Consider the following 72,089-nt stretch of genomic DNA (forward strand, 5'->3'; position numbering starts at 1 on the left):
ATTTGTCATAATTGTGTCTCTGCTGTCGAGGCAAGCATCATGGACACAGAGTTTCAGAGCAGGTTTGGAGCAATCTCAGACTCACCCTTTCAAGGTAGCCCAGGTTTTACCTCGCTGCAGCTTTTTGGTTTGTGACTTTCTGACTTTCAAAAGTTCAAGCAGAGTCTGTCTAAAGTTTGACATCTTTTGTTGTGGATTATTCAGGTGTTATTTGTGTTTGCATTCCCTTTTCTGAGCACATTTTGTTTTTCCATAGTATAATCATCATGGTCGTTCTCAGATTTCCCCCTTTGGTATGCTTGTCAGTCGGTTGTCCTTCATCCCAAGGTATCAATTTTCTATTGCTTTAACCACCCTATGTTCTATAGGCCTACATGTGAGTGCTTTTCATTGTTGGGTGTTGTCTTTGAATTTACATGGTCCCGTGTAGCCATCTTTGCCATGCTAGCCTTGGTGAAGATGAGCACTGAGAACACGTGTTCATCTTGGTTGGTCTGACATTCTGAGATCTTAAACTCCAAACTATAGGTAGGCATGGCAACCTCCTTCATGAACATAATGTATCCGAAACAAATTCGGCAAATCTGCTGAATTCCGCTCCAAATAAGATACTTTTCTGTCTCATTTCTGGATTTGGGAAGTTTCAATCTTGACCCCCATCCTTGAACATTCCTCTAGATTATGTCTAGATACTGGCTTACTTTATTTCTATAGGGTGTGTTATTTGTTTGATTTACATCCTCAGCTCTGGCAACTTTATTTTTCTATAAAGATAATTGTAATGTTCTAATTTTCAGCCAACCTATTTACATATGGTGTCAATTACACGTCATCAATAATCATTCTACTCCAAGAGATACAGGGATAGAACTTCATTGGAGCCAAACTGAGCACACTACCCTGTTACGGTGGCCCTCACAAAGCAACGAAGCCATCTGGAAAAGGGTGCTTCTCAGCACATTTCTGTAGCCCTGCCAAACAATGAGACATACGCAAAGCACGACGGGGGTCCATTCCTTCAAGGGTTCAAAGAGATGTCTTGTGACACATTAGCCTGTACCCTTTGGAGCTCCGGAATGCCAGAGCTATGGAAAGTGATACTTCTCTTCAATGAATGCAAGTGGCATAGGAAAGGAAGCATCAATCATTCTCTACAATGTCCTCAGGAGATCACTCTTGATTTTGGATGATGATTAACGCAGAAGGAAAATGTAGGCCTGATAAGACCCAAGTCCAGCCTCTGGTTTCAAATCAAGTTTCAAGCTTGAATCTCCATGGCCTCCCCCTATGCTTGAGTAGATCACAGTGGTCTCCACTCAGTGATTGTCCCTCTATTATTGTATCTTCACAATGACTTCTTTCTTATCCATTTAATCAGCGTGTATTCTATCTCTTCAAGTTTCAGTGCCTGGTTTCTGTTTTTAAATTCTCTTCTGGGTATCTCTCCCTTGAGTATCAGTAGCCTAAGACAATCCTCGGACTATTAACATGAGGCCATCTTGGGTGACATGTTCACTGTGATGTCATAAACACCCTCAAACTTCTCAGTTGTCCCGGCATCTTCCATGCACACAGCATTTCAGAGCGATCTCATACCAGTCTGACTACTCACGCTTTCCAGCTAGAATACTTTTCCATTTCCTAGATTTCTTGTCAGTTTCTAACTTTATCCTTGAACTTTTAAACGTCTAGTACATTCTCTCTAGACACTAGTTTCTTTACTTTAAGTTTATCCTGGGTTTTAGCTGTTACATTTTGTAGATATGGCCAAATGTGTAGACTTTCCCCAGAGAAAGTCCTGGAGTCCCTCCCAAGTTGAAGTTGCCCAGCCAATCCTCTGATATGCAATGATCATGTCATCTCATGCAGTCCGACAATTCCACCTATGCAGGTCACATCACTTCCTTCATTTTGTATTTAGAGAAGTGTACCAGATGTGTCACAGACTGCAATATTTTCATGTTTATTTCCTTGTGCGTATCTATAAGGTATGCTCACAATTTCCATTTATTTTTGATCTCTGTCTGCACCATACCATGGTGATAGATTCAGAAATCTATCTTTCCTAATGTTACTAATCTGATCAGCACCCATCATTGAATCCATGAATCCCAGGTCGTCCACTAGGAACGTGGGCACTTACACACCAGAACACATGGCTGGACCTGAATTTTACTTTTGGACCAATCTGTTGCCTGAACTTGGGAAGAAGCTGCCCTGCTGTGATTATTCGTGAAGGTAATTAGTAGTAACCTCACTCATGGTAACATTTTCCCTTGCTTCATGAGCTTAGCACGGAACACGTTCTCTTTGTTGTATTCCTCTTAATCTATATGCTATTGTCTACCTTTGTGTATCATCATTAAGCATTTGGAGGAGATTCACAATCCTTGGAAGTTCATCTTCTCTAACGTCTTTCAGCCTCAAACGCTTCATAGTGCAAATCTGCATGCCTTTTTGGAAGAGTATTGATTATGTGTTTTGAAACATATGTGAGGAAGTTGGCTGAAAATTGAAACATTACACTTATATTTAAAGAAAAATAAACATGCCAGAGCTGAGGATGTAAATCAAACAACTAACAATCCCTACAGAATTAAAGTAAAGCAGTCCTTAGACGTAATCTACTCTAACGATCAAGTTCGAGCCTTCCCAAATTCAGAAAAGAGACATGAAAATATCTTACCTGGAGAGAAGAATTCCTCAGGTTTGTCTAATTTGTCTCAAAAACATTATGTCCATAAGTTGGTTGCCTGGACAACCTAGCATTTGGAGTTTCTGATCTCAGAATGTCAAACCAACCAAGATGACGATGTGTTCTCAGTGCTCAGTTGAGTCTAGGCAAAGATTCATTCTAGTGAACAATGGGAATTCAAAGACAATACATTACAATCACAAAAGCATTCATGCATCGGCCTACAGAACATATGGTGATTAAAGAAATACAAAATTAATAACTTGGAATGAAGGAGAATGGACTGATAAGCATACCTATGAGAGATAGCTGAGAAAGAAAAAGACGATTGATGTGGATTAAGGTTTGAAAATAGTCTTTTTGTCAGAGTTGTTGGTATTTGCATAGCATGCAGGCATTCAGCCTGGGTTTTCTAGTCATATAAGTTCACGTTGTCTGTTAAATTTGTCAACAAAATAATAGCTTTAAATGATGACCAGTTTTGTCTAATGCCTCATGAGGTTTCTGTAGGTAATCTGAACATAATTGTTGGAAACAAATGGTTTAAATACATAAAACTCATAAAAATGAGTATCAATAACTTTTATGGTCAGTATATTTGTTGAAAAAAAAACAGCTTCAAAATTCTTTTTGGTAACAATCTTGAGTTATGCCAAGTTAAGTTAAATGATAAAAATCTGAATATCTGGGTTGTTTTCGGATTGGATGTAACACCGAAACATTATTAATAAACATATCTAAGTTATCTACTTTTGGCTTCTTATTGAAGAGGCTAAAAGCGTTTGGGTGTAGCAAAAAGCATGCCTTGTGTTTTATTGTAAAGTGGCGTGTTTCTAAAGTTATGAAGTGTTTAGAATGCTGATATAAAAGTCGATTCATAACTGTTTGCCTTTTTAGTGTTTACTACGTCTGTTAAGGGTTAAAAGTTCTAATTAACCTATGGAATTAAAGCTACTGGAAATTACTAAGGAAAAGAGCTCATATTCAAGGAAGTTAAAGTCTACGCTTTCAGTAAAAAAGGTATAAAGAATGGAAATATTTTTGTTTGATGGGTTAAGAAAGATAAATGTGTCCTAATGTACTAGAAAGGAAAAAAGACAGAGTTTGGGACAAAATCTGAAACCAAAAAAGAAAGTTTTAGAAGGTTTGTGAAGGAGAAATTCTGAAAGGAGTTTTATGCCTGGTCACGTAGACTAAAGTAACTTCAATTAAGTGAATGAGTTTGAATGTTAAAAATAAGTAGGTGCAGAAATTCAAATTTGGTTTTCTTTAAAAGGATAAATGTTCTTGAACCTTTGATCTGCTCTTGATAAGGAGGTAATGAAAGCTGTTCCTTTGAGTAAGTCTACCCAAGAGACAAATCTGTTTTGTGAAAATAATGACTGAGGTCAGTCTTAATATTTTTGACTCTTTCTGTTATCGCTTTGAATAGATACCTGAGCATTGTTTCACAGTGAGTATTGTTTCCTATTTGAAGAAGCATTTTAAAAACTTTTGATATGGTTTAACAAGCTTCTCCCTCAAAAATATTCAAATCCTAAATGAAGGCTATCTTTTCACATGGCAGACAGAAGAATGATTACTCTGAGGATTTTCAGAGGGCCCCTGAGACTTCTCAAAGAAATTTGCTCTCTCTACCTATAAGGAAGAAAATACTAAACTAATTAGGCTTATTTGGTCTATTAAATTACATGGGAAACATTGGGAAATAAGTGATGATAGATCTTCTTAGGTGGTATTAGATGGGTAAATGTTATTAATATAGATGTCTTAAAATTATATAGCGTTCCTAGAATTCTGATCTGTCCTGGTTATCAGTCATAAGTCCAATTATTATCTGGAAGTGTTATATGTCACAGGAGTAGCCAAGTTTCTTTGTCAATTGCCCTTTTGATTCCTTTGCAAATTTTCAGTTAGTTCTTGTTTTACTCTGCTGCTTTTTCCTTTAGCAAATATGTTTCAACTTCCGAGAAATTTCTGGAAAGGATTCTGACACAGAGGATCTAATCTACAGATTTCTGATAAACTTTCAGATTGTAAAACTAAACTGAGTAAGAAACTACAGAATTCTAACAGAAACTAAGCTCCTCGATCTGCTCACAGAAGATTCAGCTCAAGACTTGATTATACAGGACTGTCTGAACTGATGAGGATGATTATAAATTTTTAGGACTTCTGTTTGAAATATTGTTGAGTTTTGATGTGTTGTTTTGTTTTCTCATAATGAGGGAAATCTTTTTCTCTTTTCTTGTATGCTAACTATGACTTACAGCAATTTGGTGAAATTATACCTTTATGAGCAAAACTGAAACTTTTATCTTTTTCTCCCTATCTTATCCCTCCGGAATTGGAAACACTTTGTGACTGAGTATAGTTATTTGGTGGCAATATTTGTATAAGTTCCATAAGAATCTGTTCTCCTTATAACAGGACACATTGTTTATACTACCAAGGCTTTGACTGGAATGTCATATTTAAAACATACAGGGTCAGATATGACAAGACAGAATTTCAGGAACAAAGATTGGACTTTCTGGAATACAGCCACTTGGAAACATGGGCCTGGTACCTTGTTTACAGAGATTCTGGCAATCTCACCCGGTAAGTAAGGAAGCTTGCTTATCTGCCAGGTGTAAGGAACCTCCGAATATTTTGGGGGAACTCAAGGAGAACTCCACTCAAATCTGTAAGTACTGCAGGCAAAATCTGATAAGTCCTTGGCTTGGCTTTTCTGGCCTCGAGAGGCCTTCACAGTTCAATCTGAGATTCGTCAGAAAAAATTCTAGCAAAGCAGATTTTAAAAAGCCTGTATGAGCAATTACTATTCTTGCTGCTATGTAAATAATTGGAGAAAGTTGTATTGAAACTGCACTTTATTTGAAAACCAGTTCATCCTAATTTGGCTATCTTTTGTAAAAATGAGGGTGATCTAAGAGACAAAAATTATGTTTCTGTAGAAGCCATAATAGGCATTCCTGGATACTAGATTCTAGCTGTTTTCTTTGGCAAGATTCATCTGTTACTAATCATAATGTCTACCTGTTGCCATCTATGTCTGACACCTGGGAGTTCCCTGGCCATCATCAAACATTTTCCTTCAATACTACTGCCCAAATACTAACTAGATTTGCCTTGTCATAGGTGGATCCTAAACAACAAGTTCCAAATGTAAAGTCCCCAACTTATTGATACGCATAGGATGGACAATATCAAATTTGGGATGAATATATTTGGTTCACTCCTACTCGTGGTCAACTCAGTCAAAGGTCACTCTCTGTTGGGAACAAACCAATCACGCTTGTGATACATCGCCTATTAACACCTGACCGATGGGAAAAATTCGCTGTTATATGTGTTCTCATATCATAGGCTTAAAAAAATACTGATGGGTTTGGGACTGACTGGGATAGATGTCCCCGTACACATTGGTTAGCCCCTAATTGTGCTCAGTGGCTATGTGGCTCCAATTTACAGCCTTGGCTGCCACCTGGATGGATTGGATGATGCACCCTAGGCTTTGTCTGGATGCAAGGTACAACGAGATCTACTATATCTCCTCCTGCTAACCTACCCAACTTGCAGCAACACTGAACAAGCTGTGTCTTCCACTGGTGTGACCATCTTTCCTCAATTTTCCTTCCCTCATTAGGAATCCAAAATGTCGTCTTGCACATGGAAGTCCTAAACAAATTTATTATGAAGGCATTGCATGACACTCAATATAGCACTTCACTGCTCAATTTAGAAGTATCCCAAATGTGAAAGGCAGTCCTCCAAATCCAAATGGCACTGGATGTCTTGACAGCAGCACAAGAGCAGCACTGTGCCATTATAAAAACTGAATGTTGTGTCCATATTCTTGACTACCATCAAAATATTTCTGGCTTCCTATCCCCACCACCAAATTAAATCCATGTCTTAACCCTAACTCTAAACGATTCGTTGAACTCCTAGTCCGGATCAGTTTTCTGTACTACTTCAAAACCTTATTCATTGGGTTAAACATACTGCTTGTATTTCTTGTGATAACTTATCTGTTTCGTTGTTTGTCTTCTGCATGTCAAAAATGTTTCACCTCGTGGACCACCTCTCGTCAAATGATTCTCTTGTCTCCAGAGGCTCTGTATACCTTGTCAGCCTTGAACACCATGGGTGAAGACTTACGGTCCACTGAACTTCCTACCTGTTCCTATGGTCCCATTTAGGGACAGCTCTATAACCTTGTACAGCCAGAAGTAGTCACAGAAGACAGACCATCGTCCATATCCCCAAAGATTTCCGGTCCAAATGGGTTCAGGGGGGTTTATGATGTGGATTAAGCCGGCCCCAGCTAGAGAAACCCAAGGTGACCTGGCCTACATGCCAAACTATGTGACCAGCTGGATTTCTTTATGGTATGAATTAGGGCTGAGAAGCCAGGGAGAGAAGCCCAGGGCATCATCACGTACATGCTGATCTATATTGCCAGATTCGTATCTAAAGTTATATGACCACACAATAACCAGACCCATTCTGCACTGAAATCATTTAAAGATATTTTACATCATCATTTCTTTTTCCAGTGAAAGTAAGTCATGTACCCATGCCTTATAAAATTCGCCATAACCCTTAACTCAGGGCAACAGCAGGAGCTCTGACTGCCCATGGGTCCTGTCCCCATGTTATCCCGTACTATTCTCTAAATAAAAGAGCACCAATGCCAGACCTTTAGATTCCAAGAAATCTTTCATTCGAGTCTTCAGCTCGCCGAGCCCCTATCAACGATTATATCATGGAAAAGAAAAAACGGTTCAAGAAAATGGAAGGCACACAGAAATCACACCTGAATAATGCACAATGAAAGATATCAATTTTGGACATACTCTGAACGTTCTAAAATAAGAGAAAGTCACAACTCCAAAAACTGCATCGAAGGTCAAACCTAGGTTAACTGGGAAGGGTGAGTTACAAGACTGCTAAAATCGGGCTCTGAAAACCTGTGTTGATGAAGTTTGCTGGAATAGCAGAGACACAATTCTGACAAATCCTCTGACATCACAGTGGAGAAGAAAAACAAACTGGGCTCATCTACACAGCGCCAGAGTTGGGCTCAAGTAGCATATTCAAGTCACATTCCACTCAACTGCAGGTTGCCAATGAAACATGAAAGGCGCCACCAGTGGCACAGGGGTGAGGTCCGCATGTTCTGGGTCGGCAGCCGGGGCCGGACACGTGGTATGCTGGGTGTGAACCTCCTCACTGCTGGTCCAGCCGTTTACCGGCAGGCCTCCAAGGTAGTGTTGAAGCAGCTGGGAAATGATGTCAGACAGCATCACTCTTCCTCAGAAAATACAGCAGCATCGCCTGCAGATGTGAGCACACACATAAACATATGCCAAAACAAAATCAATGAACAGTTGCAAAGAACAGAAAAACTGAACCTCAAAGAAAAAAATGCCAGTAAGAACAAAAAGATTTCTAGTAATAAGCTTAGCCAAACAGCTGCAAGCTATGGAAACCGAAAGCTAGCAAAGCTTTAGGGAAAGAAATTCCAGAAGACACAAGCAAACGGAAGGGTATTCCGTGCTCTAGGAATGTAAGTACTAAAACACTTGATACTTCCATAATGGATCAAGCAATCTCTGGATTCCATGCAATCCCAGTCAAAGTTGCAGAATCTTTCCCACAGAAATAGAAGAGAGAATCCTAAAGTCTCTATCCAGTGAAAAGGGACGCTGAATACCCAAAGGAATCCTGAGGGAAACAAGCAAAGCAGGACGTATCACACTTTGTGATTTCAACATGTAGGACGAAGTGCTAGGTACTGAAACGGCACTGTTTGGTCTCAAAAACAGGCAAACAGACCAATGGAACAGAATCCAGAACCCAGAGTTCAACTCACACATATATGGACAGCACATTTGCAACGAGGAAGGCAAGAGGAGACAGTGGAGAAAGGAGAGACTAACAGAAACAGTGCTGGGAAGACTGGAGAACCACATGTAACAGAATGAGAGTAGACCATGATGTTACACCAGGCACACACACCATCTCGAAATGGATTAAAGCCTTCAATGGAAGTCTTGAGACCGTGAAACTTCTTGGAGGAAACGCAGGCAGCCTGCTCTTTACCATCTGGCTTAGCCACCTATTTGGAAGAAGCATGTGTGACTGGGCAAGGGAAACAAATGAAACAAGAAACAAACGGGATTCCATCCAATGCAGAACCTACTGTCCAGCCAAGGAAACCATCTACTGAATGCAAAGACAGCACAACAACAGGGAGAGGATGTTTCAAACCACACATCGGAGAAGGGCTGAATAACCGAAACATCCAATGACCACACACGTGTCCACAAGAGAAAAATCAACAAGCCCATTAAAACCTGGGCAAAAGATGGAAACAGAAATTTACCCCAAGAAGACAGAAAGATTGGGAAATAGCTATATAAACACATGGTCATCATCGTTAAGTCTAAGGCCAATGGAAATCCAAACGGCAATGAGATAACAGCTCACTGTGGTCAGAATGGCTACAAGGAACAAGAGAGGAAACAACAAGTGTTGGAGAGGAGGTGGAGAGAAGGGAAGAGTCCTGCAGAACTTGTGGGAGTGTAAACCAGTGCGGGCACTACGTAAAGCCATGTGACATTACCACAAAAATTTCAGAATCCATCTACCATATGATCCAGCTATTCCTCTCCAGCGTGTTTATCCAAAGACCTTGGAATCGCTAAAGCATGGAGATCCCTGCACTGCTTTGTTCACCACAGCCTTACTCCCGATATCCAAGACTTGGAATCCTCCCTGGTGCCCATCAAGGGCTCTTGGAGAAGGAAGATGGGCTATATCCACACAATGGCATAGCACTCAGCTGTAAGAAAGGGTGCAGTCCAGCCATTTGTGACACCAGAATGGCTACTGAGTGTACGAAGGTAACAGAAACAATCCCCAGGGAGAAAGTCAAATACCATAGGATCTCACTTACAAGAAGAAGGTTAAAACAAGGAGCAACAAAGAGGTAGCATGTGACAGAGGATTGGTGGTTCCCAGAGGTAACGGGTGGCAGGGGACGGAGGGAGAAACAGTTGATTAGGCACAAGTGTCTGGTGTGGGCCTGTAATTAAGCTTAGAGTGGTCAAGATGACGTAGCATACACAGAAGTCTCAATCTATGAGGATGTAAATCTGAAAGTTATAGGATGTTATAATGCAGGGTTCCGGAAAGCAGTTCACATAAAATCAAAACTCCGTAAAGGCAAGCAGGTTTATGGCATAAAGATTGCATGCTGAAAGAGTTTAGAGAAGATGGGCTTCCATGGATTGATAATCACCATCAAATGCTTAATGATGCTACAGAAAGGTAGACCATTGCAAAGAGATGAAGAGGAGCACTACCAAGAGAACACGTTCCATGCTAAGCTCATGAGAGAACGGAAAATGTAGCTGTCTATGATGTTACTACGAATAACCTTTACGAATAATCAAAGCAGGCCAACATCTTCCAAAGTTCAGTACAAATGTTGGTTCAAAAGTCCTATTCAGGGTCGGCCCAGTGGTGTAGCGGGTAAGTGCCCATGTTCTGCTTGGGTGGCCTGGGCTTTGCTGGCCAGCATCACAGGTCCGGATCAGATTAGGAGCATTTGGAAATATAGATTTAAAGGTATGATGCAGACAGAGATCATGAAGAAGTAGAAATTGTGAGGATACCTTATGAATACACACCAGAAAAAGAACCATGAGAATATCACAATCTATGAACGCATCAGGTACACTTCCCCACATGATGAAGGAAGTAAAACACGTGACCAGCCAAGGTGGAATTGCCAGAGTGCTATGAGATGACATGATCATTGTGCATCAGAGGATTGCTGGGAACATAAAGTTGGCAGGGACTCCAGGACTTTCTGTGGGGAAAGTCCACACATTTGGCCACATCCACAAATGATAAGAGATAAATCCCAGGACGATCTTAAAGGAAAGAAACCAGTGTCTAGAAGGAATGTAGTAGACCTTTCAAGGTTCGAGGATAAAGTTAGAAACCGACAACAAGTCCAGAAAAAGGAAAACTGTCCTACCAGGAAAGGGAGAGTAGTCAGACTGGTATGAGATGGGTCTGAAACACTGTGTGCATGGAGGTTGTCAGGACAACTTAGAATTCTGAGGGTGTTTATGACATCATGGTGACCATGTCACCCAAGTTGGCTGAGGTTTCCAGCCCGAGGATAGGCCTAGGACAGTATATTCAAGTGACAGTTACCCAGAAACAGCTTTTCCAAACAGAATCCTGGCACAGAATCTTGAAGAGATCAAAGAGACGCTGATTCAAGAGTTGAGAAAGGAATCATTGGGAAGAAGTGATACTAGAGGGGCAAGCACTGAGAGGAGAACAGTGTCATCTACTCAAGTTGATGGGCAGACTGTGCTGATTCAAGCTTGAAACTTGTTTAGAATAAAGAGGCCACACCTGGGGCTTATCAGACCTACATTGTCCTTCTGCCTTACTCATAATCCAAAGTCAAGAATGATCACTTGAGGACATTGAAGAGAAGAATCAAGACCTCCTTTTCTAGGCCCCTAGCATCTTGAAGACAAGTCTCTCTTTCCATAGCTCTGGCTTCACAGGGGTCCACTGGGTACATGCCAATGTGTCTCAAGAGATCTCATTGAAGCCTGGAAGGAATGGATCTCTGCCATTGTTGGGTGTGTTTCTTGCTTTGGAAAGGCTCTAGATGTGTGTTAAAAAGCACCCTTTTCCAGAGGGCTTTGTTCCTTGGTGATGGCTGCCCTCCAAGGCTAGAGTGCTCAGTTGGGATCAATGAGATTCTCTCCCCCATCTCTTATCTTAGAAGGAGTATTGATTATGTGTTTCGAACTACATGTAAGGAGGTTGGCTGAAAAAGTAGAACATTTCCATTATATTTAAAGAAAAATAAACATGCCACAGCTGAGGATGTAACTCAAACAAATAAAAAACCCTTGTAGAAATAAAGTAAGAAACGATCTACACGTAATCTAGTGGAGCGTTCAGGGATGAGGGGTGAAGTACAAAACCACCCAAATCCAGAAAAGGGATGGAAGGATCTCCCCCCTGGAGAGAGGAATTCATCAGATTCATCTAATTTGTCTCGAAACCCTTGGGTCCTTGAAGGTGGTTGCCAGGACAACATGGAGTTTCTCATCTCACAATGTCAAACGAACCAAGATGACCACATGTACTCAGTGCTCAGTTGCACCTAGACTAGCGTAGCAAAGATTACTTCAAGTTACCAATAGAAATTCAAAGATAACACCAAACAATCACAAAAGCACTCACACACCAGCCTACAGAACATACAGTGATTAAAGAAATACAAAATTCCTAACTTGGAATGAAGGAGAATGCAATCATAAGCATGTCAAAGGGAGATAGCTCAGAAAGACCATGACAATTAGACTATGGAAAAGAAAACATGGTCCCATAAAATGGAAGGCCAACAGAAATCACACCTCAATAATCCACAGTAAAAAACGTCAGTCTTTAGACAGACTCTGCTTGAATGTTGGAAAGTCTGAGAAAGTGACAACCCCAAAACCTGCAGTGAAGGTCAAACCTGGGCTAACTGAGAAGGGTGAGTTCTCAGGCTGCTCCAAACGGGCTCTGAAACCGTGTGTCCATGAAGCTTCCCGGGACAGCAGAGACAAAATTCTGACAAATCCTGTGAAATCACATTGCACCGGAAAAACAACCTGGCCTAGTCGACACAGGGCCAGAGTTGGGCTCAAGTAGCATATTCAAGTCACATTCCACTCAACTGCAGGTTGGCAATGGAACATGTAAATGGCCGGCCAGTGTTGCAGGGGTGAAGTCCACGTGTTCTTGGTCGGCCGGCCGCGGTCGGGAGCGTGGAATCCGGGGGTGATCCTCCTCATGGTGGTTACAGCCATCTGGGGCAGGCGTCCGAGGTAGTGTAGAGGCAGTTGGGAAACGACGTTAGGCAGTGCCACTCATCCTCAGCAAGTACAGCAGCATTGTCAGCAGATGTGAGCATAGCAATAAACGTTTGCCAAAACAGAACCAATTAAAAGGTGCAAAGAATAGAAATAATGAACCTCAAAAAGGGAAGCATGCCAGTAGGAGAAATAAGATATCTAAGACTATGCTTCACCAAACAGATGCAAGCTATGTAAACCAAAACCTGGCAAAGCTTTGCGGAAAGAAACTCCAGAAGACCTAAGGAAACGGAATGCTATTTCATGCTTTGGACTCTGAAAGAGATGAGAGAAGATAAACTTCCAAGTATTGACAATCACTTCCAAATGCTTAATAGTGCTACAGAAAGGTAGACCATTGCAACAAGATGATGAGGAATACTACCAAGAGAACATGTTCCATGCTAATCTCACGCACCAACGGAAAATGTTCCCGTCCATGATGTTGCTAGTAATGCCATTCACCCATAATCAAAGGAGGATAACATCTTCCCAAGTTCAGGCCAATGATTGGCCCAAAAGTCCAATTCAGGGCCGGCCCTGTGGTGTAGGGGGTAAGTGCCCACATTCCGCTTGGGCAGCCCGGGCTTCAGTGTTTCGCATCAGGTGTGGGGATCAGATTAGTAGAAATCGGAAATGTAGATTTCACGGTATGGTGCAGACAGAGACCATAAAGAAGTAGAAATTGTGAGGATGTGTTAGCAATATGCACCAGAAAAAGAAACATGAGGGTACTACAATGTGTGAACGCAGCTGGTACACTTGCCAAATGAAGAAGGAAGGAAAACTTGTAACCTGCCAAGGTGGACTTGTGAGACTGCTATGAGATGAAACGATCATTGCGCATCAGAGGATTGCCTGGGCAACCTCAACTTGGGAAGTACTCCAGGACTTTCTATGGGGAAGGTCCACCCATTTGGTCATAGCCACAAATTATGAGAGATGACCTAGGATAATCTTAAAGGAAAGAAACCGGTGTCTAGAGAGAATGTAGTACACCTTTCAAAGTTGGAGGATAAAGTTGGAAACCGACAAGAAATCCAGAAAAAGGAAAACTATCCTGCCTGGAAAAGGTGCGTGGTCAGACTTGTATGAGATGGCTCTGAAACATGGTGTGCAGGGAGGTTGTCAGGACAACTTGTAACTTTGAGGGTGTTTATGATATCACGGTGAACATGTCACCCAAGATCGCCGCATATTTCCAGTCGGAGCATTGGACTAGGCTAGGATATTCAAGTGAGAGATACCCAGAGACAGCTGCTACAAACAGAAACCGGGCACAGAATCTTGAAGAGATCAAAGAGACTATGATCCAAGGGATAAGAAAGGAATCATTGGGAAGAAGCTATAATAGAGGGACAAGCACCAAGAGGGGAACATTGTCATCTACTCAAGTAGATGGGGAGACCATGCTGATTCAAGCTTGAAACTTGATTGGAAACAAGAGGGCAGACTTGGGGCTTATCAGACCGACATTGTCCTTCTGACTTAATCTTAATCCACAGTCAAGAATGAAGTCTTCAGGACATCAAAGAGGAGAATCCATGCCTCCTTTCCTGGGCCCCTAGCATTCTTTGAGGAGAAGTCTCCCTTTCCATAGCTCTGGCATCATGGGGGCCCACTGGGTAGATGGTTATGTCTCAAAGAGTACTCTTTGAAGCCCTGAAGGCGTGGGCACCTGTCATGCTTGGGGTATGTCTCCTTGTTTGGAAGGGCTCCAGAAGTGTGCTGAAATGCACCCTTTTCCAGAGGGCTTCGTTCCTTTGTGAAGGCTGCCCTCCCAGGCTAGATTGCTCCATTGGACTCTAATGAAGTTCTCTCCCCCTATCTCTGACCCTAGAAGGAGTATTGATTATGTGTTTTGACACCTTATGTAAGGAGTTGGTGGAAAATTAGAACATTACAGTGACATTTAAAGAAAACTACACATGCCAGATCTGAGGATGTAAATCAAACAAATAAACCCTATAGAAATAAAGCAAGCCAGTATCTGGACGTAAGCTAGTGGAATGTTCAAGGATCAGGGCTCAAGTTAGAAACTTCCCAAATCCAGAAAAGAGACAGAAAAATCTGTTGCCTGGAGAGAGGAGTTCATCAGATTTGTCTAATTTGTCTTGGAAACATCATTTCCGTGAAGGTGGTTGCCAGGACACCCATGAATCTGGAGTTTCTGATCTCAGAATGTCAAGCCATCCAAGAGGACCTGGTGTTCTCAGTGCTCAGTTTGGCCTAGGCTAGGATAGCAGAGATTCCTTCAAGTGACAGATGGAAATTCCAAGACAACACCCAACAATCACGAAAGGACTCACACCTCGGCCTACAGAAAATATGGTGATTAAAAAAATACAAAACTAATAACTTGGCATGAAGGAGAACGGATTGATAAGCATATGTAGGGGAGATAGCTGAGAAAGACCATGATGATTAGACTATGGAAATGAACCCAAGGTCCCCGAAATGGAAGGCAAACTGAAATCACACCTGAATAATCCACTATGAAATATGTCATTCATTAGACAGACTCTGCTGGAATGTTTGAAAGTCCGAGAAATTCACAACCCCAAAAACTGCAGTGAAGGTCAAAGCTGGGCTACCTGGGAAGGGTGAGTTACGAGTTTGCTCCAAGCGGGCTATGAAAGCCGGTGTCCATGAAGCTGGCCGGGACAGCAGAGACACAATTCTGACAGATCCTCTGACATCACACTGGACCAGATAAACAAGCTGGCCTCATCTACACAGGGCCAAAGTTGGGCTCAAGTAGCATACTCGAGTCACCTTCCATTCAACTGCAGGCTGTCAATGGAACATGAAAGGGGCCGGCCAGTGGTGCAGCGGTGAAGTCCACGCGCTCTGGGTCGGCAGCCAGCGGTGGCCACATAGAATCCTGGCGTGAACCTCCTCACGGCTGGTCCAGCCATTCTGGGACAGGCGTCCGAGGTAGTGTAGAGGCAGATGGGAAGAGACGTTAGACAGGGCCCTCTTCATCAGGAAATACAGGAGCATTGCCAACAGGTGTGAGCACAGCGATAAACTTCTGCCTAAACAAAAGCAATTAAAAGTTACAAATGATAGAAAAACTTACCCTCAAAAAAAAAAAAATAAAAGCATGCTTTAGAAGATTAAGGTATCTAGGAATGACCTGAGCCAAACAGGTGAAAGCTATGTAAACCGCGAAATAGCAAAGCTTTGAGGAAAGAAATTCCACAAGACACAAGGAACTGGTAGGGCATTCAGTGCTCTTGGAATGGAAGAATTAACACATTTGAAACGTCCGTACTGGATAAAGCAATCTCTGGATTCCATGCAATCCCAGTCAACGTTGCAGCAATCTTTCCCACAGAAATAGAAGAGGGAATCCTAATGTTTCTCTCCAGCAACAAAAGACCCTGAAGAACCAAAGGAATCCTGAGGAAAACAAAGAAATCATGACGTATCATCACAATGATTCCTTTCTTATCCCTTCAATCAGAGTCTCTTTGGTCTCTTCAAGATTCTGTGTCTGGTTTCTGTTTGTAAAAGCTGTTTCTGGGTATCTCTCACTTGACTATCCTAGCCTAGTCCAATGCTAGGACTGGAAACATGCGGCCATCTTGGGTGACATGTTCACCGTGATGTCATAAACACCCTCAGAATTCTAAGTTGTCCTGAAAACCTCCATGCACGCAGTGGTTCAGACCCATCTCATACCAGTCTGACTATTCCCCCTTTCCAGGTAGGATAGTTTTCCTCGTTCTGGATTTCTTGTCAGTTTCTAACTTTCTCCTCGAACTTTGAAAGGTGTACTATATTCCCTCTAGACACCGGTTTCTTCCCTTAAAGATCATCCCTGGTTTTATCTCTTATCTTTTGTGGATATGGCCAAATGGGTGGACTTTCCTCAGAGAATGTCCTGAAGTCCGTAAGAAGTTGATGCTGTCCAGGCAATCCCCTGATGCACAATGATCGTGTGAACTCCTAGCGGCATGACAATTCCACCTTGGCATCTCACATGTTTTGTTTCCTTCATCATTTGGGCAAGTGTAGTTGATGCGTTCATAGATTGTAATATTCTCATGGTTCTTTTTCTGGTGAGTATTGATAAGGTCATCTCACACTTTCTACTTCTTTATGATCTCTGTGCCCACGAGACCATGAAATCTGGATTTCCTAATGCTAGTAATCTGATCCACACACGTGATGCTAGCCAATGAAGCCCCGGCCACCGACGCGGAATGTGGGCACTTACCTGCTGCAATACAGGGCAGGCCCTGAATTGGACTTTTGGACCAAACGTTGGCCTGAACTTGGGAAGATGTTGGCCTGCTTGGCTCATGCGTGAAGGGAATCAGTAGTAACAACATGGAAGGTAGCATTTTCCATTGGTTCATGAGTTTAGCACGGAACATGTTCTCTTCCTAGTATTCCTCTTCATCTCTTTGCAAAGGTCTACATTTCTGTAGCATCATTAAGCATTTTGAGGTGATTACCAATCCTTGGAAGTTCATCTTCTCTAATCTGTTTCAGCCTCCAAAGCTTTAGGCCGTAAATCTGCACCCCTTTTTGGAGTTTTGATTTTATGTGAATTGGTGGCCGTAACCCTGCATTATAACATCCTATATCTTTCACATTTACATCCTCACAGATTTAAAGTTCTGTGTAGGTTACATCATCTTCACCACCATAAGCCTAATTACAGGCCCTCACCACACACTTGTGCCTATTCAACTATGTCTCCCTCCAGGCCCAGGCTCCCATTCCCTCTGGGAACCACTGGTTCCATCTCACGTGATTCCAGTTTGTTTGTCCTTTTTTCTATATCTCTTTGTAACTTAGATCGCATGGTATTTGACCTTCTCCCTGGGCTTGTTTCAATTCCCCTCATACCCTCAGGAGCCATTCTGGTGGTCACAAATGACTGGACTGCATCCATTCCTACAGCTGAGTGCTATGCCATTGTGTGGATATAGCCCATCTTCCTTCTCCATTCGTCCCTTGATGGGCACCAGGGCGGCTTACAAGTCTTGTATCTCGGGAGTAAGGCTGTGGTGAACACAGTGGTGCACGGATCTCTATGCATTAGTGTTTCCAAGTTCTATGGATAGACAAGCTGCCGAGGAATAGCTGGATCATATGGTAGAAATTTCTGAGGCAATTCCACACTGCTTTTCCTACTGGCTGCACCGGTTTACACTCCCACCAGTGGTGCAGGTGGCTTCCCTTGTCTCCACCTCCTCTCTGACACTTGTTTCCTGTCTTGTTCCTTATAGCCATTCTGACCACAGGGAGCTGTTATCCCATTGCCGTTTGGATTTGCACTGGCCTGAGAATTTATGATGGTGAACATGTTTTCATACAGCTGTTGCCCATCTTTCTCTCTTTGGGAGAAATCTCTGTTTCCATCTTTTGCCCAGGTTTTACTGGGTTTGTTGTTTTTCCTCTTGTGGAGACGTGTGAGGTTATTGGATCGTTTGGCTATTCAGCCCTTCTCTGATGTGTGGTTTGCAAACATCCACTGCCAGTTGCTGTGCAGTCTTTGCATTGACTTATGGTTTCCTTGGCTGGGCAGAACCTTCTGCATTGGATAGAGTCCCGTTTGTTTCTTGTTTCCTTTCTTGCCCTTGCCCAGTCACACATGCTTCTTCCAAATAGGCAGCTAAGCCAGATGGTAAAGAGCACACTGCCTGGGTTTTCTCCTAGAAGTTCCACGGACTCACGTCTTCCATTCAAGGCTTTAATCCATTTCGAGGTGGCATGTGCCTCGTTTAACATCATGTCCTACTCTCATTTTGTTACCTGTGGTTGTGCAGTCTTCCAAGAAACATTTCTTCTCTAGACTTTCCTTTCTCCACTGTCTTCTCTTGTCCCTCTGGTCGAAAATGAGCTGTCCATATTTGTGTGAGTAGACCTCTGTGCTCTTGATCGTGTTCTATTCGTCTGTGTGCCTGTTTTTGGGCCCAGACTGTGCTGTTTCAGTACCTAGTGCTTCGTCCTGTATGGTGAAACCAGAAAGGGGGATACGTCCAGCTTTGTTCATTTTCCTCAGGATTCCGTTGGCTATTCAGTGTCCCTTATGCCTGGATAGAGACTTTAGGATTCTCTCTTCTATTTCTGTGGGAAAAATTACTACAACTTTGACTGGGATTGCATGGAATCCAGAGATTGCTTTATGTGTTACGAACTTTTCAAGTGTGTTAGTTCTTCCATTCCAAGAGTACGGTGTAGCCTTCCGTTTCCTTCTCTCTTCTGGAATTTATTTCCCAAAAGCTTTCTTCCCTTTCGTTTTACATAGCATGCACCCGTTTGGTTAAGGTCATTCATAGATATCTTATTCTTCTTACTGGTATGCTTCTGTTTTTGAGGTTCAGTATTTATGTTCTTTGCACCTTTTAATTGGTTCTGTTTTGGCAAACGTTTATGGCTGTGCTCACATCTGCTGACACTGCAGCTGTATTTGCTGAAGAAGAGTGGCCCTGTCTAACGTTGCTTCCCATCTGCCTCTGCACTACCTCGGACGCCTGCCCCAGAATGGCTGGGCCAACGGTGAGGAGGTTCACCCCCAGGAATCCACGTGGCCTAGCGCGGGCTTCCGACCCAGAATGCACGGACTTCACTGCTACAACACGGGCTGGCCCCTTTCATGTTCCATTGCCAACCTGCTGTTGAGTGAAATGTGAATTAAATATGCTACATAAGCCCAAATCTGGCTCTGTCTAGACTAGGTCTGGTTTTCTTTCTGGTCCACTGTGATGTCAGAGGATTTGTCAGAATTGTGTCCCTGCTGTCCCGGCAAGCTTCATGGACACAGGGTTTCAGAGCCCGCTTGGAGCAGTCTCATAACTCACCCTTCCCAGTTAGCCCAGTTTTGACTTTCATTGCAAGTTTTGGGGTTGTGACCTTCTCGGTCTTTCCAACGTTCAAGCATAGTCTGTCTAAAGACTGACGTATTGCACTGTGGATTATTCAGGTGTGATTTCTGTTGGGCTTCCATTTTCTGGGACCCTGTTTTCTTTTCCATAGTCTAATCGTCATGGTCTTTCTGAGGTATATCCCTTCGAGGTGCTTGTCAGTACATTCTCCTTCATTCCAAGTTAGGAATTTTATATTTCTTTAATCACCATATGTTCTGTAGGCCGATGTGTGAGTGCTTTCGTGATTCCTGGGTGTCGTCTTTGAATTTCCATCGGTCACTTGAGGGAGTCTTTGCTCTCTTAGTCTAGGTGCAACTGAGCACTGAGTACACGTGGTCATCTGGGTTCGTTTGACATTGTGAGATGAGAAACTCCAGGTACGACGTTGTCCTGGCAACCACCTTCAGGAACCCAATGTTTCTGAAACAAATTAGATGAATCTGATGAATTCCTCTGTCCAGGTGAGAGACCTTCTGTCTCTATTCTGGATTTGGGAAGTTTCCAACTTCACCATTGATGCTTGAACTTTCCACTAGATTATGGCTAGATACTGGCTTACTTTGTTTCTACAGGTTTTATGTGTTTGATTTATCTCCTCAGCTGTGGTGAGTTTATTTTTCTTTAAATATAATGGTAATGTTCTAATTTTCAGCAAACCTCCTTACGTGTGGTATCGAAACACGTAATCAATATTCCTTTTATGGCAACAGAGGGTGGAGAGAATCTCATTGATCCCAACTGAACACTCTAGCCTGGGAGGGCAGCCTTCACAAAGGAACAAAGCCCTCTAGTAAAGGTGCTTTTCAGCACACTTCTAGAGACCTTCCAAACCAAGCAACATACCCAAACATGGCAGGGGGCCATTCTTTCCAGGCTTCAATGAGATGTCTTGAGACACATTGGCATGTACCCAGTGGGCCCCCATGACTTGAGAGCTATGGAAAGGGAGACTTGTCTTCAAAGTTTGCTGAGGCCTAAGAAAGGTGGCCACGCTTCTTCTCTTCAATGTCCTCAAGTGATCATTCTTGACTTTGGATTATGAGTAAGGCAGAAGGACAACGTAGGTCTGATAAGCCCCAGGTCCGGCCTCTTTATTCTGAACAAGTTTCAAGCTTGAATCAGCACAGTCTCCCCATCTACTTGAGTAGATGACACTGTTCTCCTCTCAGTGCTTGCCCCTCTAGTATCACTTCTTCCCAATGATTCCTTTCTCAACTCTTGAATCAGCGTCTCTTTGATCTCTTCAAGATTCTGTGCCAGGATTCTGTTTGGAAAAGCTGTTTCTGGGTAACTGTCACTTGAATATACTGTCCTAGGCCTATCCTCGGGCTGGAAACCTCAGCCAACTTGGGTGACATGGTCACCATGATGTCATAAACACCCTCAGAATTCTAAGTTGTCCTGACAACCTCCATGCACACAGTGTCTCAGAGGGATCTCATGCCAGTCTGACTACTCTCCCTTTCCAGGTAGGACAGTTTACCTTTTTCTGGACTTGTTGGTTTCTAACTTTATCCTCGAACCTTGAAAGGTCTACTACATTCCTTCTAGACACTGGTTTCTTTCCTTTAAGATCGTCCTGGGATTTATCTCTTATCATTTGTGGATGTGGCCAAATGTGTGGACTTTCCCCACAGAAAGTCCTGGAGTCCCTGCCAACTTTATGTTCCCAGCAATCCTCTGATGCACAATGATCGTGTCATCTCATAGCACTCTGGCAATTCCACCTTGGCTGGTCACGTGTTTTACTTCCTTCATCATGTGGGAAAGTGTACCTGATGCGTTCATAGATTGTGATATTCTCATGGTTCTTTTTCTGGTGTGTATTCATAAGGTATCCTCACAATTTCTACTTCTTCATGATCTCTGTCTGCATCATACCTTTAAATCTATATTTCCAAATGCTCCTAATCTGATCCGGACCCGTGATGCCGGCCAGCAAAGCCCAGGCCACCCACGCAGAACATGGGCACTTACCCGCTACACCACTGGGCCGACCCTGAATAGGACTTTTGAACCAACAATTGTACTGAACTTTGGAAGATGTTGGCCTGCTTCGATTATTCATAAAGTTTATTAGTTGTAACATCATAGACAGCTACATTTTCCGTTCTCTCATGAGCTTAGCATGGAACGTGTTCTCTTGGTAGTGTTCCTCTTCATCTCTTTCCAATGGTCTACCTTTCTGTAGCATCATTAAGCATTTGAAGATGATTATCAATCCATGGAAGCCCATCTTCTCTAAACTCTTTCAGCCTGCAATCTTTATGCCATAAACCTGCTTGCCTTTATGGAGTTTTGATTTTATGTGAACTGCTTTCCGGAACCCTGCATTATAACATCCTATAACTTTCAGATTTACATCCTCATAGATTGAGACTTCTGTGTATGCTACGTCATCTTGACCACTGTAAGCTTAATTACAGGCCCACACCAGACACTTGTGCCTAATCAACTGTTTCTCCCTCCGTCCCCTGCCACCCGTTACCTCTGGGAACCACGAATCCCCTGTCACATGCTACCTGTTTGTTGCTCATTGTTTTAACCTTCTCCTTGTAAGTGAGATCCTATGGTATTTGACTTTCTCCCTGGGGATTGTTTCAGTTACCTTCGTACACTCAGTAGCCATTCTGGTGTCAGAAATGGTTGGAATGCACCCTTTCTTACAGCTGAGTGCTATGCCATTGTGTGGATATAGCCCACCTTCCTTCTCCATGGGTCCCTTGATGGGCACCAGAGGAACTTCCATGTCTTGCATATCGGGAGGAAGGCTGTGGTGAACACAGCGCTGCACGGATCTCTGTGCAGTAGTGTTCCCAATTTCTTTGCATAAACACGCCGCAGAGGAATAGCTGGACCATATGGTAGATGTATTTTGAAATTTCTGAGGCAATTCCACAAGGCTATGCCTAGTGCCTTCACTGGTTTGCACTCCCACCAGCGGTGCAGAACTCTTCCCATCTCTCCGCCTCCCCTCCGACACTTGTTGTTTCCTGTCTTGTTCTTTATAGCCATTCTGACCACAGTGAGCTGCTATCTCATTGCCATTTGGATTTGCATTGGCCTTAGACTCAATGATGATGAACATGAGTTCATAAAGCTGTTGGCAACCTTTCTGTCTTCTTGGTGTAAATCTCTGTTTCCATCTTTTGCCCAGGTTTTAATGGGCTTGTTGTTTTTTCTCTTGTCGAGACCTGTGAGGTCATTGGATCTTTTGGCTATTCAGCCTTTCTCCGATGTGCGGTTTGAAATATTCTCTTCCTGCTGTTGTGCTGTCCTTGCATTGAGTCGACGGTTTCCTTGGCTGGACAGAACCTACTGCATTGGATGGAGTCCCGTTTGTTTCTTGTTTCCATTGTTGACCTTGACTAGTCACACATGCTTCTTCCAAATAGGCGGCAACGCCAGATGGCAAAGAGCAAGATCCCTGGGTTTTATTCTAGAAGTTTCACGGTTTCAAGTCTTAAGTTGAAGGGTTTAATCCATTTCGAGGTGGGGTGTGTGCCTGGTGTAACATCATGGTCTACTCTCATTGTGTTACATGTGGCTGTGCAGGCTTCCCAGCACCGTTTCTTTTAGAGACTCACTTTTCTCCACTGTCTCCTCTTGCCTTCCTCGTTGCAAATGAGTTGTTCATATATGGGTGAGTTGACCTCTGGGCTCTGGATTCTGTTCCATTGGTCTGTGTGCCTGTTTTTGGGAGCAGGCTATGTTTCGGTACCTAGCTCTTCATCCTACATGTTGGAATCAGAAAGTGTTTTACATCCTGCTTTGTTCCTCCTGCTTTTTTCCTCAGGATTCCTTTGGGTATTCAGGGTTCTTGTTGCTGTATAGAGAGTTTAGGATTCTCTCTTCTATTTCCGTGGGAAAGTTTGCTGCAACTTTGACAGGGATTGCATGGAATCTAGAGATTGATTTACCCTTTACGGCCGTTTCAGTTGTTTTAGTTCTTACATTCCTAGAGCATGGAATACCCTTCCGTTTGCTTGTGTCTTCTGGAATTGCTTTCGCCAAAGCTTTGCTAGGTTTTGGTTTGCATTGCTTGCACCTGTTTGTCTAAGCTAATTCCTAGAAATCCTATTGTTCTTACGTGCATGTTTTTTCTTTCTGAGGTTCAGTTTTTCTATCCTATGCAACTTTTCATTGGTTTTGTTTTGGCAGATGTTCATGGCTGTGCTCACATCTGCTGGCGATGCTGCTGTACTTTCTGAGGAAGATTGACGCTGTCTGACGTTGCTTCCCATCTGCCTCTACACTACCTCAGACGCCTGCCCCAGAATGGCTGGACCAGCTGTGATGAGGTTCACCCCCAGGATTCCGCATGGCCTTCCCGGGGCTGCTGACCACAACATGTAGTGTTCACCACTACACCACTGGCCGGCACCTTTCATGTTCCATTGGAAACCTGCAGTTGAGTGGAATGTGACTTGAATGGGCTACTTGGGCCAAATGTGGCACTGTGTAGATGAGGCCAGTTTATTTTTCTTCTCCACTGTGATGTCAGAAGATTTGTCAGAATTCTGTCTCTGCTGTCCTGGCACACTTCATTGACACAGGTGTTCAGAGCCCGATGTTAGCAGTGTGATAGCTCACCTTTACCAATTAGCCTAAGTTTGACATTTGCTCCAGTTTTTGTGGATGTGACTTTCTCTGACTTTCGAACTTCAGAGTATGACTAAAACTTAATTGTTTCATTGTGGATTATTCAGATGTGATTTCTGTGTGCCTTCCATTTTCTGTGACCATTTTCTCTTTTCCATGGTATAATTGTTGATATGGGCTCGGCGAGCTGAAGACTCAAATATAAGATTTCTTGGACTCTCAAGGTCTGGCATTGGTGCTCTTTTATTTAGAGAATAGTACGGGATGGCATGGGGACAGGACCGATGGGCAGTGAAGAGCTGCTGCTGCTCCCTGGGGAAGGGACCCATGAGCAGTCAGAGCTCCTGCTGCATCTCTCATTTGAGGGTTAGTGATAATTTTATAAGGCATGGGTACATGACTTGTTTTTACTGGAAAAAGAAATGATGATGTTCAATGTCTTTAAATGATTTCAGTGCAGATGTGGTGGGGTTATTGTGCGGTCATATAACTTTAGATACGGATCTGCCCATATATATTACCATGTAGGTTAGTATGCCCTGAGATGCTCTCCATGGGACAGCCCTAATTCATATCAACAAAAACTCCACCGGGTCATATAGATTGGCATGTAGGCCAGGTCACCTTGGGCTTTTCTAGCTGGAGCAGCCTCAATCCACGACATAAACCCCCTCGAACCCATTTGGACCAGAAATATTTGGGGATATGGACGATGCTCACTCTTCTGTAAATACTTCTGGCTGTACAATGTTGTAGAGTTGTCCCTAAATGGGGCCATAGGCACAGGTATAAGTTCAGTGGACCAGAAGTCTTAACCTGTGGAGTCCAAGGCTAAGTTATACAGAGCCCCTGGAGAGGAGAGAATCATTTGACGAGATGTGCTCCAAGAGGTGAAATATTTTGGCATGCAGAAGACAAACAACGAAATAGACAACAAACTACAAGTAGAAATACAATCAGTATGTTTAACCCAATGAATAAGGTTTTGAAGTAGTGCAGAAACCTGGTACTGACTGGGAGTTCAACCAATCGTTTAGAGTTAGGGTTGGTCAGACATGGATTTAATTTGGTGGCTGGGATAGGAAGCCAGAAATATTTTGACGGTAGTCAAGAATATAGGCAAAACATTCAGTTTTTATAATGGCACAGGTGCCCCCTTGTGCTGCTGTCAAGACATCCAGTGCCATTTGGATTTGGAGAACTGCCTTACACATTTGGGATACTTCTAAATTGACCAGCGAAATGCTATATTGTGCGTCATTTAATGCCTTCATACTGAATTTGATTAGGACTTCCATGTGCAAGACAGCATTTTCAATTCCTAATTGGTGAAGGATAATTGAGTAAAGATGGAAATACCAGTGGAAGACACAGCTGGTCCAGCGCTGTTGCAGTTGGGTAGGTTAGCAGGAGGAGATATATTAAATGTAGTTCTACCTTGCATGCAGACAAAGCCTAGGGTGCATCATCCAATCCATCCAGGTGGCAGCCAAGGCCATAAATTGAACCCACATTAACACTGAGCACCATTAGGGGCTAACCAAAACGTGCTGGGCCCTCTATCCCAGTCAGTCCCAGACCAGTCAGTATTTTTTTAAGGCTATGATACGAGAACACAAATAACAGGGAATTTTCCCCATAAGTCGAGTGCTATTAGGCCATGTATCACAGGTGTGATTGGTTTGTTCCCAACAGAGAGTGCTCTTTTACTGGGTTAACCACTAGTAGGAGTGAACCAAATATATTCATTCCAAATTTCATATGGTCCATCCTGTGTCTTGATAAGCTGGGGACTTTAAATTTGGAACATGTTGTTTAGGATCCACATGTGACAAAGCAAATCTATTTAGTATTCGGGCAGTAGTATTGAAGGAAAATGTTTGATGGTGGCCAGGGAACTCCCAGGTGTCAGAGATAGATGGCCACAAGGAGACATTACGATTAGCAATAGATGAATCTTGCAAAAGAAAACAGCTAGAATCTAATATCCAGGAATACCTACTATAGCTTCTACATAAACGTATTTTTTCTCTCTTAAATCACCCTCATTTTTACAAAAGATAGCCAAATTAGGATGAACTGGTTTGCAAATAAAGTGTAGCTTCAATACAACTTGCTCCAATTATTTACATAAGAGGAACAAGAATAGTAATTGCTTATACAGGCTTTTTAAAATCTGCTTTGCTGGACTTTTGTATGAGGAATCTCAGATTCAACTGTGAAGGTCTTGCAAGGCCAGAAAAGCCAAGCCAAGGACTTGCCATCAGATTTTGCCTGCAGTACTTACAGATTTGAGTGGTGTTCTCTTTGAGGTCCCCCAAAATATTCGGAGTTCCTTACACCTGTCAGATAAGCAAGCTTCCTTACTTAATGGGTAAGATTGCCAGAATCTCTGTAAACAAGGTACCAGGCCAGTGTTTCCAAGTGGCTGTATTCCAGAAAGTCCAATCTTTGTTCCTGAAATGCTGTCTTGTCATATCTGAGCCTGTGTGATTCAAATATGACATTCCAGTCAAAGCCTTGGTAGTATAACCAATGTGTCCTGTTATAAGGAGAACAGATTCTTATGGAACTTATGCAAATATTGCCAATACATAACCATACTCGGTCACAAAGGGTTTCCCAATTCCAGAGGGATAAGGTAGGGAGAAAAAGATAAATGTTTCAGTTTTTCTTATAAAGGCATAATTTCACCAAACGGCTATTAGTCAAAGTTAGCATAAGAGAAAAGAAAAAATATTTCCTTCATTACGAGAAAACAAAACAACACATCAAAACTCAACAATATTTCAAACAGATGTCCTAAAAAATTATAATCATCCTCATCAGTTCACACAGTCCTGTATAATAAACTCTTGAGCTGAATCTTCTGTCAGCAGATTGATGAACTTAGTTTCTGTTAGAATTCTGTCATTTCTTACTCAGTTCAGTTTGACAATCTGAAAGTTTGTCAGAAACGTGTAGTTTAGAACCTCTGTGTCAGAATCCTTTCCAGGAATTTCACGGAAGATGAAAGATATTTGCAAAAGAAAAAAGCATCAGAGTAAAACAACAGCTGTCTGCAAATGGACAAAGGACTCCAAAGGGCAATTGCCAAAGAAACTTGGCTACTTCTGTGACATATAACACTTCCAGATAATAATTGGACTTATGACTGATAACCAGGACAGATCAGAATCTTAAGAATGCCGTATAATTTTAAGACATCTATATTAATAACATTTACCCATCTAATACCACCTAAGAAAGTCTATCTTCACTTATTTCCCAATGTTTTCCATGTAATTTAATAGACCAAATAAGCCTAATTAGTTTGGTATTTTCCTCCTTATAGGAAGAGAGAGAAAATTTCTTTGAGAAGACTCAGGGGGCCTCTGAAAATCCTCAGAGTAATTTTTCTTCTGTCTACCAGGTCAAAAGAAAGCCTTCGTTCAGGATTTGAATATTTTTCAGGGAGAAACTTGTCAAAACATATCAAAAGTTTTTAAAGTGCTTCTTCAAATAGGAAACAACACTCACTGTGAAACAATGCTCAGCTATCTATTCAAAGTGATAACAGAAAGAGTGAAAAATCTTAAGAGTGACCTCACTCATTATTTTCACAAAACAGATTTGTCTCTTAGGTAGAATTACTCAAAGGAATAGCTTTTATAACCTCTTTATCAAGAGCAGATCCAAAGTTCAAGAAAAAGTATCCTTTCAGAGAAAACCAAATTTGAATTTCTGCACGTACTTATTTTTAACATTCAAACTCATGCACTTAATTGAACTTACTTTAGTCTACTTGACCAGGCATAAAACTCCTTTAGGAATTTCTCCTTCACAAGCATTCTACAACTTTGTCCCAAAGTCTTTCTTTTTCCTTTCTAGTACATCAGGACAAATTTATGTTTCTTAACCTATCAAACAAAAATATTTCCATTCGTTATACCTTTTTTACTGAAAACATCCATTTTAACTTCCTTGAATACACAGCTCTTTTACTTATTAATTTCCAGTAGCTTTAATTCCATAGGTTAATTAGAACATTTAAACCTTAACAGACCTAGTAAACACTAAAAATGTAAACAATTATGAATTGTCTTTTATATCAGCATTCTAAACACTTCATAAATTTAGAAACGTGGTACTTTACAACAAAACACAAGGCATGCTTCTTAATACGCCCAAACGCTTTTAGCCTCTTCACTCAGAAGCCAAAATCAGATAACTTAGCTATGTTTATTAATAATGTTTCAGTGTTTCATCCTATCCATAAATGACCCAGATATTCAGATTTTTATCATTTAACTTAACTAGGCAAAACTCAAGATTGTTACCAAAAAGAATTTCGAAGCTGTTTTTTTCCCCAAGTATACAGACTGTAAAAGTTATTGTGAGTTTTATGTATTTAAACCATTTTTTCCGACAATTATGTTCAGATTACCTACAGAAACCTCATGAGGCATTTGAAAAAACTGGTCATCGTTTACAGCTATTTTGCTGACAAATTTAACAGACAACGTGAGCTTATGTGACTAGTAAACCCAGGATGAATGCCTGCATACTATGCAAATACCGACAACTCTGACAAGAAGACTATTTTCAATCAAACCAACAAACTTAAACAAGTTTTCATTTACCATAGGTTAATTCACGTCACGTTTACTTTGAAAGGCACTGAGTTAATTTCTACTACATTTAGAATTTCAGTAAGCACTTACTTTAAGCCAACTAAATAGAGATCTTAATTTTGGCCATAACATCCAGGATAAAAGTATCACACCTATAACATACACATAGCCACACATACAGAGAGACTGTACAACCATCGTTTTAAAAACTACTGCTGTGAGTCAGGAACAATAATATTAAGCTCACAAGTTATGAATCCAAACTTTGTTTTGAGCCTTTTTACTAATACTTATGGAGAAGACCTTTGACATGCTAGACTTTTGGCAAAGGCACACTTATGTTCATTTTCCTTTCCCTTCCTTTTTTGTTTTTCAGTCTTAAGAATGAGTGATGGACTGGACAGTAGTTCCTGGAGAGGGAGGATGATAATCTTTTTCATGATAAAGGAACTAGGTGGAATCTGAACTGCCTCTAGAGCTGTCTTTCCAGTCTTGCAAGGATTTTGTAAGGACAGTTGCTCTTTATTTCCCAGAAACTGGACTGTAACTTGAAGGTCCTTTTAGGTTGATCCACCTGTCCAACTGCACCAGAAAGGCACAGAGATACCTCGCAAATTTTCTCCTAGTTGGAGTTTCTGGGGCATCACCATACAATTGAAAGTGTTTCTAATTAGTTAGAAGGATTCTGAGTGGTGAGTCTCTGGGGATGCTTGCGGCATTCCCCATGGCAGTAAAGCCAGTGTCTGACTGACAGTGGACTGGAAAAGGGTGCAGTGCCCACAGAAGCCGGGAACTGGCTGGAGGTCAGGGCTCCCAGCAGCCGGGTTGAGAGATAAGTCCCTTGCAAAATGTTTTCAAGTTTTTCGATTTTACAGAAGGTCCAGGTTCTGGTCAGGTTCAGCCTGAACTTAAGCTCGACTTGGTGACAACAGACTACATGATGAGCAAAACAAAGAAATTAAAAGGAGACACCAGACCTCACCCTCATGGCCACTCCCAGAGGGTTATCAAGATAAGAGTCACACAACAGTTCCCATGCTGGGGCACACTACCCTAGCACGACAGTTCACAGAATAAATCACAGGTCTGCTACCCTCATAGCCAACTCAGTAGGTGACTAAAATCCTCAATCAGTCATCTGCCAAAAAAGGGCACCCTACTTGGTGTTGCCGTGGTGATCAGGGTAGAAAGCCAAAGTTGGGGCTCCCAGGCGTGGAGGCCTTGACTCTTCAAAGATTCTTCTGTTTTCCGGTTGCAAAGCTAAAAAGGAGATGAAAATGGCCCGTGTAACTCTAACAAAGATGAAAGAGACACGTCCATTTCCTTGAAAATCCCCTGTGAACCTAGGGCAGCATCCCACCTGTCGTTCCTAATGTGGGGTTCCTATAGCAATGGGTGATGGGGAAGTCCACCAGCATTGCATCCCTTGTGTACCTTCCCTCGGATGCCTGGCAGTAACAGGTGCCTGGTGAACATCTTTCCTATTCTGCCTGGCAGCAATAGATGCCTGGTGAATGGTCCCTGAGAGAAAAGGAGAAGTTTAAGAGAGAACAGGATAGAGAAAAATAGTGAGGAATTTTCTGCCGCTTTGGGGGACATTCTACCCAATTGCGTGTTGGAGCCATTCTCCGAGAAGGGTTTTCCATACTCAACCAAAGGTTAGACTTTCTTACTTGCCTTGAACTGGAGTCCCAATTGGGACATTCACACAGTTCAGAGCATGGTCAGGTGCCATGGGAGGTATCTCAATACAGCGTGAGGAAAAGAAACCTTCCACAGGAGTCTTGCAGATTCCCAACCATCCTAATGACTTAAGTGGCCAACCCGTGCCCACGTAAAATTTATATATTAGAGATAGAGTCAGGAAGGAACGGATTAATTCATTCTACATCACCCTTAGGCTTAAGGTACTGATTCTCTTCAAGCCGAATGCCATGATTTGCCCCACAGCGTAGCCATGGGCAGCAAACGTGGATTCATACAGCTATCCAAGAAAGTTCCTGATGGAGAAGTGAATTTAGATCCATCCTCGAAAAGGAGAGAGGCACAAGGAAGAAAAGGGCATTTACCAGAAGTCAAGCTCACAAACCGATGAAGCAAAATCCCCGTACGGGCCACAAGATATGATGCGGGGTTGGCGAACTGAAAAGTCAGAAGAAAGATTTGTTGGACTCTCAAGGTCTGGCAGTGATGCTCTTTTATTTAGACAACGGTACAGGATAGCATGGGGACAGGAGCTATGGGCAGTGAAGAGCTTCAGACATGGGGACAGGACCCATGGGCACTAAAGAGTTGCTGCATGGGGACAGGACCCATGGGCAGTCACAGCTCCTGCTGCTGCCCTGAGTACAGGGTAAGTGCTAATTTTATAGGCATAGTTACGTGACTTACTTTTGCTGGAAAAAGAAAATATGATGTAAAATGTCATGAAATGATTCCAGTTCAATTGGGGTCTGGTTATTGTGTGATCGGATAATGTTAGATACGAATCTGTCCATATAGATAGGCATGTAGGTGAGCATGACCTGGGCTTCTCTCACTGGGGCACCTCTAATTCATACCAAAAAATGATTCACCGCGTCATGTAGTTTGGCATGTAGGCCAGGTAACCTTGGGCTTTTCGAGCTGGGGCAACCTTAATCCACATCAATCGTCATGGGCTTTCTCAGCTATCTCCGATAGATATGCTTATCAGTCCGTTCTCCTTCATTCAAGTTATTAATTTTGTATTTCTTTCATCACCATATGTTCTCCAGCCTGATGTATGAGTGATTTCCTGATTGTTGGGTATTGTCTTTGAATTTCAATCGTTCACTTGAAGGAATCTTTGCTAAGCTAGCCTAGGTCCAACCGAGCACTGAGAACACGTGGTCATGTTTGTTGGTTTGACATTCTGAGATCAGAAACTCCAAATTCTAGGTTGTCCTGGCAACCACCTTATCGACATAATGTTTCTGAGACAAATTAGAAAAATTTGATGAATTCCTGTCTCCAGGTAAGATATTTTTATGTCTCTTTTCTGAATTTTGGAAGGCTCGAACTTGAGTCCGGATCCCTGATCGTTCGGGTAGATTATGTCTAGATACTGGTTTACTTTATTTCTGTAGGATTTGTTAGTTGTTTGATTTACATCCTCTGCTCTGGCATGTTTATTTGTCATTAAACATAAGTGTAATGTTGTAATTTTCAGCCAACTTCCTCATTATGGTGTCAAAACACATAATCAATACTCTTCTATGGCAATACATTGGGGGAGAGAATTGCACTGGGGCCACTGAGCATTCTAGCTTTGGATAGCAGCCTTCACTTTGGATGTGAGTTTCCCAGAGGGAAAGAAAAAATCCAAAAAGACATGCAGACTTGTGGCAAAAAGCTTTTGAGGCTGAAAGACATTAGAGAAAATAAATTTCCAAGGATTGTGAATCTCCTCCAAATGCTTAATGATGATACAGAAAGGTAGACCATTTCAAATAGATTAAGAGGACTACTATGAAGAGAACGTGTTCCGTGCTCAACTCATGAACCAAGGGAAAATGTTACCGTCTATGAGGTTACTACTAATTACCTTCATGAATAATCACAGCAGGCCAGCTTCTTCCCAAGTTCAGGCAAAAAATTGGTCCCAAAGTAAAATTCAGGGCCAGCCATGTGTTCTGGTGTGTAAGAGTCCATGTTACTAGTGGGCGGCCTGGGATTCATGGATTCGTATGACACATACGGATCACATTAGTAACATTAGGAAAGATAGGTTTCATGGTATGGTGCAGACAGAGATTATAAATAAGTGGAAATTGTGAGCATACCTTATAGATATGCACCAGGAAAAAAACAAGAAAATACTGGAATCTATGACACATCTGGTACACTTCCCTAAATACAGAGGGAAGAAAGTGATGTGACCTGCATAGGTGGAATTGTCAGCCTGCACGAGATGCCACGATCATTGCACGTCAGAGGATTGCCTGGGCAGCTTCCACTTGGGAGGGACTCCAAGACTTTCACTGGGGAAAGTCTAAACACTCGGCCATATCCACAAAATGTAACAGATAAAACCCAGGACAAACTTAAAATAAAGAAACCAGTGTCTAGAGAGAATGTACTAGACATTTAAAAGTTCAAGGATAAAGTTAGAAACCGACAAGAAATCCAGGAAATGGAAAGGGTGAGTGTCAGAGTGGTATGAGATGGCTCTGAAACACTGTGTGCAAGGAAGACGCCGGGACAACTTAGAAGTTTGAGGGTGTTTATGACACCACAGTGAACCTGTCACCCAAGATGCCCTCATCTTTATAGTCTGAGGATTATCCTGGGATACGAAACTCAAGTGAGAGATACCCAGAAAAGAATTTAAAAACAGAAACCAAGCACTGAAACTTGAAGAGATAGAATAGACGTTGATTAAATGGGTAAGAAAGAAGTCATCGTGATGAAGCAATAATACAGGGACAAACACTGAGTGGAGACCATTGTCATCTACTCAAGTATATGGCGAGGCCATGCTGATTCAAGCTTGAAACTTGATTTGAAACCAGAGGCTGGACTTGGGGCTTATCAGACGTACAAATTCTCCTGCCTTAATCATAATCCAAAATCAAGAATGGTGTCCTGAGGACATTGTAGAGAAGGATTGATGCCTCCTTTCCAATGCCTCTAGCATTAATTGAGGAGAAGTCTCACTTTCCATAGCTCTGGCATTACGGAGGCCAACTGGGTACATGCTAATGTGTCACAATACATCTCTTGGAACCCATGAAGGAATGGAACCCCGTCATGCTTCTAGTATGCCTCATTTTTTGGCAGGGCGCCAGAAGTGCGCTGAGAAACACCCTTTTCCAGATGGCTTCGTTGTTTTGTGAGGGCTACACTGCCAGGCTAGTGTGTTCACTTTGGCTCCAATGAAATACTCTCCCCCATCTCTTGGAGTAGAACGATTATTGATAACGTGTATTGACACCATATGTAAGGAGGTTGGCTCAAAATTAGAACATTACAATTATCTTTATAGAAAAATAAACATGCCAGATCTGAGGATGTACATCAAACAAACAACACACCCTATAGAAATAAAGTAAACCAATATCTACACGTAGTCTAAGGGAACGTTCAACGATCGGTGGTCAAGTTCGAAACTTCCCAAATCCAGGAATGAAACAGAAAAGTACCTTCCCTGAAGCAGATTCATCAGAATCGTCTAATTTGTCTCAGATACATTATGTTCATGAAGGAGGTTGCCATGACTACCTATAGTTTGGAGTTTAAGATCTCAGGAGGTAAGACCAAGCAAGATGACCACGTGATCTCAAGCTCACTTTCACTTAGGCTAGCATGGCAAAGATTGCAACAAGTGACCAATGTCAATTCAAAGACAACACCCAAAATGAAAAGCACTCACACGTAGGCCTATAGAACATAGGGTGATTGTAGAAATAGAAAATTGATACCTTGGGATGAAGGAGAACTGACTGACAAGCATACCATAGGGAGAAATCTGAGAAAGACCATGATGATTATACTATGGAAAGCAAAATGGGCTCAGAAAAGGGAAAGCAAACACAAATCACACCTGAATAATCCACAATGAAAGATGTCAGACTTTAGGCAGACTATGCTTGAACTTTTGAAAGTCAGAGAGTGTCACAAACCAAACAACCGCAGTGAGGTAAAACCTGGGCTACCTGGAAAGGGTGAGAATGAGACTGCTCCAAACGTGCTCAGAAACACTGTGTCTATGAAGCTTGCCGGAACAGCAGAGACACAATTTTGACAAATTGTTTGACTTCGCAGTTGATCAAAAATGCAAACTGGCTACGTCTACTCAGTGCCAGACTTGGGCTGAAGTAGCATATTTAAGTCACATTATACTGAACTGCAGGCTGCCAAAGGAATATGAAAGGGGCCGGCCAGTGGAGAATTGGGGAAGTCTGTGCATTCTGGGTCGGAAGCCTGGAGTTGACAGGGTGGAATACTGGGGGTAAACCTCTTCACCGCTGGCCAAACCATTCTGTGGCAGGCGTGGGAAGGAGTGTAGTGGCAGATGAGAAGTGACGATAGACAGGGCCACTCTTCCTTAGCAAATACAGGAGCACTGTCATCAGATGTGAGAACAGCGATAAACTTCTGTCAAAAGGAAGCAAATTAAAAGTTGCAAAGAATAGGAAAATTGAACCTCAAAAAAAAAATGTCAGTGAGAAGCTTTAGATACCTAGGAATAACCTCGCCCCAACAGGTGAAAGCTCGGTAAATCGAAAACTAGCAAACCTTGTGGAAAGAAATGGGAGAAGACACAAGGAAGTGGAAGGATATTCCATGCTCTTGAAATGGAAGAATTAACACACTGGAAACCTCCACTCCGGATAAAGCAATCTCTAGATTACATGAAGTCCCAGGCAAAGTTGCAGCAATATTTCTCACAGAGATAGAAGCGAGCATCCTAAAGTTCACATCCAGCAACAAAAGACCACGGATGGCCAAAGGAATCCTGAGGAAAACGAACAAAGCTCAATGTATCACACTTTCTCATTTCAACATATAGGATGAAGAAATAGGATTGGAAATGGCGCAGGCTGGGATGAAAACAGACACGCAGAACCATGGAACACAATCGAGAGCCCAGAGGTATGCGCACACATACATGCACAGCCCATTTTCGACCACGGAACCAAGAGGAGACAGTGGAGAAAGGAAAGTCTCTACAATAAACGGTGCTGGGACGACTGCAGAGCCTCATGTAAGACAAGGAGAGTACACCACGATGTTACACCAGGCAAAAACACCAACACAAAATGCATTAAAGTTTTGAATGTAAGACTGCAAACCACGAGACTTCTGTAAGGAAACCTAGGCAGCATGCTATTTGACATCTGTCTTAGCCTCCTATAAGTAAGATGCATGTCTGCTTGGGCAGGGGCAACAACGGAAACAAGAAACAAATGGGACTACATCAAATGCAAAAGCTTCTGCCCAGCCAAGGAAACCATCGGCTCAATGAAAAGACAATACAACCACTGGGAGAGGATGTTTGAAAACCACACATCGGTGAACGGGTGAATAGCCAAAAGATGCAGTGAACTCATATGGGTCCACAAGAGAAAAAAAAATAAGCCCATTAAAACCAGGGCAGTAGGTGGAAACAGAGATTTCACCCAAGAAGAGATAGAGATGGCCAACAGGTGTATGAAAACATGTTAATCATCATCAAGACTCAGGGCAATTGAAATCCAAATGGCAGTGAGATAGCAGCTCACTGTGGTCTGAATGACTATAGGGAAAAAGTCAGGAAACAAGTGTCAGAGAGGAGCTGCAGAGATGGGAAGTCTCCTACAGTGCTGCTGTGAGTGTAAGCTGGTGCAGCCACGACGCAAATCAGTGTGGAATTGCCTCAGACATGTCAGAATCCATCCATGGTAGATGGATTCTACCATATGATCCAGCTATTATTCAGTGGCGGGTTTATCCAAAGACCTTGGAAGAAGTCGTGCACTGATATATGTGCACCCCTGTGTTCACCCTGGCCTTACTCCCGTTATCCAAGACTTGGAAGCCGCCCTGATGCCCATGAAGGCAGAAGGACGAATAGAGAAAGAAGATTGGAGAAGGAAGCTGGGCTTTATGAACACAATGGCATATCTCTGAGCCATAACAAAAGAGAGAATCCAGCCATTAGTGACCAGAAGGATGGTTCTTGAGGGTTTCATTGGAAGTGAAACAGCTCGCAGGGAGAAACTCAAGTACCGTAGGAGCTCACTTAGAAGGAGAAGAGACAAACAAGGACCAACAAACTGGAAAGCTTTGCGGAAAGAAGTTAAAGAACACATAAGGAAACGGAAGTCTATTCACCGCTCTTCAAATGGAAGAACGAACACACTTGAAACGTCCATATTGGATAAAGCAATCCCTGGATTCCACGCAAGCCCCATCGAAGTTTCAGCAATCTTTCCCACAGGAATAGAAGAGAGAATCCTAAAGTTTCTATCCAGCAACAAAGGAGCAGGGAAGGCCAAAGGAATCCTGAGGAAAATGAACAACTCAGCAAGTACCACATTTTCGAATTTCCACATATAGGACGAACCGCTAGGTGCCGAAACGGCAAAGGCTGGCCACAAAAAGAGGCACACAGACACAAGGAACAGAATCGAGAGCCCAGACGTCAACTCCACATATATGGACAGCCCATTTTAGACCAAGGAGCCAAGAGGAGACAGCGGAGAAAGGAGAGTCTCGACAAGAAACGGTGCTGGGAAGACTGCACAGCCACATGTAACACAATGAGAGTAGACCATGATGTTACACCAGCCACACACATAACCTGGAAATGGATTAAGGCCTTGAATGGAAGGCTTGAAACCATGCAACTTCTAGGAGAAAACGCAGGCAGCTTGCTCTTTGCCATCTGGCTTAGCCGATTATTTGGAAGAAGCATGTGTAACTGGGCAAGGGCAACAAAGGAAACAAGAAACAAGCAGGACTCCATCCAACGCAGAAGCTTCTGAACAGCCAACGACTCCATCGACTCAATGCAAAGACAGCACAACAACTGCGAGTGGATGTTTGCAAACCACACATCAGAGAAGGGGTCATTAGTCAAAATATCCAATGAACTCATATGTCTCCACAATAAAAAAACAACGAGCCCCATAAAACGTGGGCAAAAGATGGAAAGAGATATTTCTCCCAGGAAGATAAAAGATGGCCAACAGGCTGTATGAAAACATGTTCATCATCATTAAGTCTTTGGCAATGCAAATACGAACGGCAATGAGATAGCAGCTCACAGTGGTCAGAATGGCTATAGGGATGAAGACAGGGAACAACAAGTCTCGGAGAGGAGGTGGAGAGAAGGGAAGCCTCCTGCACTGCTGGAGGGAGTGTAATCAGGTGCAGCCACTACCCAAAGTGCTGTGGAATTGCCTTAGAATTTTCATAATCCATCTACCATATGATCCAGCTATTCCTCTGTGGCATATATATCCAAAGAACTTGGAAACACTAATGCTCAGAGATCCATGCACCATTGTGTTCACCACAGCCTTACTCCCAATATCCAAGACTTGGAAGCCTACGTGGTGCCCATCAAGTGACGAATGGAGAAGGAAGACGATCTATAGCCACACAATGGCCAAACTTCGGACTGTATAGATGTGGCCATCTTGGGTGACATGTTCATAAACACCCTCAGAATTCTAAGTTGTCCTGACAACCTCCATGCACACAGTGTTTCAGAGCCATCGCATACCAGTCTGACCACTCCCCATTTCCAGGTAGGATAGTTTTCCTTGTTCTGGATTTCTTGTCAGTTTCTAACTTTCTCCTCGAACTTTGAAAGGTCTACTACATTCCCTCTACACACCAGTCTTTTTCCGTTAAGATTATCAAAGATTTTATCTCTTATGTTTTGTGGATATGGTGAAATGGGTGGACTTTCCCCAGAGAAAGTCATGGACTCCCTCCCAAGTTGAAGTTGCCCAGGCAATCCCCTGATGCACACTTATCATGTCATCTCCTAGCAGTCTGACAATTCCACCAGGCAAGTCACATGTTTCCTTCCTTCATCATTTGGGGAAGTGTAGCTGATGCGTTCATAGATTGTAATATTCACATTGTTTTTTTCTGGTGCGTATTGCTCAGTTTCCCTCACCATTTCTACTTCTTTATGATCTCTGTGCCCACCAGACCGTGAAATCTGGATTTCCTAATGCTAGTAATCTGATCCACAACCGTGGTGCTATCCTGTGAAGCTCAGGCCGCCCAAGCGGAACGCGGGCACTTACCTGCTACATCACAGGTCCGCCAATGAATTGGACTTCTGGACCAACTTTTGGCCTGATCTTGGGAGGATGTTAGCCTGCTTCGATTATTCGTGAAGGGAATCAGTAGTAACATGAATGACGGTAACATTTACCTTTGGTTGATGAGTTTAGCAAGGAACATATTCTCTTGCTAGTATTCCGCTTCATCTCTTTGCTAAGGTCTACCTTTCTGTAGCATCATTAAGCATTTGGAGGTGATTACTAATCCTTGGAAGTTCATCTTCTCTACTCTCTTTCAGCCTCCAAAGCTTAGGCCGTAAATCTTCACCCCTCTTTGGAGTTTTGATTTTATGTGAATTGATTGCCGTAACCCAGCATTATAACATCCTATAGCTTTTCACATCTACAATCTCATAGATTTAGACTTCTGTGTAGGTTACATCATCTTCACCACTGTAAGCCTAATTACAGGCCCTCAGCACACACTTGGGCCTAATCAACTCTTTCTCCCTCAGACCCCTGCATCCATTTCCCTTTGGGAACTACCAATCCCATGTCACGTCCTACCTTTTTGTTGCTCCGTTTTTCCTCTTCTCCTTGTACATGAGATCCTGTGGTATTCAACTTTATCCCTGGGCCTTGCTTCAGTTCCCCTAAGACCATCAGGAGCCATTCTGGTGGTCACAAATGGCTGGACTGCATCCATTCCTACAGCTGAGAGCTATACCCTCGTGTGGCTATAGCCGATCTTCCTTCTCCATTCATCTCTTGATGGTCACCACGGACGCTTCCAAGTCTTGGATATCGGGAGTAAGGCTGTGGTGAACACAGCAGTGCATCGATCTCTGTGCATTAGTGTTTCCATGATGTTTGGATATATACGCCACAGAGGAATAGATGGATCATGTGGTAAGTGGATTCTGAAATTTCTGAGGCAATTCCACACCACTTTGTGTAGTGGCCGCACCGGTTCACATTCCTACCAGCAGTGCAGGAGGGTTCCTTTCTCTCCACCTCCTCTGTGAAACTTATTGTTTCCCGTCTTCATCCTTATAGCCATTCTGACCACTGTGTGTTGCTATCTCATTGCCGTTCGGATTTGCATTGACCAGAGACTTAATGACGATGAACATGTTTTCATACAGCCTGTTGGCTATCTTCCTATCTTCCTGGGAGAAATGTCTGTTTCCATCTTTTGCCCAGGTTCTATTGGGCTCGTTGTTTTTATTCCTGTGAAGACGTATGAGTTCATTGGATCTTTTAGGTACTCACCCCTTCTCTGATGTGTGGTTTGCAAACAGCCTGTCGCAGTTGTTGTGCTGTCTTTCCATTGACTCGATGGAGTCGTTGGCTGGGCAGAAGCTTCTGCATTGGATGGAGTCCCGCTTGTTTTTTGTTTCCTTTGTTGCCTTTGCCCACTGACACGTGCTTCTTCCAAATAGGCAGCCAAGCCAGATGGCAAAGAGCAAGCTGCCTGGGTTGTCTCCTAGAAGTTGCACGGTTTCAAGTATTTCATTCAAGGCTTTAATCCATTTTGAGGTCGTGCGTATGTCTGGTGTAACATCATGGTCTACTCTCATTGTGTTACCTGTTGGTGTGCAGTCTTCTCAGCACCGTTTCTTGTGGAGACTCTCCTTTCTCCACTTTCTCCTCTAGGCTCACTGTTCGAAAATGCGCTGTCAGTAGATGTGTGAGTTGGCCTCCGGGCTCTCGTTCTGTTGCATGATTCTGTGTGCCTATTTTGGGGGCCAGGCTGTGCTGTTTCCGTACCTAGGGCTTCGTCCTATATGTTGAAATCAGAAAGTGTGAGACTTGCTGCTTTGTTCGTTTTCCTGAGGAGTCCTCTGGCTATTCCGGGTCCTTTGTTGCTGAATAGAAACCTTAGGATTCTGTCTTCTATTTCTGTGGGAATGATTGTTGCAACTTTGACTGGGACTGCATGCAATCCAGACACTGCTTTATGCGGTATGGACGTTTGAAGTATGTTCGTTCATCCATTGGAAGAGCATGGAATAGCCTTCCGTTCCCTTGTGTCTTCAGTAATATCTTCGCCCAAACCTTTGCAAGTTTTCTGTTTCCATAGCTTTCTGCTCTTTGGCTAGGTTTATTCCTAGATATCTTTTTCTTCCTACTGGCATGCTTTCTTTTTTGAGGTTCAGTTTTTCTATTCTTTGCAACTTTCAATTGGTTTTGTTTTGACAGAAGTTTATGGCTGTGCTCACATCTGCTGGCCATGCTGCTGCATTTCCTTAGGAAGAATGGCGATGTCTATCGTCGCTTCCCATCTTCCTCTACACTACCTCAGACGCCTTCCCCAGAATGGCTGGACGAGCGGTGAGGTGGCTCACCCCCAGGATTCCACATCGCCAACCCTGCTCTGCTGAACCAGAATGTGCAGACTTCACCACGGCCCCACTGGCTGGCCCTTTTCATGTTCCATTGGCAACCTGCAGTTGAGTAGATTGTGACTTGAATATGCTACTTGAGCCCAACTCTGGCCCTGTGTTGATGAGGCCAGCTTGATTTTCTGGCCCACTGTGATGTTGGGTGATTTGTCAGAATCGTGTCTCTGCTGTCCAGTCTAGCTTCGTGGACACAGGCTTTCAGAGCCCGCGGGGAGCAGTCTCATAACTCACCCTTCTCATTTAGGCCAGGTTTGACCTTTGCTGCTGTTTTTGGCGTTGTGACTTTCTCTGACTTTCAAACGTTCAAACAGAGTGTGTCTAATGACTGATGTCTTTCACTGTGGATTAGTCAGCTTTGATTTATGTTGGCCTCCATATTCCGGGATCATTTTTTCTTTTCTATAGTCTAATTGTTATGGTCTTGCTGAGATATCTCCATTCGATTTGCTTATCAGTGCCTTCTCCTTCCTTCCAAGTTAGGAGTTTTGTATGTCTTTAATTACCATAGGTTCTGTAGCCAGACGTGTGAGTCATTTCGTGATTGTTGGGTGTGGTCTTGGAATTTCCATCGGTCACTTGTAGGAATCTTTGCTATCCCAGCCCAGGTGACACTTAGCCCTGAGAACACATGGTCGTCTTGGTAGGTTTGAGATTCTCAGATCAGAAACTCCAGATTCGAGGTTGTCCCAACAACCACCTTCATGGACATTATGTTTTTGAGAGAAATTAGAGAAATCTGATGAATTCCTCCCTCCAGGTATGTGATTTGTCTGTCTCTTTTCTGGATTTGTGAAGTTTCAAACTTGACCCCTGATCATTGAATGCTCCACATGATGACGTCTGGATACTGGGCTTTTTATTTCTACATGGCTTCCTATTAGTGTGATTTTCATTCTGAACTTTGGCAGGTGTATTTATATTTAAACATAATGGCAATGTTCTAATTTTCAGCAAACCTCATTCCATATGTTGTCAGAACAAGAAATCAATACTGTTTCCATGGCAAGAAGTGGGGGAGAGAATTTCATTGGAGCCCAACTGAGCACTGTAGCCTGGAAAGGCAGCCTTCACACAGGAACGAAGCCCTCTCGAAAAGGGTGCTTTTAAGCACACTTCTACAGCCCTCCAAACCAAAGGACACACCCCAAGTATGACAATCATCCATTCCTTTAAGTCTTCACAGAGATGTCTTGGGACACATTAGCATGTACCCAGTGGGACCCCGTGATGCCAGAGCTATGCAAAGGGAGACCTATCTTCAAAGAATGCTACGGGCCTAGGAAAGAAGGCCTCAATTGTTCTCGTCAATGTCCTCAAGAGATCATTCTTGACTTGGGATTATGAGTAAGGCAGAAGGAAAACGTAGGTCTGATATGCCCCAAGTCCAGCCTCTTGTTTCAAATCAAGTTGCAAGCTTCAATCAGCACGGCCTCCACATCTACTTGAGTAGATAACAATGTTCTCCTCTCAGTGCTTGCCCCTCTAGTGTCCCTTCTTCCCAATGATTCCTTTCTTATCCCTTGAATCAGTGCCTCTTTGATCTCTTCAAGTTTCTGTGTGCGGTTTGTGTTTGGAAAAGCTGTTTCTGGATATCTCTCACGTGGGTATCCTAGCCACGGCAATCCTTGGACTCTAAACTTGCTGCCATCTTGGGTGACACGTTCACCTTGACGTCATAAACACCCTCAGAATTCTAAGTTGTCCTGAAAACCTCCAGGCACACAGTGTTTCAGAGCCATCTCATATCAGTCTGATGACTCCATCTTTCCAGGTAGGATAGTTTTCCTTGTTCTGGGTTTCTTGTCAGTTTCTAACTTTCTCGTGGAACTTGAAAGGTATGCTACATTCCCTCTACCCACCGGTTCCTTTCCTTTAAGATTATCCCTTGTTTTATATCTTATCCTTTGTGTATATGCCCAATTGGGTGGACTTTCCTCAGAGAAAGTCCTAGAGGCCCTCCCATTGGAAGGTGCCCAGGCAATCCCCTGATGCACAATGATCGTGTGATCTCCTAGCAGTCTAAAAATTCCACTTGGCAGGTCACATGTTTTCCTTCCTTCATCATTTGGGGAAGTGTTCCTGATGCGTTCATAGATTGTCATATACTCATGGTTCTTTTTCCGGTGCATATTGTTAAGGTCTCGTGACAATTTCTCCTTCTTTATGATCTCTGTGCCCACCATACCTTGAAATCTATATATCCTAATGCTAGTAATCTGATCCGCACCCCTGATGCTAGCTGGTGAAGCCTGGGCCGCCCAAGTGGAACGTAGGAACCTACCTGCTACATCACAGGGCCAGCCCTGAATTGGACTTTTGGACCAACCTTTGACCTGACCTGTGAAGATGTTGGCCTGCTTCGATCATTCGTGAAGGAATCAGTAGTAACATCATGAACGGTAAAGTTTTCTGTTGGTTCATGAGTTTAGCACGGAACATGTTCTCTTGGTAGTATTCCTCTTCATCTCTTTGCAAAGGTCTACCTTTCTGTAGCAACATTGAGCATGTTGAGGTGATTACCAATACTTGGAAGTTCATCTTCTCTAACCTCTTTCTGTCTCCAAAGCTTCCGGTTGTAAATCTGCATCTCTTTTGGGAGTTTTGGTTTTATGTGAATTGATTGCCGTAACCCAACATTATAATGACCTATAGCTTTCAGATCTACATCCACATAGATTTAGACTTCAGAGTAGGTTACATCATCTTCACCAACGTAAGCCTAATTACTGTCCCTAACCACACACCTGTGCCTAATCAACACTTTCTCTCTCTGGCCACTGCCCCACTTTCCCTCTGGGAAATGCCAATCCATTGTCATGTGATACCTGTTTCTTGGTCCATTCTTGCTCTTCTCCTTGTACGTGAGTTCCTGTGGTATTTGACCATACCCCTGGGGCTTGTTTCAGTTCCCCTAAAACCGTCAGGAGCCTTTCTGGTGATCACAAATGGCTGGCCTGAATCCGTTCCTATAGCTGAGTGCTATGCCTTTGTGTGGCTATAGCCCATCTTCCTTCTCCATTCATCCCTTGATGGGCACCAGGCAGGCTTCCAAGTCTTGGATATCGGGAATAAGGCCAGGGTAAATAGAGGTGTGCACCGATCTCTGTGTATGAGTGTTTCCAAGTTCTTTGGATAAACACACCACAGAGGAATAGCTGGATCATATGGTTGATGTATTCGGAAATGTCTAAGGCAACTCCACACCGTTTTATGTCGTGGCTGCACCTGTTTACACTCCTTCCAGCAGTGCAGGAGGCGTCTCTTCTCTCCACCTCCTCTCCAAAACTTATTTCCTGTATTCATCCTTATAGCCATTCTGACTGCCGTGAGCTGCTCTCTCATTGCCTTTCAGATTTGCACTGACCAGAGACTTAATGATGATGAACATGTTTTCATACAGCCTGTTGTCCATCTTTCTATCTTCCTGGGAGAAATGTCTGTTTCCAGCTTTTGCCCAGATTTTAATGGGGCTTGTTTTTTTTTTTTTTCTTGTGGAGCCGTATGAGTTTATTGGATCTTTTGGCTATTCACCCCTTCACCAATGTGTGGTTTGCAAACATCCTCTCCCAGTTGTTGTGCTGTCTTTCCATTGAATCAATGATTTCCTTGGCTATGCAGAAGCTTTTGTGTCTGATGTAGTCCCATTTGTCTCTTGTTTCCTTTATTGCCCTTTCCCAGACAGATATGCTTCTTCCAAATATGAGGCTAAGAAAAATGACAAAGAGCACCCTACCTACGTTTTCTTCCAGAAGTCTCATGGTTTCCAGTATTACATTCTAGACTTCAATCCATTTCGAGTTGGTGTTTGTGCCTGGTGTAACACCATGGTCTACTCTCCTTGTCTTACATGAGACTCTGCATTCTTCCCAACACCGTTCATTGTAGAGACTTTCCTTTCTCCACTGTCTCCTCTTGGCGCCGTGATCGAAAATGGGCTGTCCATATATGTGTCCCTATACCTCTGGGCTCTTGATTCTGTTCCATGGTTCTGTTTCTCTGTTTTGCATCCCAGCCTGCGCTGTTTCCATTTCAATTTCTTCGTCCTATATGTTGAAATCAGAAAGTGTGATACCTTGAGCTTTGTTCTTTTTCCTCAGGATTCCTTTGGCTATTCGGGGTCTTTTGTTGCTGGATGTGAACTTTAGGATGCTCACTTCTATCTCTGTGAGAAATATTGCTGAAACTTTGACTGGGACTGCATGGAATCAAGAGATTTCTCTATGGGGTGTGGACATTTCAAGTGTGTTAATTCTTCCATTTCAAGAGCATGGAATATCCGTCCGCTTCCTTGTGTCTTCTCCCATTTCTTTCTGCAAAGGTTTGCTAGTTTTCTGTTTACAGAGCTTTCACCTGTTGGGGTGAGGTTATTCCTAGGTATCTTATTCTTCTTACTGGCATCCTTTTTCTTTTTTATTGAGGTTCAATTTTCCTATTCTTTGCAACTTTTAATTTGTTTCCTTTTGAAAGAGATTTATCACTGTGCTCACATCTGCTGGAAATGCTCCTGTATTTGCTGAGGAAGAGTGGCTCCGTCTAATGTCGCTTCTCATCTGCCTCTACATTACCTCCCACTCCCGCCCAAGAATGGCTGTGCCAGCGGTGAGGAGGTTTACCCCCATGATTCTACCCTGCCAACTCCTGGCTGCCAACTCAGAGTGTGTGGACTTCCCCAATTCTTTACTGACCAGCCCCATTCATGTTCCCTCAGCAACCTGCATTTGAGTGGAATATGACTTAAATAGGATACTTCAGCCCAACTCTGGCACTGAGTAGATGTAGCCAGTTTGTATTTTCGGTCAACTGCAATGTCAGAGAATTTGTCATAATTGTGTCTCTGCTCTCCCGGCAAGCTTCATGAACACAGGGTTTCATAGGACGTTTGGAGGAGTCTCATACCCACCCTTTCCAGGTAGCCCAGGTTTTACCTCACTGCAGTTTTTTGGTTTGTGTCACTTTCTGACTTTCAAAAGTTCAAGCAGAGTCTGTCTAAAGTCTGACACCTTTCGTTGTGGATTATTCAGGTGTTATTTGTGTTTGCCTTCCCTATTCTGAGCCCATTTTGTTTTTCCATAGTATAATCATCATGGTCTTTCTCAGATTTCCCCCTTTGGTGTGCTTGTCAGCCAGTTCTCCTTCATCCCAAGGTATCAATTTTCTATTGCTTTAACCACCCTATGTTCTATAGGCCTACGTGTGAGTGCTTTTCATTTTGGGTGTTGTCTTTGAATTTACATTGGTCACTTGTAGCAATCTTTAGCATGCTAGCCTTGGTCAAAATGAGCACTGTGAACACGTGTTCATCTTGGTTGGTCTGACGTTCTGACATCTTAAACTCCAAATTCTAGTTTGTCATGTTAACCTTATTCATGAACATAATGTACCCGAGACAAATTAGACAGATGTGATGAATTCCGTTCCAGGTAATATACTTTTCTGTCTCATTTCTGGATTTGGGAAGTTTCAATCTTGACCCCCGATCCTTGAACGTTCCACTAGATTACGTCTAGATACTGGCTTACTGTATTTCTATAAGGTGTGTTATTTGTTTGATTTACAACCTCATGTTTATTTTTCTATAAAGATAATTGTAATGTTCTAATTTTCAGACAACCTCCTTTCACATGGTGTCAATACACGTCATCAGTAATCATTCTACTCCAAGAGATGGGGGAGGAGTATTTCATTGGAGCCAAGCTGAGCACACTAGCCTGGTAGGGCATCCCTCACAAAGCAATGAAGCCCTCTGGAAAAGGGTGATTCTCAACACACTTCTGGAGCCCTGCCAAACAATGCGACATACCTGGAGCATGACGGGGTTCTAGTCCTTCAAGGGTTCAAAGAGATGTATTGTGACACATTAGCATGTACCCAGTGGGCCTCCGTAATGCCAGAGCTATGAAAAGTGAGACTTCTCTACAATGAGTGCTAGGGGCATAGGAAGGGAAGCATCGATCCTTCTCTACAATGTCCTCAGGAGATCATTCTTGATTTGGGATTGTGATTAAGGCAGAAGGACAACGTAGGTCTGATAAGACCCAAGTCCAGCCTCTGGTTTCAAATCAAGTTGCAAGCTTCAATCAGCACGGCCTCCACATCTACTAGAGTAGATAACAATGTTCTCCACTCTGTGCTTGTCTCTCTGCTATTTATTGCTTCTCCACAATGACTTCTTTCTTATCCCTTTAATCAGCGGCAATTCTAACTCTTCAAGTTTCAGTGCTGGTTTCTGTTTTTAAATTCTTTTCTGGGTATCTCTCACTTGAGTGTCATAGCCTAGGACAATCCTCGGACTATAAAGATGAGGCCATCTTGGGTGACATGTTCACTGTGATGTCATAAATACCCTCAAACTTCTCAGTTGTCCCGGCATCGTCCATGCACACAGTATTTCAGAGCCATATGATACCAGTCTGATAGTTTTCCATTTCCTGGATTTCTTGTCTGTTTATAACTTTATCTTTGGACTTTTAAATGTCTACTACATTCTCTCTAGACACTGAATACTTTACTTTAAGTTTATCCTTGGTTTTATCTGTCACATTTTGTGGATATGGCCAAATATGTGGACTTACCCCAGAAAAAGTCCACGAGTCCCTCCCAAGTTGAAGTTGCCCAGCCAATCCTCTGATGTTCAATGATCGTGTCATCTTGTGCAGTCCGACAATTCCACCTATGCAAGTCACATCACTTCCTCCATTCTGTATTTGAGAAGTCTACCAGATGCGTCATAGATTGCAATATTTTCATGTTGTTTTCCTGGTGCATATGTATAAGGTATGCTCACAATTTCCACTTATGTATGATCTCTGCCCGCACCATACCATGAAATCTATCTCTCCTGATGTTACTAATCTGATCAGCACCCGTGATGCGAATCCATGAGTCCCAGGCCACAGACTAGGAACGTGGGCTCTTACACACCAGAACACATGACTGGCCCTGAATTTTACTTTTGGACCAATCTTTTGCCTGAACTTGGGAAGAAGCTGGCTTGCTGTGATTATTCGTGAAGGTAATGAGTAGTAACCTCACAGAAGGTAACCGCTTCCCTTGGTTCATGAGTTTAGCATGGAACACGTTGTCTTTGTAGTATTCTTCTTAATATATTTCCAATGGTCTACCTTTCTGTAGCATCATTAAGCATTTGTAGGAGATTCACAATCCTTGAAAGTTTATCTTCTCTTATCTCTTTCAGCCTCAAAAGCTTTATGCCGTAAATCTGCACAGCTTTTTGCATTTTTTCTTTCCCTCTGGGAACCACCAATCCAAAGTGAAGGCTGCCATCAAAGCTAAAATGCTCCATTTGGCCCCAATGAAATTCTATCCCCCTATCTCTTGTCATAGAAGAGTATTGATTATGTGGTTTGCCACCGTATGTGAGGAAGTTTGCTGAAAATTAGAACATTACACTTATATTTAACGAAAAATAAACATGCCAGAGCTGAGGATGTAAAGCAAACAACTAGCAAACCCTACAGAGATAAAGTAAACCAGTATCTACATGTAATCTACTGGCACAATGAAGGATCCGAAGTCAAGGTCTAGCCTACCCAAATTCAGAAAAAAAGACATAAAAATATCTTACCTGGAGAGAGGAATTCATCAGATTTTTCTAATTTGTCTCAGAAACATTATGTCCATAAGGTGGTTGCCAGGACAAACTAGAATTTGGCGTTTCTGATCTCAAAATGTCAAACCAACCAAGATGACCTCGTGTTCTCAGTGCTCAGTTGGACCTAGGCTAGGATAGCCAAGATTCCTTCAAGTGAACGATGGAAATTCAAAGACAAAACCCAACAATCACGAAAGCACTCACATCGGCCTAGAGAACACATGGTGATTAAAGAAATACAAAATTCCTAACTTGGAAAGAAGGAGAACACACTGATGAGCATATCTATAGGAGACAGCTGTGAAAGACCATGAGGATTGATGTGGATTAAGGCTGCCCCCATTCGAAAGCCCAAGGTTAGCTGGTGAACATGCAGAACTATAGGACCCGTTGAATTTCTTTTGGTATGAATTAGAGGTGCCCCAGTGAGAGAAGACCAGGTCATGCTCACCTACATGCCTATCTATGGGGCCAGTTTTGTATCTAGTGTTATATGACCACACAATATCCAGAACCCATCTGAACTGAAATCATTTAATGACGTTTTACATCATCTTTTGTTTTTCCAGGAAAAATAAGTCACGTACCCATGCCTGATAAAATTAGTCCTTAACCTCAACTCTGGGCAGCAGCAGCTCTTCACTGCCCATGGGTCCTGTCCCCATGCGTGCAGCTCTTCACTGCCCATAGGACCTGTCCCCATGCTATCCTGTACCATTCTCTAAATAAAAGAGCACCACTGCCAGACCTTGAGGGTCCAAGAAATCTTATTTTCAACTCTTGAGCTTGCCGACCCCACATCATATCTCGTGGCCCATATGGGGATCGTGCTTCATTGGTTTGTGAGCCCGAATTCTGGTAAGTGCCCTTTCCTTCCTTGTGCCTCTCTCTTTTTCGAGGATGGATCTAAATTCACTTCTCCATCAGGAACTGTCTTGAATAGCTGTATGAATTCATGTCTGCTGTCCATGGCTACTCTATGGTGCAAATCTGGCATTCAGCTTGAAGAGAATCAGTACCTTAAGCCTAAGAGTGATGTAGAATGAATTAATCCATTCCTTCCTGACCCTATCTCTAATACATAAAGTTTACGTGGGAACAGGTCAGCCATTTCAGTCATTAGGATGGTTGGCAATCTCCAAGACTCTCGTGGAAGGTTTCTATCCCTAAAGCTGGATTGGGATACCCCCATGCACTTGACCATCTGAACTGTGTGAATGTCCCAATCAGGACTTCAGTTCAGGGAAAGTACCAACGTCTAACCTTTGGCTGAGTATTGGAAACCCTTCTTTGGAGAATGGCTCCAACACGCATTGGGTAGAATGACCCCAGCGTGGCGGAAACTTCTTCACTATTTCTCTCCATCATGTTCTCTCTTAAACTTCTCCTTTTCTCTTGGGGACCACTCACCAGGCACCTATTACTTCCAGGCAGAATAGGAAAGATGTTCACCAGGCACCTGTTACTGCCAGGCATAGCAGGGAAGGTATCCAAGGGATGCAATTCAGGGGGACACCCCCATCACCCCTTGCTATAGGCACCCCACAGTAGGAACAACAGGTAGGATGCTTCCCTAGGTTCAGGGGGGATTTTCAAGGTAATGGACGTGTCTCTGTCATCTTTCTTAGAGTTACAATTGCCATTTTCGTCTCCTTTTGAGCTTTGCAACCGGGAAAAAAAGAAATCTTTCAAGAGTCAAGTCCTCCAACATTGGGAGCCCCAACTTTGGCTTTCTGGGCCTGATCACCCCGACGACCCCAAGTAGGGTGCCCTCTGTTGGCGGTTAACTCATTGAGTATTTTAGTCACCTACTGAGTTGGCTATGAGGGTAGCAGACCTGTGATTTATTCTGTGAACTGTCATGCTAGGGTAGTGTGCCCCAGCATGGGAACTGTTGTGTGACTTTTATCATGATAACCCTCTGGGAACGGCCATGAGGGTGAGGTCTGGTGTCTTCTTTTAATTTCTTTGTTTTGCTCATCATGTCCTCTGTTGTCACCAAGTCTTGGTTAAGTTCAGGCTGGACTTGACCAGAACCTGGACATTCTGTAAAATTGAAAAACTTGAATATATTTTGCAAGGGACTTAACTCTCAACCCGGCTACTGGGAGCCCCGGCCTCCAGCATGTTCCAGGCCTTTGTAGGCACTGCACCCTTGTCCAGTTCACTGTCAGTCCGACACTGGCTTTACTGTCATGGGGAATGACGTAAGCATCCCAAGAGACTCACCACTTAGGGTCATTCTAACTAATTAGAAACACTTTCAATTGTATGGGTATGCCCCAGAAACTTCATCTGAGAGAAAATTTGTGATGTATCTCTGTGCCTTTCTGGTGCAGTTGGACAGGAAGATCAACCTAGAATGTCCTTCAAGTTTCAGTCCAGTTTCTGAGAAATCAAGAGCAACTGTCCTTACAAAATCCTTGCAAGACTGGAAAGACAGCTCTAGAGGCAGTTCAGATTCCACCTACTTCCTTTATCATGAAAAGGATTCTCATCCCTCCTCTCCAGGAACTACTATGTAGCCCATCACTCATTCTTAAGACTGAAGAAAAAAAAAAAGGAGGGGAAAGCATAAATGGTCATAAGTGCGCCCTTGCAAAATGTGTACCATCTCGAGGGTCTTCTCCATAAGTATTAGTAAAAAGGCTCAAAAGAAAGTGTGGATTCATAACTGGTGAGCTTTATATTATTGTACCTGATTCACTGGAGTAGTTTTTAAAACAATGGTTGTACAGTCTCTGTCTATGTGTGTCTATGTGTACATTATACGTGTGATATTTTTACCCCTGGATGGTCTGGCCAAAATTAAGATCTCTGTTTAGTTGGCTTAAAGAAAGTGCTTACATAAATTCTAAATGTAGTAGAAATTAACTCAGTGCCTTTCAAAGTCAATGTGATGTGAATTAACCTTTGGTAAATGAAAGCTTGTTAAAGTTTGTTGGTTTGATTGAAAATTATCTTGTTGTCAGAGTTGTCTGTATTTGCATAGGATGCAGGCATTTCAGCCTGGGTTATCTAGTCATATAAGCTCACTTTCTTAAATTTGTCAGTAAAATAATAGCTTTAAATGATGACCAGTTTTGTCTAATTCCTCATGAGGTTTCCATAGGTAATCTGAACAGAGTTGTTGGAAACAAATGGTTTAAATACATAAAACTCATAAAGGTGAGTACAATAACTTTTATGGTCAGTATACTTGTTGAAACAAAGCAGCTTCAAAATTTTTCTGTGTAACAATCTTGACTTTTGCAAAGTTAAGTTAAATGATAAAAAGATGAATATGAGGGTCATTTTTGGATAGGATGAAACACTGAATCATTATTAATAAACATATCTAAGTTATCTACTTTGGGCTTCTTCTTGAAGAGGCTAAAAGCGTGTGGGTGTATCAAAAAGCATGCCTGTGTTTTATTGTAAAGCTGCATGTTTCTAAAGTTATGAAGTGTTTAGAATGCTGATATAAAAGACAATTCATAATTGCTTACTTTTTTGTGTTTAGTAGATCTGTTAAGGCTTAAAAGTTCTAATTAACTTATGGAATTAAAGCTACAGGAAATTAATAAGGAAAAGAGCTCTGTATTCAGGGAAGTTAAAATGTATGCTTTCAGTAAAAAAGGTATAAAGAATGGAAATATTTTTGTTTGATGGGTTAAGAAACATAAATTTATCCTAATGTACTAGAAAGGAAAAAAGAAAGAGTTGTTGACACATTCTGAAAAAGAAAAAGAAAGTTGTAGAAGGTTTGTGAAGTAGAAATTCTGAAAAGAGTTTTATGCCTACTCAAGTAGACTAAAGTAAGTTCAATTAGGTGAATGAGTTTGAATGTTCAAAATAAGTAGGTGCAGAAATTGAAATTTGGTTTTCTCTAAAAGGATACTTTTTCTTGAACTTTGGATCTGCTCTTGATAAAGCGGTTATAAAAGCTCTTCCTTTGAGTAAGTCTACCTAAGATAGAAACGTGTTTTGTGAAAATAATGACTGAGATCACTCTTAAGATTTTTGACTCTTTCTGTCATCACTTTGAATAGATACCTGAGCATTGTTTCACAGTGAGTTTTGTTTCCTATTTGAAGAAGCACTTTAAAAACTTTGGATATGTTTTGACAAGCTTCTCCCTCAAAAATATTCAAATGCTGAATGAAGTCTTTCTTTTGACCTGGTGGACAGAAGAGAAATTACTCTGAGGATTTTCAGAGGGCCCCTGAGTCTTCTCAAAGAAATTTGCTCTCTGTTCCTGTAAGGAGGAAAACATTAAACTAATTAGGCTTATTTTTTCTATTAAATTACATGGGAAACATTGTGAAACAAGTGATAGATATTCTTAGGTGGTATTAGATGGGTAAATGTTATTAATATAGATGTCTTCAAATTATATAGCATTCCTAATATTCTGATCTGTCCTGGTTATCAGTCATAAGTCCACTTATTATATGTAAGGGTCATATGTCACAGAAGTATCCAAGTTTCTTTGTCAATTGCCCTTTTGAGACCTTTGTCCATTTGCAGATAATTGTTTTTCTCTGATGCTTTTTTCTTTTGCAAATATGTTTCATCTTCCGAGATATTCTGGGAAAGGATTCTGACAGGGAGGATCTAAACTACAGGTTTCTGATAAACTTTCAGATTGTAAAACTGAGCTGAGTAAGAAACTACAGAATTGTAACAGAAACTAAGCTCCTCGATCTGCTAAGGACAGATTTAGCTCAAGAATTGATTATACAGGACTGTGTGAACTGATGAGGGGGATGATAATTTTTTAGGACTTCTGTTTGAAATATTGTTGAGTTTTGATGTGTTGTTTTGTTTTCTCATAATGAAGGAAATCTTTTTCTCTTTTCTCTTATGCTAACTTTGACTTACAGCAATTTGGTGAAATTATACCTTTATGAGCAAAACTGAAACATTTATCTTTTTCTCCCTACCTTATACCTAAGGAATTGTCAAACCCTTTGTTACTGAGTATGGTCATTTTGTGGCAATAGTTGCATAAGTTCCATAAGAATCTGTTCTCCTTATAACAGGGCACATTGGTTATATTACCAAGGCTTTGACTGGAATGTCATATTTGAAACATACAGGCTCAGATATGACAAGACAGCATTTCAGGAACAAAGATTGGACTTTCTGGAATACAGCCACTTGGAAACACGGGCCTGGTACCTTGTTTACAGAGATTTTGGCAATCTTACCCGTTAAGTAAGGAAGCGTGCTTATCTGGCAGGTGCAAGTAACCTCCAAATACTTTGGGGGACCTGAAAGAGAACTCCACTCAAATCTGTAAGTACTGCAGGCAAAATCTGATGGCAAATCCTTGGCTTGGCTTTTCTGGCCTCTAGAGGCCTTCACAGTTCAATCCGAGATTCCTCATAAAAATTTCCAGCAAAGCATACTTTCAAAAGCCTGTATAAACAATTGCTATTCTTGTAGCTGTTATGTAAATAATTGGAGCAAGTTGTATTGAAACTACACTTTACTTGCAAACCTGTTAATCCTGATTTGGCTAACTTTTGTAAAAATGAGGGTGATTTAAGAGAGAAAAAATTATGTTTCTGTAGAAGCTATAGTAGGCATTCATGGATATTAGATTCTAGCTCTTTTCATCCACAAGATTCATCTATTACTAATCGTAATGTCTCCTTGTGCTCATCTATGTCTGACACCTGCGAGTTCCCTGGCCACAATCAAACATTTTCCTTTAAAACTATTCCCAAATACTAACTAGATTTCCCTTGTCACAGTTGGATCAGAAACAAGTTCCAAAGGGAAAGTCCCCAACTTATCGATACACACAGGATGGACAATATGAAATTTGGGATGAATGTATTTGGTTCACTCCTACTAGTGGTCAACTCAGTAAAAGGTCACTCTCTGTTGGGAACAAACCAATCACACTTGTGATACATGGCCTAATAACAGCCGACCTATGGGAAAAATTCGCTGTTATATGTGTTTTCTTATATCATAGTCTTATAAAAGTACTGATTGGCTTGGGACTGACTGGGATAGACAGCCCAGCACGCTTTGGTTAGTCTCTAATGGTGCTCAGTGGCTATGCGGCTCCAATTTATGGCCTTTGCTGCCACCTAAGTGGATTGCACGATGCACACTAGGCTTTGTCTGGATGCAGGGTAGAACTACATTTACTACATCTCCGTCTGCTATCCTACCCAACCTGCAGCAGCGCTGAACCAGGTCTGTCTTCCACTGGTATGACCATCTTTCCGCAATTTTCCTTCCCCAATTAGGAATCGAAAGTGTCGTCTTGCACATGGAAGTCCTAAACAAATTTATTATGAAGGCATTAAATGATGCACAACATAGCATTTCGCTGCTCAATTTAGAAGTATCCCAAATGTGTAAGGCAGTCCTCCAAATCCAAATGACCCTGGATGTCTTGACAGCAGCACAAGGGGGCACCTATGCCATTATAAAAACTGAATGTTGTGTCTGTATTCCTGACTACTGTCAAAATATTTCTGGCTTCCTATCCCAACCCCCAAGTAAATCCGTGTCTTATCAACCCTAACTCTAAACGATTGGTTGAACTCCAAGTCAGGACCAGGTTTCTGCACTACTTCAATACGTTATACATTGAGTTAAACATACTGCTTGTATTTCTTATTATAGTTTGTTGTCTGTTTCATTGTCTGTCATCCGCATGTGAAAAAAGTTTCACCTCCTGGACCACCTCTCGTCAAATGATTCTCCCGTCTCCAGAGGCTCCGTATACCTTGTCAGCCTTGAACTCCACAGGTGAAGGCTTCCAGTCCACTGAAAATCCTACCTGTACCTATGACCCCATTTAGGGACAGCTCTGCAACCTTGTACAGCCATAAGTAGTTACAGAAGACTGACCATCGTCCATATCCCCAAAGCTCTCCAGTCCAAATGGGTTCAGGGGGTGTTTGTGATGTGGATTAAGGCTTCCCCAGCTAGGGAAGCCCAATGTGATCTGGCCTACATGCCAAACTATATGAGCAGGTGGAATTAGGGCTGACTCAGGGAGAGAAGCTCAGCGCATCCTCACCTACATGCTGATCTACAGGGCCAGATCCGTATCTAAAGTTATATGACTGCACATTAACCAGACCCCATCTGCACTGAAATCATTTAAAGACATTTTACCACATCATTTCTTTTTCCAGTAAAAATAAATCATGTACCCATGACTTATAAAGCTAGCCCTAACCCTCAACTCAGGGCAGCAGCAGGAGCTTTGACTGCTCATGGGTCCCATCCCAAGGGAGCAGCAGCAACTCTTCACTACCCATGGGTCCTGTCCCCATGCTAGCCCATACTATTCTCTAAATAAAAGAGCACCAGTGCCAGACCTTCAATGTCCGAGAAATCTTTCATTCGAGTCTTCAGCTCACTGAGCCCATATCAACAATTATAACATGGAAAACAAAAAACCGTTCCAGAAAATGGAAGGCACACAGAAATCACACCTGAATAATCCACAATGAAAGATGTCCGTTTTGGACATTCCCTGAACGTTCGAAAGACAGAGAAAGTCACAAACCCAAAAACTGTAGCAAATGTCAAACCTAGGCTAACTGGTAAGTGTGAGTTATGAGACTGTTAAAATCTGGCTCTGAAAACCTGTGTCGATGAAGTTTGCCGTGATAGCAGAGACACAATTCTGAGAAATCCTCTGACATCAGAGTGGAGAAGAAAAACAAACTGGCCTCGTCTACACAGTGCAAGATTTGTCCCAAATAGCATATTCAACTCAAAGTCTACATCAAATGCAGTTTTCCAATGGAACATGAAATGTGCTGGTCAGTGGTGCAGTGGTGAAGTCTGCAAATTCTGGGTCGGCACCCAGGGCAGACCATGCAGAATCCTGGAGGTGAACCTCCTCACCGATGGTCCAGATATTCTGGGGCAGGCGTCCAAGGTAGTGTAGAGGCAGATGGGAAGCAACGTCAGACAGCGTCATTCTTGCCCAGCTAATACAGCAGCATCGCCACCAGATGTGCGTACAGCCATAAACATCTGCCATAACAAAAACAATGAAAAGTTTCAAAGACTAGAAAAACTGAACCTCTGGAAAAAAACATGCAAGTAAGAAGAATAAGATTTCTAGGAATAAGCTTAGACAAACAGGTGCAAGCTATGGAAACCAAAAACTAGCAAAGGTTTAGGGAAAGAAATTCCAGAAAACAAAAGGAAACGGAAGGGTATTCCGTGCTCTAGGAATGTAAGATCTGAAACACCTGAAACGTCTGCAATGGATAAAGCAGTCTCTGGGTTGCATGCAATCCCAGTCAAATTTGCAGCAATCTTTTCCACAGAAATAGAAGAGAAAATCCTAAAGTCTCTATCCAGCAACAAGGGACCCTGAATACCCAAAGGAATTCTGAGGAGAACGAACAAAGCAGGACTATCACACTTTGATTTCAACATGTAGGACGAAGCGCTTATTACCGAACCAGCACAGCCTGGTCCCAAAAACAGGCACAAACCCCAGTGGAACAGAATGGAGAACACAAGGGTCAACTCACACATATATGGACAGCGCATTTGCAATGAGGAAGGCAAGAGGAGACAGTGGAGAAAGGAGAGTCTCTAAAATAAATGGTGCTGGGAAGACTGCACCGCCACATGTAACACAATAAGAGTAGATCATGATGTTACACCAGGCACACACACCATCTCGAAATGGATTAAAGCCTTCAATGGAAGTCTTGAAACAGTGAAACTTCTAGGAGAAAACACAGGCAGCTTGCTCTTTGCCATCTGGGGTACCCGCCTATTTGGAAGAAGCATGTGTGACTGGGCAAGGGCAACAAAGAAAAGAAGAAAGAAGCAGGATTCCATCCAATGTAGAAGCTTCTGTCCAGCCGGGGAAACCGTCCACTCAATGCAAAGACAGCACAACAACAGGGAGAGGATGTTTCAAACCACACATCTGAGAAGGGCTGAATAGCCAAAAGACCCAATTACCACACACGTCTCCACAAGAGAAAAAACAACAAGCCCATTAAAACCTGGGCAGAAGATGGAAACAGAGATTTACCCCAAGAAGACAGAAAGGTGGCCAACAGCTGTATGAACACATGTTCAACACCACTAAGTATAAGGCCAACGCAAATCCTCACGGCAATGAGATGAAAGCTCCCTGTGTTCAGAATGGCTATAAGGAACAAAACAGCAAACAACAAGTGTCAGAGAGAAGGTGGAGAGAAGGGAAGAGTCCTGCACCTCTGCTGGGAGTGCAAACCGGTGAGGGCACTAGGCATAGCCATGTGAAATTGCCTCAGAAATTCCCAAATCCATCTACCATATGATCCAGCTATTCCTCTCCGGCGTGTTTATCCAAAGAACTGCGAAACACTAATGTACACAGATCCGTGCCCCACTGTGTTCACCACAGCCTTACTCCCGATATCCAAGACTTGGAAGCCGCCCTGGTGCCCATCAAAGGACCAATGGAGAAGGAAGTTGGACTATATCCACACAAAGGCAAAACACTCAGCTGTAAGAAAGTGTGCAGTCCAGCGATTTGTGACAGCAGAATCACTCCTGAGGGTGGGAGGGGAACTGAAACAAGCCCAAGGGAGAAATCAAATACCATCGCATCTCACTTACAAGCAGAAGATTAAAATAAGGACCAACAAACAGGTAGAACGTGCTATGGGATTGGTGGTTCCCAGAGGGAACGGGTGGCAGTGGACGGTGGGAGAAAGAGTTGAGTAGGCACAAGTGTGGGGTGTGGGCCTGTAATTAGGCTTACTGTGGGGAAGAAGATGTAGCATACACAGAAGTCTAAATCTATGAGGATGTAAATCTGAAAGCTATAGGATTTTCTAATGCTAGGTTATGGAAATCAATTCACCTAAAATCAAAACTCCATAAAGGCAAGTAGGTTTAAGGGATAAAGTTTGCAGGCTGAAAGAGTTTAGAGATTATGAACTTCAAAGGATTGATAATCACCTCGAAATGCTTAATGATGCAACATAAAGGTAGACCATTGCAAAGAGATGAAGAGGAACACTACCAACAGAACATGACCCCTGCTAAACTCCTGAGCCAACTGAAACTGCTGCTGTCCACGGTGTTACTGCTAATTACCTTTACGAATAATTAATGCAGACCAACATCTTCTCAAGTTCAAGCCAAAGGTTGGTCCAAAAGTCCAATTCAGGGCCAGCCCTCTGGTGTAGTGGGTAAGTGTCCGTATTCCACTTGGGCGGCCTGGGACTGGCAGGCTGGCATCGCAGGTGCAGATCCGATTAGGAGCATTAGGAAATATAGATTTCAAGGTATGGTTCCGACAGAGATCATGAAGAAGTAGAAATTGTGAGGATACCTTATAAATAGACACCAGGAAATGAACCATGAGAATATTACAATCTATGAAGACATCAGGTACACTTCCCCAAATGATGAAGGAAGGAAAACATCTGACCTGCCAAGGTGGAAACACCAGACTGCTATGAGTTGACATGATCATTGCTCATCAGAGGATTGCTTGGGTAACTTCAGCTTCACAGGGACTCCAGGACTTTCTGTGGGGAAAGTCCACACATTTGGCCACATCCACAAAAGATAAGAGATAAATCTTAAAGGAAAGAAACCACTGTCTAGAAGGAATGTAGTAGATCTTTCAAAGTTTGAGGAGAAAGTTGGAAACCGACAAGAAGTCCAGAAAAAGGAAAACTATCACACCTGGAAAGGGGGAGTCGTCAGACTGGTATGAGATGGCTCTGTAACACTGTGTGCATGGAGGTTGTCAGGACAACTTAGAATTCTGAGTGTGTTTATGACATCACAGTGACCATGTCACCAAAGTTGGCCATAGGTTTCCAGCTCTAGGATTGGCCTGGGCTAGGATATTCAAGTGAGAGGTACACAGAAACAGCTTTTCCAAACACAAACCGGGCACAGAAACTTGAAGACATCAAAGAGACGCTAATTCAAGGGATGAGAAAGGAATCATTGGGAAGAAGAGACAATAGAGGGTCAAGTACTCAGAGGGCAACATTGTCATCTACGGAAGTCTGGGGAGGCCATGCTGATTCAAGCTGGAAATATGTTCTGAATAACGAGGCCCGACCCGGGGCTTATCAGACCTACGTTGTCCTTCTGCCTTACCCATAATACAAAGTCAAGACTGATCAGTTGAGGACATTGAAGAGAAGAATCGAGGCCTCCTTTCCTAGGCCCCTAGCATTCTTGAAGAGAATTCTCACTTTCCACAGCTCTCAAGTCTTGGGGGCCCACTGGGTATATGCCAATATGTCACAAGAGAGCTCATTGATGCCTTGAAGGAATGGACCCCTGCCATGCTTGGGTATGTCTCTTGGTTTGGAAGGGCTCTAGAAGTGTGCTGAAAAGTACCCTTTTGCAGAGGGCTTCCATCCTTTGTGAAGGCTGGCCTCCCAGGTTACAGGGCTCAGTGGGATCAGTGAGATTCTCTCCCCATATCTCTTACCGTAGAAGGAGTATTGATAATGTGTTTCGAAACCACACGTAGAGAGGATGGCAGAAAATTAGAACATTACCATTATACTTAAAGAAAAATAAACATGCCACAGCTGAGGATGTAAATCAAACAAATAACAAACCCTGTAGAAATAAAGTAAGCCAGTATCTAGACGTAATCTAGTGGAAAGTTCAAGGATCAGTGGTCAAACTCGAAACTTCCCAAATCCAGAAAAGGGACAGAAGGTCTCTCACCTGCAGAGAGAAATTCATCAGATTCATCTAATTTGTGTCGAAACCATTGGGCCCGGGAAGGTGGTTGCCAGGATAACCTGGAACCTGGAGTTTATCATCTCACAATGTCAAACGAACCAAGATGACCACGTGTATTCAGTGCTCAGTTGGATCTAGGCTGGGATAGCAAAGATACCCTCAAGTGAACGATGAAAATTCCAGGACAACACCCAACAATCACGAAAGGACTCACACCTTGGCCTAAGAAATACAAAATTCCTAAAATGGAGTGAAGGAGAACACACTGATAAGCATGTTAAAGCACAAGCTCATAAAGAACATGATGATTAGAACATGGAAAAGCAAACAGGGTCCCATAAAATGGAAGGCCAACAGAAATCACACCTCAATAATCCACAGTGAAAGATGTCAGTCTTTAGACAGACTCTGCTTGAGCGATTGAAAGTCCGGGAAAGTCACAACCCAAAAAACTGCAGGGAAGGTCTAACCTGGCCTAACTGGGAAGGGTGAGTTATGAGACTGCTCCACGCATGCTCTGAAACCCTGTGTCCACCAAGCTAGACTGGACAGACGAGACACGATTCTGAAAAATCCTCCGACATCACAGTGGGCCACAGAAACAACCTGGCCTCATTTACACAGGGCCAGAGTTGGGTTCAAGTAGCATATTCAAGTCACATTCCACTCAACCGCAGGTTGCCAATGGAGCACGAAAGGGTCCAGCCAGTGGGCCAGCAGTGAAGTCCACGTGTTCTGGGTCGGCAGGCCAGGGTCGGCTACGTGGAGTCCTGGGGGTGAGCCTCCTCAACGCTCGTCCAGCCATTCTGGGCCAGGCATGCGAGCTAGTGTAGAGGCAGATGGGAAGCGATGTTAGACAGTGCCACTCTTCCTCAGCAAAGAGAGCAGCACAGCCAGCAGATTTGAGCACAGCCATAAACTTCTGCCAAACAAAACCAATTAAAAGTTGCAAAGAATAGAAAAGCTGAACCTCAAAAAACACCCATGCCAGTGAGAAGAAAATGATATCTGCGAATAACCTTGGACAAACAGGAGAAAGTGATGGAAACCAAAAACTAGCAAAGTTTTGGGGAAAGAAATTCCACAAGACACAAGGAAACACAAGGCTATTCCGTGCCCTTCGAATGCAACAACGGACACACTTGAAACGTCCATACGGCATAAAGCTGACAAATAAAAATGGGAAGCAATTGGATATATTGGACTATATGAGGAAGCCATTTGGTGTAAACCTAATTCGGCCTGATTTTGTTTTTTCCAAAAGGGCCTGACTATGGCTATTTAGCACGCATTGCATATCTGCTTAGACATTTCCTATGGCCCTTGAGATAAAGGTGCAACTTTCCCCCACATTAGCATTTCTTTAGGGATAAGCATTTCTCCCTAGGCTAGGAACTGATTGCTGCACTCACCTTTGACCACCCAGCTCACCTGTGACCAGTCACCTGGAGGCAACAGACTGCCACCCTACTGTGTTCACTGAGACAGAAGACCTACCTGCTATTTCCATCAATCACTGTGCCAACAGAGCAGTCTCGCAACTATTGTAAATGGGACATTTCAATCCTATGTGAAACATCCTCTATGAGGGGAATACAACCAGTCTGTGCACCCCACTTCTCTGATGCTCTTTCTTCCTTTGGGTAGAAAGGCCCTGGGTTATAATCCTCAGATTGAAGCTCAGAATAAACTCCCCCAAATTTTCATTTACAGATTGGTTACAGATTACTTTTGTCAACAAAGCAATGTCTGGATTCCATGCAGTCCCAGTCAAAGTTGCAGCAATCTTTCCCACAGAAATAGAAGAGAGAATCCTAAAGTTTCTATCCAGCAACAAAGGACCCTGAATAGCAAAAAGAATCCTGGGGAAAACGAACAAAGCAGCAATTATCACACTTCCTTACTGTCACATATAGGACGAAGAGCTAGGTACCAAAACAGCACAGCCTGGCCTGCAAAGGAGGCACACAGATGCATGGAACAGAATCGAGAGCCCAGAAATCAACTCTCACATCTATGGACAGCCCATTTTCGACCAGGGAGCCAAGAGGAGAAAGCGGAGAAAAGAGACTCTCGACGGGAAACGGTGCTGGAAAGACTGCACAGCCAGATGTAACACAATGAGAGTAGACCGTGATGTTACACCAGGCACACACGCCACCTCGAAATGGATTAAGGCCTTGAATGGAAGACTTGAAACCGTGACACTTCGAGGAGAAAACGCAGGCAGCTTGCTCTTTGCCATCTGGCTTGGCCGCCTATTTGGAAGAAGCATGTGTGACTGGGCAAGGGCAATAAAGGAAACAAGAAACAAGCAGGACTCCATCCAACGCAGAAGCTTCTGAACAGCCAACGACACCATCGACTCAGCGCAAAGACGTCACAACAACTGCGACAGCAGGTTTGCAAACCACACATCGGAGAAGGGGTGAATAGCCAAAAGATACAATGAAGTCATACGTCTCCACAGGAGAAAAAACAATGAGCCAAATAAATCCTGGGCCAAACAGGGAAACAGACATTTCTCCCAGGAAGATAGAAGGATGGCCAACAGGCTGTATGAAAACATGGTCATCATCATTAAGTCTCTGCTCAATGCAAATACGAACGGCACTGAGATAGAAGCTCACAGTGGTCAGAATGGCTATAAGGATGACGACAGGAACCAACAAGTTTCAGAGAGGAGGTGGAGAGAAGGGAAGCCTCCTGCACTGCTGGTGGGAGTGTAAACCAGTGCAGCCACGACGCAAAGTGGTGTGGAATTGCCTCAGAATTTTCAGAATCCATCTACCACAGGATCCAGGTACTCCTCTGTGGCATATATATCCAAAGAACTTGGAAACGCTAATGCACAGAGATCCGTGCACCACTGTGCTCATCACAGCCTACTCCTGATATCGAAGACAAGGAAGCCTCCCTGGTGCCCATCAAGGGACGAATGGACAAGAAAGATGGGCTATAGCCACACAACGGCATAGCACTCAGCTGCAGGAACAGATGCATTCCAGCCATTTGTGACCAACAGAATGGCTCCTGAGGGTTTTACGGGAATGGAAACAAGCCCCAGGGGGAAGGTCAAATACCAAAGGGTCTCACTTACAAGGAGAAGAGGAAAAAAAGGACCAAGAAACAGGTAGCACGTGACATGGGATTTCTTGTTCCCAGAGCGAAAGGTGGCGGGGCCCAGACGGAGAAATAGTTGATTAGACACAAGTGTGTGGTGAGGGCCTGTAATTAGGCTTACGGTGGTGAAGATGATGTAACGTACACAGAAGTCTAAATCTATGAGGATGTAGATCTGAAAGGTATAGGATGTTATAATGCTGGGTTATGGCAAACAATTCACGTAAAATCAAAACTCCCAAAAGACGTTCAAGCAGACTCTTTGTAAACACTGACTTCATTCACTGTGGAGTATTCAGGTGTGATTTCTGTTTGCCTTCCATTTTCTGGGAGCTTGTTTTCTTTCCTTAGTCTAATCGTAGTGGTCTTTCTGATCTCTCTCCCTTCGATATGCTTATCAGTGGGTTCTCCTTCATTCTAGGTTAGGAATTCTGTATTTTTTTAATCACCATATGTTCTGTAGGCCGACATGTGGGTGCTTTGGTGATTGCTGAATGTTGTCGTTGAATTTCCATCTGTCAGTTGAAGGAATCTTTGCTATCCTAGCTTGCGTCCAACTGAGAACTGAGGACACGTGTCCATCTTGGTTCGTTTGACATTGTGAGATGAGAAACTCCAGGTTAGACGTTGTCCTGGCAACCACCTTCACGGACACAATGGTTCCGAGACAAATTCGATGAGTCTGATGAATTCATCTCTCCAGGTGAGAAATCCTTCCGTCTCATTCCCTGGATTTGGGAAGTTTCAACGCTCAGCCCTGAACCTTGAATGCTCCCCTAGATTACATCTACATACAGGCTTACTTTATTTCTACAGAGTCTGTTACAGTTTGATTTACATCCTGAGCTCTGGCATGTGTAGTTTTCTTTAAATATCATGGTAATGTTCTAGTTTTCAGTCAACCTCCTTCCATATGGTGTCAAAACACGGAATCACTACTCCTTCTACGGCAAGAGATGGGGGAGTTAATTTCATTGGAGCCCAACTGAGCACTGTAGCCTGGGAGGGCAGCCTTCACACAGGAATGAAGCCCTCTGGAAAAGGGTGCTTTTCAGCACACTTCTAGAGCCCTTCCAAACCAAGCCACATACCCTAAGCATGACAGGCGTCCATGCCTTCAAGGCTTCAAAGAGATCTCTTGGGAAACCTTAGCATGTAGCCAGTGGGCCCCCGTGAGGCCAGAGCTATGCAAAGGTAGAGTTCTCTTCAAAGGATGTTAGGGGCCTACGAAAGGATTCCTCGATTCTTCTCTTCAACGTCCCCAAGAGATCATTCTGTACTTTGGATTATGAGTAAGGCAGAAGGTCAATGTAGGTCTGATAAGCCCCAAGTCTGCCCTCTTGTTTCAAATCAAGTTCCAAGATTGAATCTGCACGACCTCACCATCTACTTGAGTAGGTGACAATGTTCTCCTCTCAGTGCTTGTCCATGTATTATCGCTTGTTCCCAATGATTCCTTTCTTCTCCCTTGAATCAGAGTCTGTTTGATCCTTTCAAGTTTTTGTTTGGAAAAGCTGTTTCTGGGTATCTCTCACTTGAGTGTCCTAGACTAGGCCAATCCTCGGACTGTAAACATGCGGCCATCTTGGGTGACATGTTCACCGTGATGTCATAAACACCCTCAGATTCTAAGTTGTCCTGACAACCTCAATGCACACAGTGTTTCAGAGCCGTCTCATCCCAATCTGACTAGTCCCCCTTTCCAGGTAGGATAGTTTTCCCTGCTCTGGATTTCTTGTCGGTTTCTAACTCTCTCCAAGGACTTGAAGGGTCTCCTATGTTCCCTCTAGACACTGGTTTCTTTCCTTTAAGCTTATCCCGGGTTTTATCTCTTATCTTTTGTGGATATGGCCAAAGGGGTGGACTTTCCCCAGAGAACGTCCGGGAAGCCCTCTCATGTTGAAGTTGCCCAGGCATTCCCCTGATGCACACTGATCATGTGATCTCCTAGCAGTCTGACAATTCCAACTTGGCAGGTCTCATGTTGTCCTTCCTTCATCATTTGGGGAAGTGTACCTGATGCGTTCATAGATTGTAATATTCTCGTGGATCTTTTTCTGGTGCGTACTGATAAGGTCTCCTCACCATTTCTACTTCTTTATGATCTCTGTGACCACCAGACCTTGAAATCTGTATTTCCTAATGCTAGTAATCTGATCCGCACGCGTGATGCTAGCCTGTGAAGTCCTGGCCGCCCAAGCGGATGTGGGCACTTACCTGCTACACCACAGCCCGGCCCCAAATTGGGCTTTTGGACCAACCTTTGGCCTGAATTTGGGAAGATGTTGGCCTGCTTCGATCATTCGTGAAGGGAAGCGGTAGTAACATCAGGGTCAGTACCTTTGCCGTTGACTCATGATTTGGCTCGGACCATGTTCTCTTGGTAGTATTCCTCTTCATCTCTTTGCAAAGGTCTACCTTTCTGTATCATCATTAAGCATTTGGAGGCGATTGCTAATCCTTGGATGTTCATCTTCTCTAATCTCTTTCAGCCTCCAAAGCTTTAGGCCGTAAATCTGCACCCCTTTTTGGAGTTTTGATTTTATGTGAATTGATTTCCGTAACCCTGCATTCTAACATCCTATAGCTTTCAAATCTACATCCTCATAGATTTAGACTTCTGTGTAGGCTACATCATCTTCACCAGCGTAAGCCTAATTACAGGCCCTCACCACACACTTGTGCCTAATCAACTCTTTGTCCCTCCGTCCCCGCCCCCCTTTCCCTCTGGGAACTGCCAATCCTATGTCACATGCTACCTGTTTGTTGGTCCATTTTTCCTCTTCTCCTTGTACGTGAGATCCTGTGGTATTTGACCTTACACCAGGGCTTGTTTCAGTTCCCCTGATACCCTCAGGAGCCATTCAGGTGGTCACAAATGGCTGCACTGCATCTGTTCCTACAGCTGAGTGCTATGCCATTGTGTGGCTATAGCCCATCTTCCTTCTCCATTCGTCCCTTGATGGGCATCAGGGAGGCTTCCAAGTGTTACATATTGGGAGTAAGGCTGTGGGGAATACAGCGATGCACGGATCTCTGTGCATTAGTGTTTCCAAGATCTTTGGATGTATACGCCACAGAGGAATACCTGGATCATACGGTAAATGGATTCTGAAAATTCTGAGGCAATTCCACACCACTTCGCATAGTGGCTGCACCGGTTTACACTCCCACCAGCAGTGCAGGAGGCTTCCCTTCTCTCCACCTCCTCTCTGAAACTTGTTGGTTCCTGTCTTCATCTTTATAGCCATTCTGACCACTGTGAGCTGCTATCTCAGTGCCGTATTTGCATTGAGCAGAGACTTAATGTTGATGAGCATGTTTTCATACAGCCTGTTGTCCATCTTTCTATCTTCCTGGGAGAGCTGTCTGTTTCCATCTTTTGCCCTGGTTTTATTTGGCTCGCTGTTTTTTTTCCTGTGAAGACGTATGAGTTCATTGGATCTCATGGCTGTTCACCCCTTCTCCGATGTGTGGTTTGCAAACATCTGCTGTCAGTTGTTGCACAGTCTTTGCATTCAGTCGATGGTGTCGTTGGCGGGGCAGAAGCTTCTGCTTTGGATGGAGTCCCGCTTGTTTCTTGTTTCCTTTGTTGCCCTTGCCCGGTCACACATGCTTCTTCCAAACAGGTGGCTAAGCCAGATGGCAAAGAGCAAGCTGCCTGCGTTTTCTCCTAGAAGCTGCACGTTTTCAAGTCTTCCATTCAAGGCTTTAATCCATTTCGAGGTGGTATGTGTCCCTCGTGTAACATCACGGTCTACTCTCACTGTGTTCCATGTGGCTGTGCTGTTTTCCCAGCACCATTTCTTGTCGAGACTCTCCTTTCTCTGCTGTCTCCTCTTGGCTCCCTGGTCGAAAATGGGCTGTCCATATGTGTGTCAGTTGACCTCTGGGCTCTCGATTCTGTTCCATGGGTCTGTGTGCCTCTTTTGGGAGCCAGGCTGTGCACTTTCCGTACCTAGCACTTAGTCCTATATCTGGAAATCAATGTGTGATGCCTGCTGCTTTGTCCGTTTTCCTCAGTATTCCTTTGGCTATTCAGTGTCCTTTGTTGCTGGATAGAAACTCTAGGATTCTCTCTTCCATTTCTGTGGGAAATAGTGTTGTGACTTTGCCTGGGACTGCATGGAATCCAGAGATGGCTTTATGCGGTATGGACGCTTCACGTGTGTTAGTTCTTCCATTCGAAGAACATGGAATAGCCTTCAGTTTCCTTGTGTCTTCCAGAGTTTCTTCCCCAGGATCTTTGCTGGATTTCGGTTTCCATAGCTTTCTCCTGTTTGGCCAAGGTTATTGCTAGACATCTTTTACTTCTTACTGGCATGCTTTCTTTTTTGAGGTTCAATTTTTCAATTCTTTGCAACTTTCGATTGGCTTTGTTTTGGCAGAAGTTTATGGCTGTGCTCACATCTGCGGGCCATGCTGCTCTATTTGCTGTGGAAGAGTGGAGCTGTCTAATGTTGGTTCCCATCTACCTCTACACTACCTCACACATCTGCCCCAGAATGGCTGGACGAGCTGTGAGGATGCTCACCCGCAGGATTCCATGTGGCCGAAGCCGGGCTCCCAAACCAGAATGCGCGGACTTCACCACTTCCCCACTGGCAGGCACCTTTCATGTTTCATTGGCAACCTGCATTTGAGTGGGATGTGACTGAATATGCTACTTGAGCCCACCTCTGGCCCTGTGTAGATGAGGCCAGCTTCTTTTTCTGGCCCTCTGTGATGTCAGAGGATTTGTCAGAATCGTGTGTCTGCTGTCCTGTCTAGCCTCATGGATGCAGGTTTTCAGAGCCCGCGTGGAGCAGTCCCATAACTCACCCTTCCCAGTTAGTCCAGGTTTGACCTTCGCTGCAGTTTTTGGCGTTGTGACTTTCTCGGACTTTCAAACGTCCAGTCAGAGTCTGTCTAATGACTGAAGTCTTTCACTGTGGATTATTCAGATGTGATTTCTATTGACCTTCCATTTTCAGGGAGATTTTTCTCTTTTCCAAAGTCTAATCATTACAGTCTTTCTGACCTATCTCTCTTCGATATGCTTATCAGTCCGTTCTCCTTCGTTGCAAGCTATGACTTTTGTATTTCTGTAATCACCATATGTTCTGTATACCGAGGTCTGAGTCTTTTCGTGATTGTTGCGTGTTGTCTTGGAAATTCCATCGGTCACCTGTAGGAAACTGCTATCCTGGCCGAGGTGACACTGAGCCCTGAGAACACGTGGTCGTCTTGGTTGCTTTGACATTCTGAGATCAGAAACTCCAGATTCGAGTTTGTGCTGGCAACCGCCTTCACGGACATTATGTTTCTGAGACATATTAGAGAAATCTGATGAACTCCGCTCCAGGTAAGATACTTTTCTGTCTCATTTCTGGATTTGGGAAGTTTCGAACTTTACTCCCGATCCTTGAGTGTTCCACTAGATTATGTCTAGATGCTGGCTTACTATATTTCTATAGAGTGTTTTACTTGTTCGCTTTACATCCTCAGCTCTGGCATGTTTATTTTTCTATAAACATAATTGTAATGTTCTAATTTTGAGCCAACCTCCTTACATATGCTGTCAATACACGATATTAATAATCATTCTACTTCAAGAGATACGGGGAGAGAATTTCATTGAAGCCAAACCAAGGATACTAGCCTGGTAGGGAAGCCCTAACAAAGCAATGAAACTGTCTGGAATAGGGTGCTTCTCAGCACAATTCTGGAGCCCTGTCAAACAATGGGACATTCACGAAGCATGACGGGCGTCCATTCCTTCAAGCGTTCAAAGAGATATCTTGTGACACATTGGCATGTACTGAATGGGCCTCTGTAATGCCAGAGCCATGGAAAGTGAGACTTCTCTTCAATGAATGCTAGGGGCATAGGAAAGGAAGCATCAATCATTGTCTACAGTGTCCTCAGGAGATCATTCTTAATTTTGGATTATGATTAAGGCAGAAGGACAATATAGGTCTGATAAGCCCCAAGTCCAGCCTCTGGTTTCAAATCGAGTTTCAAGCTTGCATCAGCATGGCCTCCCCATACCCTTGAGTAGATTACAATGTTCTCCACTCAGCGCTCGTCTCCCTATTATTGCTTCCTCACAATGACTTCTTTCTTGCCCCTTTAATCAGCGTGTATTCTCTCTCTTCAAGTTTCAGTGCCTGGTTTCTGTTTTTAAATTCTCTTCTGGGTATCTCTAACTTGAGTATCGTAGCCTAGGACAATCCTCAGACTATAACCATGAGGCCATCTTGGGTGACATGTTCACTGTATGTCATAAACTCCCTCAAACTTCTAAGCTGTCCCAGCATCTTCTATGCACACGACTACTCTCCCTTTCCAGCTTGAATAGTTTTCCATTTCCTGGATTTCTTGTGGGTTTCTAACTTTATCCTTGAACTTTTAAATGTCTACTACATTCTCTCTAGACATGGTTTCTTTACTTTAAGTTTATCCTGGGTTTTATCTGTTACATTTTGTGAATATGGCCGAATGTGTAGACTTTCCCCAGTGAAAGTCCTGGAGTCCATCCAAAGTTGAAGTTGCCCGCTCAAGCCTCTGATGTGCAATGATCGTGTCATCTCATGCAGTCCGCCAATTCTACCTATGCAGGTCACATCACTTCCTTCAGTCTGTATTTAGGGAAGTGTACCAGATGTGTCATAGATTGCAATATTTTCATGTTTTTTTCCTATTGCCTATCTCTGATGTATGCTCACAATTTCGACTTCTTTGTGATCTCTGTACACACCATATCATGAAATCTATCTTTCCCAACGTTACTAATCTGATCAGCACCAGTGATGTGAATCCATGAATCCCAGGCCACCCAATAGGAATGTGGGCACTTACAGTCCTGAAGACATGGCTGGCCCTGAATTTTACTTGTGGACCCATATTTTTCCTGAACCTGGGAAGAAGATGGCCTGCTGTGATTATTCGTGAATGTAATTACTAGTAACATCATAGACGGTAACATTTTCCCTTGGTTCATCTGTTTAGCACGGAACACATTCTCTTCATAGTATTCCCCATAATCTATTTGCAATGGTCTACTTTCTGTAGCATCATTAAGCATTTGGAGGAGATTCACAGTCCTTGGAAGTTCCTCTTCTCTAATCTCTTTCAGCCTCAAATCCTTTATGCCCCAAATCAGCACGCCTTTTTGGATTTTTTCATTCCCTCTGGGAATCACCAATCCAAAGTGAAGGCTGACATCCAAAGCTAGAGTGCTCAGTTTGGCACCAGTGAAATTCTCTCCCATCTCTGGCCGTAGAAGATTATTGACTATGTGTTTTGACAGCATATGTGAGCAAGTTGGCTGAAAATTAGAACATTACACTTATATTTAACGAAAAATAAACATGCCAGAGCTTAGGGTGTAAATCAAACAACTTACAAACCCTACAGAAATAAAGTAAAGCAGTATCTAGATGTAATCTACTAGAAGGACCATGGATCCAGGGTCAAGTTCCAGCCTTCCCAAATTTAGAAAAGAGACATAAAAATATCTTACCTGGAGACAGGAATTCATCAGATTTCTCTAATTTGTCTCAGAAACATTATGTCCATAGGTGGTTGCCTGGACAACCTAGAATTTGGAGTTTCTGATCTCAGAATGTCAAACCAACCAAGATGACCTCGTGTTCTCAGTGCTCAGTTGGACCTAGGCTAGGATAGCAAAGATTCCTTCAAGTGAACGATGGGAATTCAAAGGCAATGCCCAACAATCATGAAAACACTCACACATCAGCCTAGAGAACATATGGTGATTAAAGAAATACAAAATTCATAACTTGGAATGAAGGAGAACGGACTGATAAGCGTATCTATGGGAGATAGCTGAGAAAGACAATGACGATTGATGTGGATTAAGGCTGCCCCAGCTCGAAAAGCCCAAGGTTACCTGGCCTACATGTCAAAGCATATGACCCGGTGAATTTTTTTTGGTATGAATTAGAGGCGCCCCAGTGAGAGAAGCCCAGGCGATGCTCACCTACATGCCTATCTATATGGCCAAATTCGTATCTAATGTTATACGACCACACAATAACCAGACTCCATCTGTACTGAAGTCATTTAATGGCTTTTTACATCATCTTTTCTTTTTCCAGTAAAAATGTCACGTACCCATGCCTTATAAAATTTGCCCTTACCCTCAACTCAGGGCAGCAGCAGGACATCTGACTGCCCATGGCTCCTTTCCCCATGCAGCAGCAGCAGCTATTCACTGCCCGTGGGTCCAGTTCCCATGCCTGCAGATCTTCACTACCCATAGGTCCTGTCCCCAGGAAGCAACTCTTTACTCCCCATGGGTCCTGTCCCTGTGTTATCCTGTACCATTCTCTAAATAAATGAGCACCTCTGCCAGGCCTTGAGAGACCAAGAAATCTTTCTTCCGACTCATCAGCTTGCTGACCCACCATCATATATTGTGGCCCCCCTACCGGAAACTTGCTTCATCTGTTTCTGAGCTCAACTTCTGGTAAGTGCCCTTTTCTTCCTTGTGCCTCTCTCTGTTTCGAGGATGAATCTAAATTCACTTCTCCATCAGGAACTGTCTTGGATAGCTGTAAGAATCCACGTTTGCTGCCCATGGCTACTCTATGGGGCAAATCATGGCATTCAGCTTGAAGAGAATCAGTACCTTAAGCCTAAGGGCGATGTAGAGTGAATTACTCCATTCCTTCCTGACTCTATCTCTAATATACAAATTTTAGGTGGGCACGGGTCGGCCACTTAAGTCATTAGGATGGTCAGCA

This window comes from Equus asinus, chromosome 4, assembly GCF_041296235.1.
Source record: "Equus asinus isolate D_3611 breed Donkey chromosome 4, EquAss-T2T_v2, whole genome shotgun sequence".
Taxonomy (NCBI): Eukaryota; Metazoa; Chordata; class Mammalia; order Perissodactyla; family Equidae; genus Equus; species Equus asinus.